The sequence below is a fragment of the Apteryx mantelli genome, chromosome 3 (genome assembly GCF_036417845.1).
Source record: "Apteryx mantelli isolate bAptMan1 chromosome 3, bAptMan1.hap1, whole genome shotgun sequence".
NCBI classification, from domain to species: domain Eukaryota; kingdom Metazoa; phylum Chordata; class Aves; order Apterygiformes; family Apterygidae; genus Apteryx; species Apteryx mantelli.
In genome coordinates, this window is record NC_089980.1 from 13,757,861 (window position 1) to 13,818,808 (window position 60,948).

Below are 60,948 nucleotides of genomic sequence, written 5' to 3' on the forward strand. Positions count from 1 at the left end.
CACTCCTGTATATTCTATTATTTCTAGGAGATAGAAGATAAAGAGAAACACAAAGAAAAAAAATAGAACTTTTTAGCTGAGGTTGATCTACAAAGAATTGAAAGACACACTGCTTTTGTTCAACGAGAAGACGACATTGCTATGCTATGCTATTCAATGAAATCCAACATAAGTAATCAGCTGTCTTCCAAAATGAGCAAGCTCGAGAAACTTGTTTTGAAATGAAAGTAGTGTTCATCACTTGGGGAGTGTATTTTAATTTCACAGACTATTCAATATATAGAACTGGAAGAGTGTCCCAACATAAGAATAGACAAGTTGTTAGCTAGTATTGTACCAGCTGTATGTATAATACTATGGAATATAGACAATGCATTAAAAACATTTTTGAACTCTGTCTGGGGCAGTTTGTAATTTAGGCTCAGTTATAATGCTTACTGTGACTGGAATGAGATGAGTCAAAATTATATAGCATCTAATGATATACAGCAATCTTGCTTAGAGACATATCCTGTATTTTATCCTGATGCTGATGGGTTTATAAATTCGGCAGCCATACAAACTCTTGGTTATCATGACAATGACACCCACCATGATCACATTAATGTGTTTGCATTCATATTCTATGATCAGGAATATCAGTTACAGAAGGATGCTAGAGACTGACCGCTGTTCTAGAACAGGTGCTATTGTATTTGCTGATATAAAATGTTTGAGAAATCCCTTCCTCTCTGTGGACAGTAATCAAATTAATGACTGAACTACAGGTATGGTGAAGCTGAAGGAGATAACTGGAAGATAGGTTAGCTCAGATAGATGAAAATCAGTATTATGCAATCATTAACCATTAGAAAGATATTAGTGTAAAAAATTGTAAACTTTCCAAGCAAAGTTCAGCAATATCATATATCCATTGATATCATAGAGAGGATGTAGACTTTTACCTATCCCCTGAATATCAAGATTTTACTGAAGAGACATCATCATCTTGGTATACCTATTTCTAAACTGCAATCTGAAGTTTTATTACTTGTTAGAGGAAAAAAGATTACTGCCTCAAAAATTAAAAATACTAGACAAGAGCGGGTAGTACCCCAAATCAATGTTATCACAATTACGTATCAGTAGTCCCATTTGAAATAGAAAGTGGACTTAAGCGACAGACAACTGCCCAAAGGAAAACGTTGTTAACTTTAATATCTTGGAAAGTTTATTGGGTAGAGTTAATAGTCTATGCCAATGCCTGTTATAGCACTGAATGTTATGGACTATTTTATCTCAGATTTCTGAACCGCCTTTACAGTTGGATTCTTATTTTAGAACACAAATCCTGCTAGCTACCTTTCACTAATCCTTAGGGTGCTTTATATACATTGGAATAAGTTAAACCAAAAAGCAAGACTATGAAATAATATCAAAAGTAGAGATAATAGGCAAGAAAACTTTAGAACTAGTGAACACTTCAAGCTTAACAGATCTGGTTTAACAGAAGGGTAGCAACTTTGGGCTCACCTCCTTACAATATGTGTATTAACATAGCTTTATATTAGTCACTGTGTTATCAGAAGGGCTCTGTCCTGAGACCTATACCTCTGAGAATTAGCAGTTTTCTGCTATGGTTCACAGCTGCAGATATGAGAATCTTTCTCAGAGCTTAGCCTGCTGAAACTTCGGAAGTTTTATCACATTTTAGTAGTTCTTGAAGTAAGAATTCAGACAATTTATCTAAAGATTTGTCTATTAAGTTAGTGAGCACTGTACTGCATATAGGCATTCTTTTTATATTATATGCATTATTGCTGTACTTACCTTATTTACATACTGTATTCCATTTTTAAGGTTTTCAGTAAGTATTTTGTAAACTCATTTATTTAAAGGACTTGACTTTGGTAGGGCAAGTTTCTTGAGCTTTTCTTCCTCTTCTGATCACCTTTTGGCATCAGCTCTATTCATACGCATATGGCAAGATTTGACTAGAAAAGAAATTCTATCATCAGTGAAACAACACTAAGATTACAGCTTAAAAAGACCAATCCCAAATCTGCAGATGCAGAATTTTTCCCTTGTAATATACCTCCTAGTTCTTTGTTTGGCTTCATCTTAAGAATAATTTTTATGAATTTGTACCCACTGTGAAAAATTATTTTACAATTTTATAAATTTAATGATTATCCCCTTACAGTTATTTACGTACTTATATTAAAAAAACAACAAAATTTCACCAGTGTTTACAGTTCATACCTTTAGGAAATCTATTCATGAATATGTTCCCACCTGGTTTTTGCTCAGCCATACGGTACCTATTTCATTCCTACACATTCTCTTTGTAAGAAAGCTGCAATTACTGCTCTTCACTGAAATTGTGCCCATCTGTTTCCAACATACTGATAATGATATACTCAGGCTTAGCTATAATATTCTATGAGTGGTGGCATCAAAATTATACTAAGGAGGCCACCACCCTGTTGCTCTTCAAAGTGATGCCCCAAGATACTTCCTAACTATACGGTCCTTTTCTTTGCCCTGCCGCTAAGCAAAGGCATATCTAATCTGCAGTCCACTTTCTCCACCAGCTATTACTACTTTCTAAATTCTTCCTTGTATTGAACTTCTCATATTATTTTCCCAAGGATATACCAGTTCATGTTTTTCCTCTCCTTTCAGTTGGATTCAATTTCCTGTCCGTTTCCAGGATTTCCAGATTGTTGGGTTATTTTTTCCTACGTAGCATTTGCAACACCTTGTAACTTAACATCATCTGCAAATGCCATTAATATTCTTTTTACAACCTTCCTGAAATCATTGATCTGGGACATTCATCAGGACAGAAGTTTTCTTCCACACAGGAATAAATTAAACTAAATGCAAAATTAGTCCAGCCACATTTAGACAATGAAGTTAAAGAGTCTTCGAGGAATAAATACCTGCAATAGAAGCTCTCTCGGAAGAAAAAACATAATTAAATTAAAAACAACAGCAGATGCTCAACGAGAAGATGAAAGCTTAGGCAGCACTAGTTCTGCAGTTCTGCCTTTTCTGGAATGACATAAAACAAGAGTGCAAGGACAGAACAAATTCTCTATATTGCTTTCATTAACCAAAGATTTTCTGATCCTATTGCATCAAAAATCACAGAACTATGTTGGATGTCTGCATGAGAAAGAGGGGACTACAAGGCCACTCAACATCCTTCCCAGCTCTTGAGAGGAAATGTTTGCAAGGCACACAGCATGGTTGAGTATGAACTCTCCATCCACCCTCCTATCCCCAAAGTTAATGGTTTTGGGAAAGGACCTTTACAAGAACTAGGCAGAGGCCGAAGGTGCCCAAACCTATTTGCAGTGACCCTGATGACATTAATGGATTTAATTGTGTTGCTCAGACATCCTTGGAAGTTTATAACTAGCAATTTCCTCTGAACTCCTCATTCCCTTCACTTCAGCCTCACTCAACACCTGCCTTATCCTTTCCTTCGCCTTACTTCCCTTAGCTGTCTTTTTTGCTCTCCTGGTCTTTGTTTCCTGCACCAGATAAAGAAATTACAATACTAACCCAGTGGTTTTTTCCCCTATTTGCATGGCTTCTCCTGCTTTTTGCCTACCTTTAGAACACCAGCTTTCCCAGGCATGCACTACCCCATGCTACTATACTGCCTAGTCCTGCTTCTGACAAGCCTCAAGACACCACCTAACTAAGCATTATTGATAAAGAAGAACTTCCACAAAATGCACAGGAAGTATTCAAAAAACCAAAAAGCTGGCAACGCTAAATGCATGATTTGCATAAGGGAGAAGAGGAAGGAAGAGTGCTATGAGGCTCTCCAGCTTCAGGGTGAAAGCTAATAAAAGCTAACCTCTTGCCAATTCACATTATCTTTTATTTTCTGAGAGCCTCAAACCGCAGTGGCCCATCCCTTCACCCAGGGAGATCACATGTAGAGATTAGACCAGCATTCAAACTATAGTAGCTGCCACAGATTATAGGGCCCTTGTAAACATGTGTTTGTAATCTACCCTTAATTAACTTAATAACTTAATTCTACCCATGTATTTTCTATCTCCCACTGAGGTCAGTAATTTTCACAGAAAGCTAAAATTTCCTTAGGAAAGGTAGAAAACCCACTCCCTGAAGTTTTTAGGGAGGTGGTTACATGCTACTACAAGGGATTATTTCCACATGCTCTACCTTTTTGCAAAGAAAAGCTAGCACTAAATATTCTCACTAATTTCCAACTTCATTCTCACTGCGTCAGGCATTTCTCCTTCTGCCTGTGGAATAATATCAGTGATACTGGCATATATTGACAGATAGATGAAAACACAGAGTGGCCAAGTTTGGGACAGCATAGTAACAACAGTAGGAAACTTTGCGAAGGGGCTGCATATTAGATCTTTAAACACTCTCCCAATACGGCTCCATCACATAGTATGTGCTAGTGAGGTAAGAGACAGCTATTAAATTCAGCATCTATTTCTCTCACAGGTTAGAGAACATTCCTGACAGTATTTATTAAAATAAAAATTAATCAGTGATGTATGTCAAATGAGAAAAATAATTCGATCACACCAGGATTTAAATTATGTTCAAAGAGACCAGAATTTGGCAACATCATGTCACATATTAGAGAAAAACTATATACACTAATATAGATCTCTGAATGCAAAACAAGCTTTTTCAAATCACTCATGTTTTCTTGTTGTAAAAAATACTAGTTCATTTTTGTGATGCGGATAGCTGTCTATTGAGAATTTAATTGAGACATCTATTCTTACCTCAGGCTCATTTGAAAGCTAAACATAGAAAGAGTCACATAACAGCTAATGGTGTCACCTCAAAAGTGAAAGCTATCTACAGGTATTGAAATCCAAGCAAATTTTGCCACTGATTTCAGCAAAACCTAAATATCAAACTGAACATACGAAAAAGGAGCAGATAGACAGGGAACAACAGCAGCAAAACAAGCATAAGCCTGCTTGTGACTGCTACTGATAGTACGTGTGTTAGAAAGAAGTCTTGAGCTCCAGATATATTTGTCCTGTTAAAATAGCTACTTCTTATATGACTGCACTCAACTTCTGAGCCAGCCTTTGCCTACCTCCTCACAGAAGAGGAATGAGAGAAGTATTCGATCTTCTCATACTATAGCAGCTTCAGCCACAGCCTGCATAAAAGTAGGAGGGCCATTTCTACCAGAAAGCTTAAAATATATTATTTGAGATGAGCAGAGTCAGTGTCATTGGGTCCTACTACAGAGCAGTTGGTAACTCCTTCCCTATTCAAAGATAGCAATTTAGCTTGTGAACCTGCAAGACTAAGCTCTGTTGTGCTTATTTTTACAGTTTTCTAAATGCACTTCATTCTAGGGTGTTACTAGTAGCTGATGCAAGTGAAAAATTGCATCTAATCTTCTGTCTTAAAAGATATTTCAACTAAAGTAGTTAACATTTAGTTTAACAAACAGGGCTTTAACTCCAAGGATTTTAACTCTTCTCTCTTGCCCAAAAATCCAAACAAAATGAGAAGAAAATAGAGCAAATGAGCCTTCTGCACAAGCCAAAGGAGTTAAAAATATCTGTGACTTTTTGGTCTCTTACATCAGTTTGTTTTGAACACCAGAGCTAACTAGAACATCAAAACATACACAGAGAAATTGTTTATTCTAAGCATTACAAACACATACATGCTTTTAACCCACCAGAAAACTTGCTGTACCTCTCCATTCTGTGTTTATTTGAATCGCTTTCCAATTCAGTCCCTATCAACTACAATGTTATTGTCAACCATAATTCACACAGCAAAAACTACAGATTTGTTAATTCCTATACAAGTCAATCCACAAGAGCTCCAAGTAAGATAAACAATGTGAAGTAAACAAAGCACTTTGTATTTATTATCAACATGACTGAGATGTTACAGGATATGATTATTTTTATGCATGATAAAAAAGTTAGATATATTATATTCACATTCCAGCTCCTCAAAAAAACCTTAACTGCTTCAAAAAATTTTTCCAAGAGACCTGACTTACAGACTGAGTACAGAAAAAACATTGAAGTTCACTGCTATGAACTTTTTTTTTTTAAGACAACTATTCTTCACAAGAAAAAAAGAAAGAGGGTCTCAGAGTTACAGTTTCCACTTATAAAGGGCAGACTAATTCAGAGTTTGTGAACTTATTAACTACATCTAGAGGCTAGATGTCTAGACATCATCTAAACATGGGCCAGAAAACTTCTGCAAACATCTTATTCAGCCAAGGCAAGCTCAGATACTACACCACTTTCAGTTATGCTCTCCCCCCTGCCAAACTGACCTGCGACTTTCCTGGTGGCATGGCTATTTCCCCTAGTAAAACATCACACAGGACCTAATCTGGTATCATGGGGCCTTGAATCTCCTCAGCTTCTGCCTGAAACATAAATAATGTTTATTTGGATACAAGCATTATTTCCCTAGCCTTCACACAATTTTTATTTATATCTATATGTGTGTACACACACACAATATATATATATGTTTATATATAAAAAACAACAATAAAACATGAAGTGAAGGTTGAGGAACAGAAATACCCACAGCATGTCTAGAACTTGTCAGGCTATTGAGAATCAGTTATGAGTACAGTAAAAATAGGTGTAACTATAATCTATTTACTGAGGTATGTTATGACTTGCATACTACTAGAAATTTTCTTTGGGGAATTACTACAACAAGTTAATCTTAAGAAGAGTTACATTTCACAGAATTAATGGTTAGAAAAAACATAGGAAAAATGTAGTTCTTGAGCACAGTCCAGTAGTTTCATGGCTGCACATATACAACTTGTAAAGGTGGAAAGCTAACAGAAAGACTTCAAAAAATATAGTTTAAACTTCCTTTCTATGAAAGAGTAGCAACAGCACAATATATGACTGTAGAGTTCATTTCTGCCAAAATATGAACTTCATACTAAATGATAACTTAACAAAGAACTTTATTTACATCAGTTGAGATTTCTACCTAAAAGGTAATTTCATGATCCTGCCCTCTGTGCAACAATGTTAGTATTAGAGAAGGCAACTATGCTGAAGCTAATTTTCCTATATAAAGTGAAGTTTGGCATTTCTAGGTTGAACTTTGATTTACTGGCAGAGTTTTGACAATTATTCTTTTTGGTGATTCTCCACTGATTCATACACTGATTTGGTGATTCTCCACTGATGAAGAAGTGCCTGTTCAACCTGGAAACACATCACATCATTGCTCAGGATTGAGTATTAATCATGTGAAATGTCTTCCTTTTTTGGGTCGTGATCTCAAAAGCAGTCTCAACTAAAGAAACAAATGTGGTGGGGAACAAATAACTTCATAACAAATATCAACAGATAACAGGTATCATTCTTAAGTCCCATTATGAACTACTTCATATTCGCTGCAGTTTCATAATTTCACACAGCATTATAGAGCTAGTAGCTCAGCTCAGACTAGACATTTAAGACAAGAGAATAAGCTCCCAGCCTGAAAAAATATATAAAAATTAATAAAAGAAGTCTATTAATGGACTCTTGGTTGAAAGAGCTACCTCCTACTTAAACCTACCAACTCCTTAAACTTTTGTAGAAGCTAACTGAACAATCTTTGAAGAAGCATGAAGGTTTATTTAAAGATAGGCTTTAAAATATTGCCAGCACAGGAAACATTACAAAGTTGTCATCCACAATGCAATCAAAAATTACATAAGCAGTAGAGAATAAGTTGTCTGATATGGTTACTGCTATTCTCTGTTAAAACTTGGACAATCACATAGAAAAACCTCAGAAATAAAGCTTTATTAAACCAGTGCTGTAATTATCCATCAACTTCAGAAAACAAATCTTTGAATGCTTTTACCAACAAAAACAAGTTATAGTATAATAAAAAGTAGAAAGAAGCTAAGGAATGCTTGGGTAACTTGAATCATTTTAATGTTAATAAACATGTTTTTTATGTTGACATTCATAGTTTCTAGAATTATTCCAAAGCCATTTTCTAGAGGTTTATTTTCCTTGCCCATTATCCCATGCATGCTATAGCTGCATATTTCTTCATGTACCCACTCAGCTCAGTTCTACTACAGGTTTTTACTAAAGCCGTGGAGAACTTATCCTAGTAGTTTCAACCAGAAGCTTCTTAGAGCCTTTAGACAAAAAACAAACACTAGCTGAGAGGCTTATATTTCACATGCCAGAAGCTAAGACCACACCCAGGGCAAACCATTTAAAATAACTGATATACAAATAACACATATCCATACAGGAGCACAGATCTTACTATGTCTCTTCACTTTCCAGTTCATTTTCATAACTTGTTTTAATAATGCAACAGCCAAGAATCAAAGGGCTTATTTTGTTAAACTAGTCTATTAATGTTTTTCCTTTTACAGCTTGCTATAGTTTAGAGCATAAGCAAGTGGTGCAGCAAAGTTAATACCAATGTTACAAATTAAACTCCACACATTCAATTGAAGAGTCCTTTGAATACTCTAGAGTACTCTCCAGGACTATCAGGGAAAATACCTACCTTTTTAAAAGACCAGTTATAGTATTCCCAGATCTTTGCTGCACTTTCATTTTGGAAAAACAAAGCAAAACCAAAAGATACCAGTCTAGTTTCTCAAAGACAACTGCAAACTTAGTCTTTCAGTTCATGAAAGAAATTAAGGCAACTTAAGACGACCCTGGTTTTGTTAGCAAAAGTCAGCATTTCTGAGACAACAGACTTTTTTTTTGCAAAGTCTCATGCTGAACACGCACAAGAAAGGACTAACTTTTGTAAAAAGCCATACAAAAGAGCTTAAGCATAAGCTTCTTCCCCTGCTTGGCCACAGTCTACCTTAGCAACATCTCCAAGTCCTAGGGAGCAAGTTTCCTTGGGATACTGTAAAGAGGATACAGCATTCTACAAACAAAAGGCATGGCTTCTATGAGTTTCACTGTACATAGCTGTTCCAAAAATCATAATAAAAAGAAAAACCTCAAACTAGGTGATGAGAACTGCAAATGCTTGTTAGTAGGATAATTAACTACTTCATAGTGTTTCCCTCCTCTTAAAAATCAGTCACTTTTACAACTCTCCTACACACATTATTTTCAAGGAAGGAGATAGGTTTCGAATTAGGTATACGGATCCTGAGTACCTTTACTGAACATAAATTGTAGTAGAGCATACGTATGCATATAACGGTACTAGTACAGAATGGAAAGTCTCGTAAGATCCTGTTTTTCCGTATTAAAGTTACTAAGCACATTCTTCCACTCCTTCAGATGACAATGAGACTTGCAACCACAGCTTGTTCACTTTGAGCCACCACTGGAAACCGAGCCTGCACCCTAAGGTCATCCCTGTTCACCAGGTCTGGTGGAGGAACATTTCTGCTAGATTTCTTATCTCTAGGTGAGTCAGCCTTGCCTGAACCAGTCTGGGATACATCTGTGAGGGACTGTGGGGAACACAGACATTGCAACAAGCTGGATACTCCATAAATATAGACACAATTGAGGGGGGAAGGGGGGGGAAGGGCTGCCCTTCAGACCCGCACGGGCCTTGGTGCACGGAACCCGGGGAGGTGCAACCCAGCCCCCACTGTCTGCCCCAAAAGCCTTTTAGCCTCCCGCCGGCCTAGGGACACCGAAGCAGCGCCCCATCCGCGGGCTCGCCATCCACCTGGCTGAGCCCCCCCCCCCCCCGCACACACACACACGCAGTTAGGGCGCCCTGCGGGGCAAGGCCCGCCATTGCCACCCGGCCCACGAGCCCCCGGCGCCCTCTCGGCCCGGGCCCGCCCGCTCAGCGCCGCGCACCGGCGGGAACAACGTCTCCGCGGTAAGGGGGCAGCGGCGGGCGGCTCAGGCAGTCCCAGGCCCGGGCGAGAGTCCCCTCTCCCTCAGGGGCCGACGCCCTCCCCCCTCTGCCCTCACTGGCGTGAGCCCATCGCCCTCAACCGCCGCCCGTCCACGCGCTGCCCCTCCCCCCATGGCGCGCGCGCCCTCCCTCAGAGCAGCCCTAAAAGCCGCTCTCGGAACGGCGCGTCACACCGAGCCGCCAGCCAATCACAGAGCAGCAACACCTGTGCCCGCGGTTTGCGAACTAAAGGCGGGCCGGCGAGTGAACGACAGCTCGGCTCGGCCTCTCAGCGAGCGGCGGCCCGCCTCCCCGCTCCCCCCCTCCGCGCGCAAAGCGCTGCTAGAGAGGGGGCGGATCCCCTCTATCTTATCCCCCCCACCCGCCGCTCGCTCCCTCCACCCCTCGGAGGCGCGCAACGGATAGACAGTCCCTCTGCCCAATGACAGCGGAGGCCGCTTGCGCGGCGGCAGCGCCCGGGACCAATGGGAGCGGCCGCTGGGCGGAGGCCCGAGGTTTCCAAACGCTCCGCGGCGCCATGGGCTGAAAACTAAACCGAGATGGAATCTCCCAGTCTGAACCGGTTTGAGCCGGTTCCGAGTCTGTGGCATTAGGAGGGGGAGACGCGCCGCGCTCAGTCCCTGCTACCACCGCCGCCTCCGCCGCCGTGTGTGTGACCTGCTCATAGGGGAGCCCGCAGGGGGAGCCGCCGACACAGCTGGGGGGCAAAGTTTAGTGCGAGCTTGGGGGGGGGGTGGGAATGGGGGCGAACTGAGCGGCGGCCAGGCCGAGGGGAGGGCGGCCGCAGCAAAGTAGCGAGAGCCCGGAGAGGCGAGAGAGGGCCAGCCACAGGGGCCGGGGCCTGGGGAGCCGGCGGCCCGGCAGAGAGCCAGGGCCCAGCCGAGCCGCAGCGCGGGCAGCCCGCGCCACGAGGAAGGCGAGAGTCCCCCGGGGGGCCGCGGGAAGCCGGAGCCCCGCGCGGACCCCTCCCCCGGCGAAGCGGAGGGAAGCGCTCGCCGCCTACTGCGCGCCCGGTGGCGGGCGGCCTTGCTCCTGGGCCGAGAGGCCGGAGGGAGCCCGGGCGCCGCGGGGAGCGGGGGCGCCTGCCCGGGGGGCCGCAGCCTGCGGCTGAGCGCGCAGCGCAGCCAGGCCAGGACACGCTTGCTCGGGGGTAGTGTGGGGCGGAAAGGAGTGACACTAATAATAAATACTCCATAGGGAGGAGGGTGCGCGTGCCTTTCTGCTCCCACCCCTCCTTCCCTCCTCGGGATTTTTTGGGGGTTTATTTTTCGTTGTTATTTTTTTATTATTATTTTCATTTTTTTGGCGTGTGGTTAGAAACTTCGCTCACCCACCCCTACTTTTTGAAGGAAGAGGCTGTAAGAAACACCTAGGTAAGTAACTACTAAGGGTGCGGGAAGGGGGTGTTGTGAGGAGTGGGGGGGGAAGCGGGGGGGAGGTGTGGGGCCGTAAAGGCGGGGGAAGTGGGAGGGGTACGGCCGTGTGTGCGGAGGGCGCAAAGTCTTGGCGGGGGGAGGAGAGGCGTAATGGGCCCCGAGCGGGCGCGGAGGGGCGGGGGAGGTAAAATCGGGGCTGGGGCGCGAGCATCCTAGGCCTCGCGGAGCCGAGCGGAGCGCAGCGCCGACCGCCGATGCTGGGGCGGCGGGGAGGGCGGCCGGGGGCGCGGGAGCCGCCGGCGGGGCGCGCGGGCACGGCTGGCGGGGGCGGCGGGGCCGGCGCGAGGGGCCGCGCGGGCTGGGGGCGGGAGGTGGGATCGGGCCCGGGGAAAACGAGGGACATAATCTGTAAATTATTAGGAGTGGAAGTTTCCAGAAATATTTTTGTGTGTCTGTGCAGCAGTATTGAAACGTCCGCCTGCATCACGTGGGGGCCCTGTATAGAACGCAGGGCTGGGGCGGAGGGAGGCAGGCAGGGAGGGAGGGGCCGCGCTGCGGCGGCCCCGCCGCGCTCCGCAGGGCCCCGGCCCGCCCGCCCTCCCGCCGCTCCCGCCGCTCCCGCCGCTCCCCGGCGGCGCTGGGCCGGGCGCGCAGTGTTTGGGGGCGCCGCGGGCAGGGGATGCGGCCGTGCGGAGAAGGGGTGCCGCGGCGGCGCCGGCGGGTGACGCTTTGTCGGGCCGTGTGAATTTAATCCTGTGCAGAAGCACGCGCCCGCGAAAGTAGCGGGGGAAGCAGTCGTTTCAGGAGGGGTTCTGGGGTATTGAGTGCAGCACCAGTGCCGTCGTGACGTGCTCGCTGTTTCTGCTTGTGCAGCTGGAAAAAGAGACGAGCGTGATGCAAATAACTCACTGGGGTGGAAGAGGGTAGCGGGGTGGTAATTCACTTGCATTTAGCAGTGGAATTACATGTTTAGCATGGAGCTGGACGACTTCCCGTGTGTGTGGTGGGTGTTTTGGTTGGTTTAGTCTTAATTAGTTGTTGCCCCCAATCAGCTTTATCTAGCTGTCTTACTTTATAAACGGTTGCGTGTGCTCTAGGGTTCGTTGTGAATACTCGAAGTATTTCCTTTTACTTTTAAAATGTATATTTTTATTCCTGTGTGCTATGTACTTAAATGATTCAGATAGATCATAATAAGCTAATTGTGGCCTTAAACTTAAGGTCCAGGGTCATTTAGAGTTGGGATAACTATGTAAACAGTCTTCTGGAAATGCAGTTCCTCTGACCTTCGATAGGTGTCAGATTCCTGCTATGTTGTAGTTCAGAAATTCGTTTTAACTTCTCTCGTTTTGCTTTTGTTGCCCCACTTATTGGCAGCGTTGAACTGATTTGTAGTGGTGTCTAGAACTGAGGTTTAAAACCGTTCAGGTTCAGGCATGATGGGAAAAGTGTAGAAGTACAATAAATCAGAGATTATAAGCTTCATGTGGGTGCCCTGTAAGGAGTAGGAAATCGAGTTGATTGCAGCTGGTATTGACCATGGAGCCGCCATTTCTATATTTCAGTTTGAAAGTAGGTAGGTCATTTTGAAGATAATGCTGGGAGTGGCGAAGGGCCCTATTCAAAACATTTCCTTTTGACTTCCATGCAGTTAATAACTTCTCTTTGTCATGTGGCTATTGGACTGTGTTCTTAGCACTGCATAAAAACAACTGAAACGGACTTACATCTAGAATGAATGCTGCTACCTGAAGAACATCTATTTTTAAATGTTCATTGTAGTTGAAAACGGCATTCCCAGCTCATAGTTGAGCCATGGAGACCAGATGTGAGCAGAAAGGGGTGTGCCTAGAAGTATGTGTGTCTGGTGGGAGTATTAACCGCTCTAAGCTGAAGAGCGTATTAATTGGTTGGTTTTCTTTTCAGTAGTACTGCTTACTGCCCTCTACAAGATGAAGTTTTTGAGTATCTTTCTGAGTTAGCAGAACTCTTGTTCCTTATTTTGTATCTTGCTTCCATATATAACATTATGATCTTGAAAATTTTAGTGGGGAGGGGGAAGGATGGATGTGGGATGTTACGATTTAACTTATTTCAGTTTTTACTTGATCTTTACCTGGAAAGACAGAAATATTATAAAAATGCTGGCTGGATGATAAGATGGAACCCTCAGAATGAATGCATTAGAGTAGTAATACTAATTAAATATGCATTTTATGGCTTTAAAATATAACTGAATTGTTCTCTTCATTTACATTTAATATCTTGCAGTACAGACATGAATAAAATTTCTTGATACTCATTGCAAAAGTATGTTTCTAAAGATTGATTTTCTCAGCTTGCATGTTACTGTAGGACTTTCACTTAATTAGTAATTACTTGGGTTGAGTCACAGGTTTGTCTTGCTCTTCACTTTTAAGCTTAAGACTTAAATATGTAAGGCGTAAAACTAATTTTTATTTGCATGTGAAGATATTTAGCAAAATGCAGACCTGACTTCTGCTAGCTTACTCTAAAGAATGGGTAGGCTGGATATATCAATTTCTTTTATTTATTTATACATGTGTGCACACACACACACACGTATATATTAAAAAAATATATATATGGGGGGGTGGTTCTAGAAGAGTTTCAGACTATATCTCGCTGAATATGCGGATAGTTCTAAGGTAGGTTTTTGAGTTGTCCTGCAGTTTTCCAAACCCCTGGGTATTTCTCAAGTTGGAGTTGTATATTCGTTTGTAGCTCTGTGGAAGATTTTGGGGAGGGTGAATGACAGGGAGCTGCTGTAGAGGAGAGGGTAGGAATATGTGTCACCATCACCAGATAAGGTGAAAACAGGGCAATAAATCTGATGAAATGCTTCCAATATGGAGGGTGGTGTGAAAAGAATGGAGTATAAATTAACCATCATCCAAAATTCCATGGCTCTTGGCTGATTTTTTTGCTCTTTTCAAGAGTGCCTTCAATTTTTTTTTACCAGTCTCTGGCTAGTAAGCATCCTGTACTTACGTGTACGTATGCATGCACACATGACTTCATTTGCATAATATTGAGGCCATGTTATCTAGGACAAGGAGTTAACAACTGTGTTCCTGACCTTACGGCACCTGAGACCTCCAGTAGACTTCCCAGTTGAATTCCGTTCCTGCTTGAAGTGACCTAATGCGATATGTTGAGTAACCTGTTGAGTTAGCTGTCTCCTTCTCTGGCCTCTTGTTTGAAGAGTGCCCTGAATCAGGCAACTTTCTTGGTTTAAATGAGAATTTCTTGCTTGTATATAGTGAACTTGTGAATAGTTTGTTTCAAGTATTTGAAAAAATGACCTCTGGTTAACTTCCTATTGAATACCTAGATCACATTTCAATTCCATAAGCAATTGCTTGAAGGCTTTTAAAACTGGTTTTCTAAATGTGTTTGCTGGCCTTGGAAACTCAAAATTTAGCTGAGAGTTTTAGAGTTGTTTTTGGTTGTAATGGTTAGACATTTCTACCAGCAAATGTACGTTTTACAAACGTTTAAAGAATAGTAGGATTTGTTATCTTATTTGAATTTTTTTTCAAATATTTGGCATCTAGTTCAGCTAGTTGATAATGCAGCCAAGTCAAACTCTTACTGCATGTTGAATCTGCTAAACCCGCTGAGAATTTGATTGGGGTAGTAACATGTGAATCTTCAGTACAAGTTCGTCCCAATAATTGTTCAACAATCTGTAGAGATATTGTCTTTAGTATTATCTAGTACTCCTAACATAGCTCATCTCATTGAAACAAGATACTTATGTTGGAGAGCTTGCTTTACAATTATATCTAACAGTAATTTCTTAGTAATTGTTCAAAAACTTCTTTAATTTTATTTATTTTGCAGTAATCTATGCCAGCAATTATGACAATGTTAGCAGACCATGCAGCTCGTCAGCTGCTGGACTTTAACCAGAAACTGGATATCAATCTTTTGGACAATGTGGTGAACTGCTTGTACCATGGAGAAGGAGCACAGGTAATGTTGAATTAGATCCTACATTTGTTGACCATATTAAATCGATTTTCCTCAACTGATTTGCTGTAAGATTGATTTCAGTAAAAAACGATAGTACTAGTGAATTTACTCTGCTAGTGACTAGAATATTGCTGGCAGTTCACGTGGCCATGTCTAAAGCAGAGCTTGTATAATGAACATTGCAATAACTCTTTGAAAGCTATTAGTTTAGTGTTTGTGTGTGTGGTTTTTTTCCTGACATGCCTTCTTTTGCTGTTGAAATACACAAGCAAGCGCATTTTGGTAAGGGCAATTTCTCTTGCAGCTTGGCTTCTCTACCTTAGCTCTTCAGGGAGGTCCGATTTATCTGTTACTTATTATTATGGACATGATTGAAGCCATAACTCACTGTTGGCTTCATTGAAGGATTACATTTGAGGGGGAAAAAAAAAACCTTAATGTTGTTATGGTACTTATATTTACCAGGAAGCATTTTACATGTATTTAAGGGAAGAGTTTGTGCTTGCTTCTCTCTAGTTTCTTTCCATTACTGTTTTTCTGTGCAGATTCCTCCCGTGTTTTAGGTCTAGTACAAATTCTGAGTTCTAAATTCAAATTGGGGGATGTACACGCATGTGTGTGTGCATATATTGTCTTGAAAGTGAATCTTATGTTGCTTTTATCTAGTTCTTGAACTACTTTGGAAAAAAAGACTGCTGAAAGCAAGTGTTGCTACAAAGGTGCTGACGTAATTTTGTCTTAGAAGTAGTATGGACTCTCAAGTGTTTGTTGGTGGTATGTTTACCATTTTGACTTAAAAAATAGTTGGTGTTTGTATTTTTCAGTTTGAATAGAGCTTAAAAGTTGGAAAGGTTTATAAGAAGCTAGCAGCATGGGAACAGAAGATTAACACTAAGCACAATAATGTTCAAATAGCTGTTGTGCTGCTTTTGGGAGAAGTTGTTTTCATTTATGAATCAGCTGTGTGGAGTTTCGCTGAATTATGCATCTCTTAAATTTCTGATGTTTAGACAAATTAATGCAAGAAGTAGCAAAAATGGGTGAGGGAACCCTTAACTGGCAAAAGTAAATTCCGATATAAGCCTGTGAGTGTGCCAATACATGACACCTTCGTGCAACTAGGGTTTGATATTGCAGTACATTTCTGAAGATGCAGATGTTTTCCAGTGAGCTCTAGCCTCTTCCAAGAAGAGGAGTTCAGAAGGAGTTCCTGGAGGAAGAACTGCTTCTTTGTGGAGTTTGTCACCTCAGAGTATGACTTAAAAGGTGGCAGGTATAATAGAAGTTGAAGAAACCAAACATTAAGATTGGTAGATTACCATGTTCTTTTCCAGGCAAGCCCTTGCTAGTGTGGAAGAACTGTTTTGAATGTAGTTTAGATAGCCCAAGCTGTACTTGCGTTCAGATTCACCTGTCTCCTCTTTCCCCTTAATTCTTATCTCTGCTGTGATGCTTGCAAAACTCTATCTGCCGATCGATGTTGGGCAAGTAAGAAGTGCTTTTCTGTCAGCCTTTTACAAATTTTTCTGTTCTTAGCCTTTTTTTGTCCACAGAAAACCTTCTCCCCCTCTACCCACCCAGTTCAACACAACATTAAGAAGATTTGAGGCAATTCATACTTAGATGCTTACCTCTACTCATCCCAAACTCTGAATTCCATTGGTCTTTTAGATCATGTTTTGAAGGCTTATTTGCTGTTTTTTTGTTTTTTTGTTTTTTTCCTCCCCCTTCTGGTAGCAGCATCACAGTGAGATTTCAGTCTTAAAGAGTTGCTGTATAATCTGTAATGTTTGGATTTGGTGGCCAGGAAGTGTTGTTAGGTACTACTGGGTATGAAAGTAAACTTTTCAGGGCTTGGGAAGATGGTATAGAGCATGTGTACTTTGTTGATGTTGACATTTAATCCACATGCCAGCAGTATTAGAAGCACCAAGGAGATGGTATAGAAACCCCCCCCCCCCCCCCAAGTTGACTCTGGAACTAATACAGCTATTCTTTTTCTCTTACACTAAACTGCATCAAAGCTGCTGAATTTATTAGCTCTGAAGCAGTACTGTGAGAATATGTTTGTACTGCTTCTGGATTTAAAAGGAGTATTTGTGTGGAACTACTCCAAGCTGAATCTACAGGGATTTGCTAGTTAAGTCAGCACCAGAGTGGGGGTTGCTCCTTTCTATTAAATAGAGATGCTGTTATTGTAGGGATATTTTTGACATCCTCGCTCTTTATTGTTTTTCCTTTAAATTTTAATTAGTTAAATTCAACACCCATTTTTTTTCCCTTACATTTTATGTATATAGATTTTTGAGTCTTGGGGGGGGGGGGAGGGTCCTGTATCTTACTGAAAATCAGCATTTTCTTAGAAAGGTTCATAATTAGCTCAAGTATATTCATGTAACTAATTAGAAACTTGTATAGCTGTAGTGAGTTATAAATGTTTCTTAAAGTAAGCTTTAACTGCTTTCTATTCTCATGGAATTGGCTCTGCAGTGCTCTAAAAGAATGAATTAAATTCTATTAAATGTCACATAACTTGTTTCTCATAACTTTGGAAAAGTTCTTGGTAAGGTAGTGCCTGATGGTTGTAGTTGGTGTAATTTGCAGCAGAATTTCTTAATACATTGCATGTTGGAATTAGCCAATGTTATTTGCCTCTTTTAAAAAGTTGGTTTTGTACATGTAGGCTTGAAAAGAGAACGTAAAATTGATTCAGCTATTATAATACACAAATGCTTCAGATGAAAAGATTTTGCAAATCACTGAAACTATAGTTCAGCTGTCTTGTGACAATGCATTTGATTTTGATTATTAATAAACCTTAATTATGAGACACACAATGTTTAAGTGACTTGTTGCTCCTGACTGAATTCTGACTAACTTTGATAAGTGATTTAAAGATGCATTATGTATTAATATCTTCACTGATAGTATCTATCTTCTAAAATAATTTAATGCTAACACTTTTTTAAAATCAAATTTGCTTTTAGCAAAGAATGGCACAGGAAGTCTTGACTCACTTAAAAGAACATCCTGATGCGTGGACAAGAGTTGATACTATTTTGGAGTTCTCTCAGAACATGAATACCAAAGTAAGTAAATCAACTTTTATTTATTTGGTTTTCTCTCTTTCTTCCATTCATAAACTTTGAGGAAGGTATCTTATTTTTAGGCTTAGATTTTCTTGATCCAAACGACTTTTTTTTTTTCTATCTTGTTCCCAAAGTTGGCTTTAAACAAGAACTGTGAATGGACCAACTACTTAAATCTCCTTTTACATTGGCAAGAGCTTTTTTTTCTCTTTTTAAACAAGAGCTAAATTAGAAAAAGGTTTTTTTTTTCAAGGCACATGGAAGCATAATGCCAGTTCCAAAGACTGGTGTGTGTATACATCTGAGTAATGAAAAGTCTCCTAGAGCCACATTTTGTCCTTGGGTAAGTGCTTGGCTGTCTTTGATCTTAATGAGAGCCATGTGCACATAGCTGAGGAGAGAATTTGTCCCTAGGTATACAAAAGACAAAATAGAAACCTTACTAGGCTGAGATTTTGAGCAATCAATGAAAGTTAAGCACCCCAAACTCTTTGCAGTATGAGATACAATCTTTACTGATATGCAGAACACACTTGCTTTGTACTGCTATTTTAAATCCATCCATCATGGTAGTAACTAAAGGGACAGCATTCAGTTTTTGTTTACAATTCAAAATGTTTTACTCTGATTTATGAAGCTTGAACAGAAAAGTTGATCAAAATGTGTTTTCACTGTCTTAAGTTTGATGGTTAACATCTTAAATAACTGTCGTGCATGTTTTTCTGCTTGATACACACTGTGTTCGAACAGAAAATAATCATGTTTGGATGGTTTCTGAATTCAGGTGGTATTCATGAAACTTTTTTTTTTTTATTGCTCTATCAATTTTAGGGGAAAACAGTTTAAAGAACTTCCTCAAAGTGCTAACCTTTAAGTAACAGTGTTTGCCTGTTTGCTTGCCTGGTAAACTTTGCTTTTTATACTGACAGACATTACTAATGTTTAAGTTGATTTATCAACAGTATTTTTAAAAACTCAAATTTGTCTTGTGAAAAATGAGATGATTAGAGGAACAGAAAGAAAGCAACAGGTAAAGAATTCTTCAATTTACATAAATTGCAAATGATTTGGTGCTAAATTTATGCACTATGACATTTGGCTTTTATGCAATCATATTTTTTCTTTAATTAAAGCTGTTAACACTACCTGATATTAATCATAATGTTCCATTATGTTGATTGCTTGTAATAGGAAGAAAAGGGGTGTCTTCCTGTGCAACTGACACAGCTAGGCTTTGACGGCAGGCCTCCACAAGGTCTACCCTTTTGATTCCCTTTAACTGAATTCTGTTCATCAATTGTTTTTGTTTCTTGGGAGGCGGGAGGGAAAGGGGATTCGGTGCATAGAATAAGTAATAATAAGGGTGCCATAGAAATTTCTACCATAGGGATCATTTCATGCTTTTTTTGGTCTTTGCTGTTATCTGTCCCTCATCTTCATAACTCAGCAGTGGATTGCGATTAGACAATTAGAAAAAACACAAGAACAAATGAGTGTTAGACTTCTATTTTGTGTTCAGTTTAAATGTACTTGCGCATACAGTTGCAATAGTTAATAAAAAGTGCATTTATGGTAGTTTAAACAGTGAAACTTGTAATTGATATCAGTGGGGTTTTTTTGGACTTGGTGTATCTCGTTGTGTGGAAAGTACCAAAAATTATTAAAACTATACAATCAAATGAAGCTTAAAAACAAAGCCCCTTGCAGAATATTTGGACAGGCTTATGAGACTCTCAAACGCAGTATGGCAAGAAGGATGTGTAGATAAAGATTGTGTGCAGTGATTTATTTCTACTGTTTCATTTCGCATGCAAGTGATAGAGCGAAGTAAATATTACTAGTACTGAGGAAAAGGAGTGAGAAGAGATGAACAAGAAAGTAGCAATGGGTAGAACTGAAGTCACATATGTACAAAAAGACTGAACAGACACCTAGACAAGAGTAACCTCTTCACAGTTTAAGAGTTTCTAAATTAAATATTTGAGCAGATAATGAGGAGTAGATATGGCAAACTATTCTAGTGGTGTCTGTCCTTTTCTTTGGCTCAAAGGAAATCCTAAGTCCAAGTTTTGTTTAGTAATCTAGTACTTTAGTAAGGTGAAACAAAACTTGCCATCCTGATTTTAAAGACCAGGAAGTTGACTTGTAAAAAAACCAGCTTTGGAAGCAGAACTAACATCTCTGGTTAGCTGTTACCTGAAAATGTTGATAGGTGTGCCCATACAATGTGGGAATTTAACTGTAGTTCAGGTCTGTTTCAGGAGCATTAGCACTGTCTGATGTAAATGTTCATATTTTCAGTGTTGCTAGAAGCTTTTATACTAGCATGTTTTGTTCTGGTAGCCTGGCTCAAGTGCAGATGTCATATCTATAAAACTATAGTATTGACTGAAATTGCTTCCTGTAAAGTGAAGCATTTTAAGCTGTTTTTATACTTTCTTCTGTATGAATGTACCCTTGATTTTAATTTAGCTGTAATGTAATTATGTAAATTTACAGATTATTTTCTAGTTGGCAAAATCTTGCTGATGTCTATGGAAAAAATACTCTGCCAGTCTTTTGTAATTGCATAACTTTTTCTCTGTATCCAAGATTTTAGAAGATGATAGAATACTTTGCAAATGCAGGATGCGGAAGTGAAGTTGGTGGGAACTTGGGTCAAATAGAAAAGTATATGGATGTAGATTATGTTAAGATGAGAACAGCAAAAATGGTATTTTAATACAATGTAGTTTGGGACAGTCTACATTGTGTTTTTATTAAACTGAAGTTTATATGATCCCTTTGGTTGAAATGCTAATGATCCTACTTTGTGTAACAACTAACCATTTTAAAGAAGAACTCTTATTCTCAGCCAAACTTTTAACTGTAAAGATGTAAGTTTACCTTTCAGGTATTAATGTGATACTTTTTTCTTCTTCCTAATCCACTGCTGATAAACGCAAAATTCCTCGTCCCCTTTTCTCTCCTGTCTATTCATGCTAATAGGGTTTTTGCATATTAAAGCTTTTTGATCATATCATCACAAACTTCTTTCCCTGTTACTGTGAGTTGGCAGTAGGGACAAATGGGCAGAGGGACTGGCCTTACCGATTTCTTTGCAAACGTAATGGTTTCGGGTAAGAACCTAGGAAGGAATTCCTGAAAGGTAAAAGGATTTCCAAGAGCTTGTTCACATTTTTTATTATTCTTTGACTGAGCACAAAAGTTCATCTTTAAATAGTAGAAATAGCTGCCATATTGGGGTGGGTATTGAAATTAAATAAACCTGTGGGTTGTCTTGCTGTTCCTAAAATAACACACCAGGGAAGTTTGGGAAGTACTTTAGAAAGTGCCAGTGTCAGTACATGCAATGCTAAGACAAGATTTTTTTCAGCTCTTAGAGGAATGATAGGAAGCTTGAGACCATCCAAGCTGCTAAATATTTTAGGAGCCTGGTTGTGTTAATACTTGAACATATGAGCAGTCATTTATGATGCAAACTCGTATCTGGCTGCTACTTTCTCTTCTCCAGATAGCCAAAATTGTCTGCCAGAGGGCTTTTTTTTCCCCTCCTGGTGTGAGCATGATCAAACAGCAGGACTTAGTATAGCAAACAATAAAACAAGAAAAAAATGCATGAAACCTCAGTAAATGGGTGAATAGGCATTTTTATTTAACTAAATTTGTTAGTTTAATATTCTTGAAATCTTAGATGTTAAGTGTGAATGTCTGACTGAATGAGAGTCCTGAAAGCTAGTTAGTCCTACAGTAACATACTCACATATTGTTCTTCTCCACTTTCAGTATTATGGACTGCAAATCTTGGAAAACGTGATAAAAACAAGATGGAAGATTCTTCCAAGGAACCAGTGCGAAGGTAGGGAGACACATTTGTTTTCGCCTCTTATCTTTGTGTATTTAGGCCATCAATCCTCATGTAAATAAATTAAGTCCAAATATAGTTAGACTAATAACATCATATAGTGAGACTATCTGTGCTTTTCTGGATGATGAAACCACGTCTTTCTCTTTTGTGATAATGTACTCAGTAGGATGGTGAGCGCTCAAAATTCTCAAATTTTAAAAGTTAAAAGGTAGGACTGATGCCTCTGAAACATGACTTGCTGCGTTAACTCGCAGGCCAAACTTAATGTGAAGCGGTCTAACTTAGGCAGCTGCAGGGGGCTGATCTGGCTTTGAGGTAGAGCTTTCCATCCTCCCTGCTAGGCACAGGAGGATCTCTTCAGCTGCCTGCGCTGTGTCTACAGCACCATCACTATGCTTTCATTTTTCTGGCAGCCTGGAAAGAAACTTCCCATGTGCTACCAGTTGGACAGCACTGATTTATGTGACTGACCTTTCTTTCTTTTGAAGTTGTAAGCAGTCATAATCATTGTAAAAAAGAAACACTAAAGTAAAAGGATAGTCTTATCTATTAATAGTCATTCTTCTAGGTTGTGGAATACACCAAAGCTTGCTGTAGTTCATGTAAATGTACGTGCAGCTAGTTTGCTGTAACTTGAAATGCAGTGTAGGACCAACTCCAGCTTTCTGTCATTGCAGGGAATCTCAAAGTCTTAAAACGCTTGTTTTTTTCTCTGCCCTATGCCTTGTAATTAAATCTCAAATTGCAGAGGTTTTTTAGTATAATTATACTAAATGGAAATACGTTGTGTAAGTTTTTACCCTCTGGTATAGCATTAGTGCTTGTTCATATAGCTTTCTGTCAAGTTATGGTAACTTGGATTTCAGACTATAGAGTGCAACTACTTTAAATTCTTGACATCACAAAACTTGAATGTTGTCCCCATTCCACACTTCTCTTCTGTTACTAAAAGCTGATTTTGGAACTTGCTCCAAATTTTTATGTTCTGCTGTGAGCTCTTTTTTAATAGCGCTGAGATGCTTTTTGAATTTTTACTGCCACTGCTTTTGCTCTGAAACAATATTGATGAAAAGATAATTGTAAGTCAATGAAAAATATATAGAGGGAGGTTTCCCCCTTTTTTTTTGTGATTATTTTTCTTCTCTCCTTTTTTCCCCCAACTATAGGTTGACAGGTGGAGCATAGGTCTTTTTGGCAGTGGAAATAAGGTTTCACATGCATTCTGATGTTGAAAACAACCTTACAAACTTTAGAAAACAGTTTCAACTAAGGCTCAAAAACAGTTACATTTTGTTGATAACTTCAGGGGGCTCCCTTAGAGTTTTTCTTCCGTGTATTTTTAATAAGTAGGATGTGTGAACTTATTCCTATCTTTCTATGTTCCTATGACCACTCAGTTTCAGCATTTGTAAGTGGTTCTCTTAAACATTTCTGCTGTTGGAGCAGAACAGGAAAAAGGAAGGAGTCAGAATGAAGGAGTTGCCAACTCTGCTTACTACTGCTTGCTGTTGAAGGGAGGTATGGTGGAATAAGAGATAATACAGAGATAGACTTATTTGATAGTTTGGGGCTGAACAAACGCCAAATACAGAATATACTTCAGTAATGGTATGTCTTAAAAATATGTGCTCTGAATGCATAGAATAGATGATAAGTAGTCGGATAGGTTGAGGATGTTGGCTGCTGTTTGGATCATCTTATCCCATCTCTTCTTGAGACACCATAATACTGGATACATGCCTGTTAAATGAGTTGTGAAACTGATATGTTTGAACTGGTGCTGTGTTATTACTTCGCTGCTTGCAGGCATGGTAATACTATTTGACTAGTTGCTGTCATCTGAGAAGATACAATAACCATAGCTTAATACATTACAATGCAAAATAAAATTACTCTCTGTAGTTGTACAATCATCTGTTCATACACTACTCTCAGTATTCTTTCTGTCTTTTCTGAAGACTCAGGGCGGGGGGAGTATCCTTCATCCTAACAAATTTGTGCCTTTTAATTCAACCTTTGAAAAGAGGAGCCAAATGTGTTTAGTGTACAATGGCATTTGGTCCATCTTGGCCTCAGAAGTTTGAGAGGGAGAAAAATAGTATAAAATCCACAGCCTGGATGTTTCATCTCTGCTCCCTTTTCATCTGTGTGTGGTTTTTTTTTTGTTGTTGTTTTTTCTTTCCCCTCCTCTCCTGATAATACTGGATGATGTAAGAGAACTGCTCCTCTCTTGGTTCATTCAGGCAGTTTAATTACCTGGGAGACAGTAAGACTGGTTAAATTGAGGTTTACTTGATTCTGACTCCATTCATCCCTTTGGTTGGCAAGATTTTCCTGTTTGAAGTGTAACTAGTAAAATGTTGGGTGCAAGAAATTGAAACTCATTGTAACAAAGTCATAGTAACAGAGTACTTCAGGCAGGTTTTAAATAAGTTGATTTTACTTATTTTATCGAACTTGGCATGTCTGGTTTGATTTGTGTCACAAACACATTAGCTGACAGCCTCACTTTTGATTAAGAAGAAAATAAATCTATTAGATAATACTGGTTTCCGCTTGTAGCAATAGCAGTACTTAAAGATTTAAACTTAAAAGTAGATCTTACTGGAGCTGTAAGTGGAATGAAAACAGTTACTGGAACAACTTGTCTGAAAATTTTGGGGTAAATAAACCAATTTCATCAATTAGCCTGAACCTTAACTTGGGCTGAAAATTTTTTCTAGCTCAGCATGAAATTGTATATCAGAACAACTTGTTGGCTCTTGAGGATAAGCAGAGTTTTGTTATTCCATGTGTCTGAATGTTGGGAACTTCTAGCTTCTAGCCTGGAGTTCTGAATGCAAGTAAGAAAACACACTTTCTTCAGAAGATGTGTCCTTTGGGCTAGGTTTCCATTCTTAAGTTTGCTTTTATTTTACAATAGTTTTTAGTCTTGAGCTGTTCTGGCACTGGTACATTTTAATTCTGTTCCTGGGATATCACTTATTTCTAAAATTGAGGATTGTAATCACTTTTGGAGAGTTCATCTGTATCCCTCATAATTCTAAACTAGGAATTGGGCCAAACAATTTCTGAAACACTTAAGAGATCTTAGTGATTACTCTGCTTTTCGGGGGGCTTGGGTTTTTTGTGTTTTTTTTGTTTTTTTGTTTTTGTTTTTTTGCTTTAGCAGCTAGGAGTTTGAACTAGTTCTGGACTGGTTATCTAGACAAAAGTGGGATTTGTAGAACACAGAATCCTTGAAGTTCAGTTAAATAAAGCAGGTGTCTGGCCAGTATGTTCAGCCTTCAGGCATATTGAGTCATGGTTCATAGCAGTGGATTAAACTTGCTTTTTAAAATGTACTTAACCTTTAAGAAAATGCCTTGGATTGCTCTTACATGTATACAAATGATATGATACGTGGTTTTCATTCAAATCTTCATTGAAGCTTCTTTAGTGGAGAAAAAAAAATGCAGGCATATTCCAGAGCATCCCATGCAGTGATCAACTTGGCTTATTTCTAGAGTATTGAACTATCATAAAATAAAAAAAAATCAGATTATCAAGACAATATTAAATTGCTTTAAATTCTGATTTTTCAGTACAGCAGATTGTTTAATAATGGTTGCTTACAAAGAATGTCACTGCATGATGGTGCTATGGTCTCAATAGGATTTTCTCCTAAAGTGTGAAGCCTGCTGAGAAAGGCTTCTTGGTCTTCCATTTTAGTGATACGTTTCATTAATCCTGCAATATGAAATGAAATTCTGTTCCCGTGAACAGAGAGAGCTTGTCTGTAGTGTTTTGAGTTGGAATGGATAAACACTTTTTCATTATGAAATCTGAATTGCCTGTACAACTTCTCATTTTCAAACTGAAAAAACTGAAGTGTTCAGAGACACGCAGTTCACTGGCTCACAGGAAGAACCCAGAGTGAAGCATAAGGCTTTTGATCGAGTGGAAATGATGTGCTGTAGAGGAGCCCTTTTCCGGGGAGGGCTTTCGTTTCTTTATGGAGTTACACTGGCATACACTGAGGGGAGACTGCCCCCATCACCGTGCTCTGTGTAGTGAAGTGAGTGATGATCTGCATGGAACTGGTATGGGCAGGAGGGGGGATGGGACACAAGATCTATCCTCCTTCCCCTTTCTAAGAATTTCCATGAAGGCTGTTTTTTCTAAAGCAAATAGATATGGATTGATCAAGTTCACCACTAATGGTGGAAGATCTTCATGATAGTAGAGTAAAAGCATTGTGTCTTAAGACTAAAAATAAGAGGGTGCTTAAGCCATATGAGTAGTCCCAAAACTTGGGACTGCTATCAGTTAAGTATAAACTTCTTACAAGTGTCTCTAGAGGGGTTAGTTCAGCTTTAGGTTTTGAAACTCTAATTTTGGATACAAAATAGTGTTAATTTGCTGAGTTATATTGTCTACCTGCTTCATTTATACCTCTTGTTATTTCATATAAATGGAGAAATTGTTAATTGTAGTTAACTAATGTAAATACACTTACGCAGTACCAACTATAACAATTATAAACACTTGTTAAATGGCACTTGTGCTCTGTAACTGTATAGAAGGGTGTGCTTGTATGTCTTCAGACAAAACTACTTCTTGTACTTCAGGTATGTACTTGTGTTACTAAAATAACTGCACCTTGTGCATTCATGATAACGTGGTGTAATTCTGTCATGATAGGAACTGTCTGAGCTCAAGTTACTCAGTCTAGGTGAAATGTAAATGTTCTTAAAAGTATCATTCAATGATCAAACTGTAGGATAGTTCATATTTCTCAGTTTAGACTGGATGCAGAATTTACTGAAGTTGTATCATGTCCTGTTCCTCATGTCCTGTTCTGCTGTAACTGTTGGATAGCTTGGGTCAACTATGAAACCAGTTTCCCTCCAGAAAGGGTTTTGGTTTCCCCATGCAGCCTGTGTCGAGCGAACACCTGCAGCAGCTCTGGTGTGGAGTCAGGTGACTGAGGGAATCTGTGATAACAGCCCTGGAGTCAGCTCTTCTGAAACGGCCCCAAACTGGTCAGGGCCGGACAGGCATATCTTGCTTTGCCAATAATGTCCAGCTGCTTTGCAGTGCGCAACTGCTCAAGCATTGCGTAGTTGAGATAAGGAATAGCTCTAATAGATAAAAGGGGCCCCCTAGGATAAACGCGTAGGCAGGACTCGCTTTAGTGCGACCCATCTGTCCAGCAGCCTCCCATCAGCTGCCCCTCCATGTGATTCCCGGGGCTCCCTGTGCAGTTAGGAGTGCGGGTCCTTCATTAAATCTGACTTGTTTAACCCTTTGCATCTCTTAAATGGCTCTGTGTGCCAATATCTGACCTTCCTTTCTCACCTTACGGTCACAGCCTGCCTCTCCAGGGAGAAGCAGCTTAACTGAAGTTAAGGACTACAGTATCTAATACTTGTACAGAAACCTTCCAAAAGGCCTTGAATTAGAGCAGTGTGCTTGTTACATTACATCATCCTTGCTGTATCTTCCTTTCATATTTTACTTGCCAAATATGCTAACCAAGGCACCAGTCCAGGCCCTCTGATGGTGATGATGTCCAGCCTCTCTGATAATTAGAACATGATCTGATGTTGGAGCTAGGTTGATTTACTAGCTAACTGGTGTGGAAAAAGGTGTTCCACATGCGTCGTGTGTGCTGCTTGATGTCTTTGAGCCTGTACTGGTGTTTGTCTGGCCCTTTAATGAGCTGATTCAGGGAGCTAAACTGGTAGAAGATAGCTTTAAAACAATTTTTAAACTAAGTGTATTTCTTGAGTAATGCTAGTTTTCCACTAGTCTGGCCTCTGAACAAACTTGTGACTGGATGCTATGAGCGCCAGTGCCATCTTGGTGAAAGGGTTGGAATGGAAACCAGGGGCTGCCCCCTTTGGTTGCGGGTTGTTGTGAGATAAGCTTAGCTTTTGTCAAAGGGGTCCTTGGAGAATGTTACAGTTGTGTCCTGTGTAGTATGGTTGGGGTTTTTGTGTTCGTCTCCTGGAAGGCATGTTTTCCAGGAATAGCTGTCTCTTCCAGTCCGGTGGCTCAATGAAGTGTCAGAACTTGGCAGTTTTGTTCTTATCTTCAAGACTTGTTCGGCTGCTTCCCTGATTGAAGGAGATCTGTGTTCTAGGCAGTGTTTGTGTGGTTTGTGCATGCCCGGTGCCTGCCTCCTTGAGATAAATGCTTTCCTTTAAGTCCCCAGAACACACTGAATTTAGGGAATACAATGGACTACTACCCTTGAACAGTTTCTTGGACTTTTTCTGCTGAAAAACAGTAACTAGCATATGTGTTAATTTTTGTCGGAGTATAAACTTAAAATATCTTTCTACTCCAAATTATTTCATCTTCCTATGTAATGATTAAAAAAGCTATTAAATTTTGAGCAGAAAGTGTAATCTTCCAATAAAAATACATGTAGTTATGTAGAAAAGCATAATTTAAGCCAAAAAAGAACATTAGGGAATTGGATAGTTTATGCTTTTAAAGGATCAAGAATATGACTTTGTTCACTGGATGGAAGTCCTTAAAAGCCTGCAGGGTTGCTGTGACATTTGAAAATTAGTTGATCCTTTCTTATTGTCTGTTGCTGAGCTACAGTCACCATTTTTTCAGTGGAGAAGCTTTGGAGCTGAATGCCAATTTTCATCTGCAAGCGGCCTCAGGGCCAGGCTGATGGTAGCACAGCACGCAAGTAGTAACCGGACAGCCAAATTCTATCGATGCAGCAAGATAGCGAATACTACAGCTTTGGAATGAGAAGTCTAAGAGCAATGTTCACCACAAAGAGTTGTAACAGTAGGCTTCCCTTAGTGGTTTGGCAGGCAGTTATAATATCATAGCTGCTGGCACTGTAAACCTGTTTCTGTACTATTTTGGGGACTTCCGTATCTTACTTGTGAATTACTGCAGCGCTTCATCAAAGTTTGTGGGGGGGTTTTGTTGAGCTTTAAAATATTAGGACAGCGCAATGATGTCAGACAAAGGCCAGGACTGGTTAATAACTCTTTTCCAGTGGCTGACAGTGATACTTCTTTTGTTAATAAGTGGTTTTTTGGCATAGCATGGATTGATCCAAGTTAGGAATGAAGAAGAGATTCATTTGTCATTGGAACTACCTGTAGAGCTGCTCCTCTCTAGTGTGCATCTAACAGCTGAAAGTCTAGACATATTTTTTCCAGATTTCATGAGAACACAAATACAAAACTGAACAGAACCGTTCCCTTTTAATCCTGTTGCTCAGGCCTGAAATGAAAAAAAAAAGTCTAATTTTGGTCAAGTCTTAGAAATCTTGTTTATAATAGTGGGTAAGAAACCATTGTGGAAATGTAACATCTTGAACATAAAGCATTCTTCTTGGTGAACTTGACAGCTTTTTTATACTCTTCATAGTATGTGTTTTGTCTGCATGAGTCAGTTGACTGTCCTGTTGAAGAAATAATTAAAACCAGATTTTGGCTTCATGAGGTTGAATAGCAAAGTATTTTCATATTCTAAAACTCTTCAAACAGGACAAGGGTTTTCATGTCATAGAAGGGCTTAATCCATAGCATGCGAAGATTTGATTGTTGTGTCAAAGCTAAATTGACGTAGACTACTATTGGTAATGTTAACCTAGTTCATGACTCCAGGTCCTCTCTGTGTGTTTTCCTTGAAATCAGATGTATTGTACAAAATGATTGTGGGCATATGTATCAAAAGTCACTTGGAAATCCATTGCTTTAAGGTCTTCAGTGATTGATAGGTTTAATAGGGTGGGGATTGATGTTGATGATTAGGTGGCAAGATGGAACTTCAAGCCAGTATAGTTTACTATAAAACTCTTATTTTTTTTTGTGTGTGTGGTGAAGCTTAAAACTCTCAAGTCACTTTAAAATATTTTGTAGCAGAAATAGACAAAATGAGTGATTTAAATACAGTCCTTGTTCCCAGCTGATGTAATGTTAATTGGGGGGGTGGTGGGGGGGAACAACCCAAGTTTAGAAAGGGTTTCTGTAAACCATAGCAGCCTCGTAAAAGCACAGTAGTCCAAACCCAAGTGAAACAAACTACATGGATGAATGGAGTTTTACTAAGGTTTTTTCTTGTAATGTTGTGCAGGCAAAACTTGGCTAAGATGAGGCATGGTATTTAGCTTTTAAATGCTATGCATTTAAATTCCCTATGTTAAAGTGAATTGGCTAAATAAAGCTTCAGAGATACTCCAGTTTACCTGCACTGTAGGCATTTTACCAAAGCTTTCCTGCAATTTCAACTAAATGGTATTAAAACTAGAGTTATGCTTAGAAAGCTTTATTTGTTTTCGAAGTATGCTTTATTGAGAAGCATTAGTCAAAAAGGTGGTAAAGGGCTCGTTTCTCGTATTGTGTCCTGCCACTGTAAACATCATTTAGCTGAAACAGTAAGAATATATTTGTCAACTATGGAATTGTTAGGTATGACCTGGAAATGCGTAATGGGTAGAAATACGTTTCACTGAGGGAGCTCCACAGCAGCATTTGTAAGCACCTTTCAAACTACCTGTCAGTGCCTGGACAGTGCTAGATGCCATCTCTGCGTGTTCAGCCTAATAGTGTTCCGCTGTGCTACCAATGCAGTGTTTCTCACTATTTCCTGCAGCCTTGAGGAAGCCGATAGACTGATTGGGGGTAGATCACTGCCAGTATAAATGCAAGAACTTAATCTAGTCCTTAGAATGTTTCCTTTGTTTTATTGAAATAGCTGAAGCCTAGTATCATCTTGTGTATTTGAAGCGTCCTCCTGAAGAACTGATAAATAGGTATATTTTTCCCAAGTAGCCCACAAGTCAAGAGTGGTATACATTTACACATGCACATATTCCTGAGAGGTGCTTCTTTTTAAACACATGTGAAGAATCTGAATTCAAAAGTATTTATTACTACATTCATGACATCTGACCTGGTTGAAAATAAATTCTCAACTCTTCTGCAGGTATAAAAAAGTATGTTGTCGGCCTAATTATCAAGACCTCATCTGACCCAACATGTGTAGAAGTAAGTGAATTCTCTTCAGGGGAGGAAGAGAGAGGGGAATATTACTCATAACCTGACTCTCCTTTTCTCTTCTCCAGAAAGAGAAAGTGTATATTGGGAAACTGAATATGATTCTTGTTCAGGTAAGCTGAGTTCATCAAGTTTTTAATTTTGTCTTAAAGTTGAATACAGTGAACAGGATATGTGATTTTACACAAGTAGGTGGAAAGAAAGTGTACTTATCCTTTGGATGTTTCAATTTTCAGATACTGAAACAGGAATGGCCAAAGCACTGGCCAACTTTTATAAGCGATATTGTGGGAGCAAGCAGGACAAGTGAAAGCCTTTGTCAGAACAATATGGTGATCCTTAAGCTATTGAGTGAAGAAGTGTTTGACTTTTCCAGTGGCCAGATAACTCAAGTAAAAGCTAAGCATTTGAAAGACAGGCAAGTATATGTATTTAATGCTTAATAAATAGGTTACACTTTGCGCTTGCTGCTGAATAGTTGCCCTCTGAGGTTTTGACCTGCAGTTACCAAATTTTATTTTTGAGGCTAAGTGGAATATTATTTTCTCTTTAAAGCAGTATTGTTAAGTGATACCAAACTTACTTTGTACAAAGGTATTTTTACATCTTTGCAAGTAGCATCCATTGACAGATGGTCCTACCCTTTGAACAGAGCATTGAGCATTGCCTGTGTTTCCAAGCCAGAATTTGCAGACACCGATTTAGGGCACTTCAACAAATGTGTTTTTCCTCTCAAAACTGGTAATTGTGAAATGCTTCTATGGACCTAGGTCTCCAGAACCTATTCTGTGACTATAGATACTTTGCTGATTAAAGTGGATGGGATTGTTTGTGGAATGTGATAATGCTTAATTTTTAATTTCTGTGTTTTTTACAGTATGTGCAATGAATTCTCTCAGATATTTCAACTGTGTCAATTTGTGATGGTAAGTCTGATTTTCTTTCCACTGAGTTTTTGTAACTATTTCTCTCCCCCGTCATGCCTAGTAATGTCTTATTAATGAACATCAATGGTCCTGTTACAGGAAAACTCCCAAAATGCTCCCTTAGTCCATGCAACTTTGGAAACTTTGCTACGATTTCTGAACTGGATTCCTCTGGGATATATATTTGAGACCAAGTTAATCAGCACACTAATATACAAGGTACTCGCGTAAAAATTGACAGTTCTTAAATTTAGTAGTTACTAAAGCTTAACATACAACACTCTTGTAATATGCTTAATTTTTCTTTTCTTGATAGTTCTTAAATGTTCCCATGTTTCGAAACGTCTCTTTGAAGTGCCTCACAGAGATTGCCGGTGTCAGTGTCAGCCAATATGAGGAACAGTTTGTAACACTTTTTACATTGACCATGATGCAGTTAAAACAGGTAATGTTTTTAGAACAGGTAATGTTTTTAATCTTTTTCTTTTGACTTTCATATAGGGAAATCAACTTTTATAGAACCTAGATCAATTTACAAATTCATATTCAATATAGAGGTCTTGATGGGGAAATGCTCTATGTACTTCGTTGTGTCATTTAATCATATTTATGGCTTGATCAAAACACGTTAAGTGTGTTATCTGTGGCTCGAGGTTATAGCTGTATTTCTGCTAGATTAATTTGTTTGGATTAATTCAAGAGAATTCTTGAGGGTTTGGGATCTCTGGGGAAAACAGAAATGCAACAAAATGTAATATATGACTTGTAAGACCTAGTTCAGTTTGAAAGTGATTGAAGCTTTTTCCAAGGGTTTTGACAATGCCACAGACAGCAGTATTCCTAATGACGTGATGCTGTGGTCTCCATGAGCAGTTCAGTACCTGAGTTTGTAGTTTTTTCTCAATGTGTTCGTAGCTTACGTGGACAGTTACAAGGTTTTATTGACAGGTTGATCTTCCGCATACAGCTGCTACATCATGCCTGTTCGGTCTCTTCCTAAGCCTCGTATAGGACAGATTCTTTGTCAGTCTCCAATATCTGGAAGGGCGTATAATTGACATGAAAACTCAGAAGACTTCTGAAGTCTCTTCTGAGTAACCTTAAATGTCGTTACTTTTGCAGGAATTACCTATAGACCTAAACCGTTCCTGCTGACTTGAAGGCAAGTTGGCTTGCTGTGAGACAATTCACGCTATTAAAAGCAATTCATTTTAATTCTTTGTCACTGGTATGTTTGAGAATATACATTGTTTCAGCATAAAAATGCCACCTTCAGATGTGTGGCTTGTTTGTAAATTAGAAGGTAATTTTGACTTCCAGCACTTCTATTTTGAAGGTTATGATAATACCATGTTTTGTTTTGTTTTTCCTCAGATGATGATATGTAGTATAACTTTCACTAAATACAATATCCTTACTAGATAAAAAGAACTTCTCTTGCATTTCTAAGCAGCTTGGATTATACAGCTTACTCTTCTGGTGTAGGGTGAGAACTATGTAAGGAGAAAAAGATCTGAAATTTTGTGCTGTTTCGTGCAAACTCTTTTTACTGTAATGAAATAACTGATAGATTTACTGGAGGATACAAACCTTTGTAATCTAGTTCTGTTTTAGTTGAGGTTCTTGGTTAGTCATCTCTAACTAGCAGCCTTATCCTTTGATTTCAGTTTTTATTGTAAAATTTTAAAGTGTTGTACGTGACAAATTAGTTTCTCCTAGTTTTTCTGTTGAAATAAAATGTGGCATTTATGATGAAATGCAATATTGTCACTTCCCAACCTGAAGGGAAAGTAAGGTCATCTTAAATGTATCTAAAATAATACTATGAAAGTAAGTATACTTGTTGCTGAGAGGCGTAATTCTTCAAAATAGAAAATGAACCATTTTTTTTATTACAGATCAGATCCACAAAACTACCTAGGCTGTCGCTACACAAATTGTTTTACTACTGTTTTTTGGCAGTGAAGTGTGAAGACTTGGCTCAAGCTCATCTAAATGAGCAAAGAATGTGCTTGATTCCCACTTGGTTGGATAGAAGGGTAGAATATGTTTCTTTGAGATCCTTCTTCCTTGGTTTTGTCCAGTTTTGCTGTTTTGATTATAGTGAACTGTGATTTGAATTCCTCTAGCAGAAATCCTGCTCTCTGAATTCTAAGTGCAAAAGGTGCAGGAGTTCAGCTGTGCTACCAGTGTTTTATTCTTTGCCTCTTTTGGACTGTTTTCTGTTTTGAAACATTGGCTAATAACAGGAACTATGACTTTTTTTTTCTTTCTTTCTTTAAGTCATGTTAATTACCACAGAGATAAGCCTTCTTAAAGGTAGTTTTTCTTTTGAGGATGTAACAGCAGAGTATAAGCAGACACTGGTTTGAAAACTTTCTTAATTGCTTTAAGCTAGCACTTCAGAAAAGACGCTCTGTCATAAGATGAAAAATAGTTCTTACAGAACATATCCTGATACGCTGGGGTTACGTGTTAGAGTATCTGTCTTTGACTCCTCTGGAGCAGCAGCAGAAATTCCGGGGATTAGCAGTTTCCACCAGTTGCTTCTGAAGTCAACGGCTGGTTAGCAAGCAGCGTTTACAAGGTGTGCTAGGCAGGTGAGGTACTGCTGTTACTCAGCGCACGTTGTTCAGGCTGTGAGGTGTTTGTACTGAAGTCCCCTCCCCTATTTTGAGGGGAGGGAACTAGAAGATGATCCTTCTCATCCATTTTAGTGGAAGATATTCTCATGCCCAGGTTGTTGATTTTGAGCATTTGTTAACAATAAGTCATGCTGATTCTGCTTTTAGTGTTTAATTTCCTTTCCCCCCCACTCCTCTGTTTGCAGTGTTTCTTCACCTTTTAGGTACTCCAGAACTGCATGATAGGCATACTTCTACTTAAGTCGTGCCTCCCCCTTCCCTCCCCGCCCCCATACAGGTTTCAAGTAGACCTATAAGATTTTTATCTAGTTAGAATAAATCTAATGTTAGTTTTGCACGTACCAAACTCATCTTACGGATTAGGTGGCTGATCACTACTTTCTCAGTTTCTGCAGATGATGGTCTTGATTCTAAATGGTAATACATCTAGCCTAAGTTTTCTTAAAACATCAGCTGAATGCCAAATTGGCTCTTTGGCATAATTTGCAGCTTGTGGGTTTTTAGCATTGCATAATTGTTGTATCTAAATTTGACCAGAACTGTTGTATTTATTACCAAAACCTGATTTTTATCTCTTAGCTTTGTAAAACAGTGTTAGAGAGCACAAGCATGCACATGCACAGAGAGAGAGAGAGAGATCTGGCAGCAGTGAAAACATTAAACTTTCTACTCTGTTCTGTGAGTTAATAGTGTTGATTTTTAAGGAATATAACTTGCTACTCAATGCCAGTGTTGAAAATGTTTGATTTGTATAATGAAAGAATTTAAAAGCCGGGGCATCTCACAGGAGGTATTGCAGAGATTACTGAATTAAGAGATACAAGATTACTGAAAAGCATTTCTATCTTTTGGGGGAAATCTTCCTTGAAATTCCTAAATATTGTGGCGGACATCTTTCACGGTTGTTCTAACATTATGACGGTGTAATGTTTTGAGACTTAATGCTGTTAGGCACAGCTAAAACATTTTTAGAGCAATGCTGCCTGATGCGCGGTGAAAGATGTTTTTGATAGGGTGTATACCTTCCTTGTTGCCAGCTGCTCTTTTATGAGGGATGGAAAAGGGCTGTTTAGTTCATTCGAACTGTTTGTAGCTGTTTACATTTTTGCCTTGCAGTCCATCTCAGGAACAAATGTTCCCTGTAGGAAGAAGGGGATACAATGAAGAGCAATAATCCTTTTTTCCAAAAGAGTAAAATATTTGTTAATACGCAGTAGTGCTACATCTGTATAAAACAAGAAATTGTTGATTATGTCCATATTCTTTTTCTTAGATGCTTCCTTTAAATACCAATATTCGACTTGCATACTCAAATGGAAAAGATGATGAACAGAACTTCATTCAGAACCTCAGTTTGTTTCTCTGCACGTTCCTCAAGGAACATGGTCAACTTATAGAAAAGAGATTAAATCTGAGGGAAACATTAATGGAGGTAAGTTATTCAGTTTATCCAGTTAAAAAATATAACCAGTATGTTCTAGTACTCATATCTCTCAAAGGATGTTACTGATACAATCTTTAGATCACTGTGCTTAATAGTGGTTAGAAGACAAAAAAACTGTTTCCTTCCTGCACAAAATAAATCACACGAATACAAGAAAGCTTTAAAAATTTTTGTTTTCTGGCATATTTTAATGGCATTTTATTCCCAGTGGTCTTGTGCTAATAAAACGTCTGAAGACCATAGGTCTGTTTTTTTCCCTTTCTTCTTCTAAGAGACACTGTATATTCTTTTTCCTTGGCTCTTTATGTATGGTATATTGTTTTTACCTCTCGTATAGAGAAGGTGTTGCTATGACTTTTGTCACTTGTAAAGTGAGCTGCTTCATACGCAACCTTTATTCCACATCCAAACCTGGTTTCTAGGATACAGCACATACAGGAATTCAGTGCTTCTGTCCTGGTATAGCTTCATGCCTAACACGCCACTTCCCAAAGTTTAACTGAAAGGTTTTAAATGAAATCCTTGAAGTCAATATTCTGTTTCTATATAATGCAGACAATGTATGCCAGGAACACTTAACAATTTGGCAGAGCTCCGCCATTACTTACTGTGCTCCCTTTATTGTAGTATTACTGGTCTTGCAGGAGGACCTACAGACCTTGGTTATCTGTTACCTTGTAAGATTTACAGTTTTCCTCCTTTTCTGCTTGTTCCCGTCTTTTCTTGGTGACTGCAGTGTTCTTTTCAAAGAATGCAGAGCAGGTTTACTGTCAAAAATACCAGGATCTGTGGTAATAAAAGTAAGGGAAATTCAGCTAGGAATGGAGGGATGGGAAGACTTAAATTCTAGATGACTACTAAACACTGAAGTTACCACCCCATACTGTAGTGGGACTGTATCACGAGACTAGGGTTTTTTTGTGTATGTGTGTGGGGTTGTTTGTTTTTAAACTGTGAATAAAACTTTTGCTGAGGGTCAGCTGTTGTGCGGTGGCTTTTTGCTAGCTCCTTCCCAGTTGTGAGCTCCAAGGGGATGAAACTGGCTCCGCAGCCCCTTGAAGCACCGTTTCTTGTGCCCCAAATTCAAGCCCTTTGCAGGTGTGGAGTGAACAGTGTGAGGAGCTGCCCTGAGACAGGCAGAAAAATAATCAGTTTAAACCTGGTTTCACTGGGAGGGGGAAGTACATCTTGTAGGTGGAGTGGTTCTAGTATAATAAATGTCCATCTGAATTCTGGTTCATTTTCCAGCTAGTATTCTTAATGTTTCTTCTAGAGGTAGTCTTCTATAAAAGCATGTATCCTAAGTTATTTGCAAATAGCAAGTTGTACCTCATTTAGGAGATGGACTAAGAGTACCATTTAGTTTACTTAGTTTAAAAAGCTGTCAATGATTCCTGAATAATTTCCTAAATCAAAAGGAATAAGCTTTTCCTAAATAACTGAACCAGGGGAGCACAGCTCAAGTTTCAGCTTCTGTTAGAGGCTGTGTCATGAAGACCTGTGTGAACAGCTGAAGTAGTTTTGTGTCCTATGCAATTGCCTGTAAACTAGGGTGCAGTTTTTAGGTCTTGCCTCCTGTGTTGTCGGACATAACTACGTTAAATTCTTCTTAAAGATGGGCATCTACGAAACTTAGTTCTGAATGTCTTTGGGTAACGTGTGCAATGTTGAAATGCTTCACAAAGTTCTTTAGCTGGTTTAAAAATGTTAAAAAAATTCACTTTTCTAATTTGCAGTGTAGTAGAACTTTTGAAGGTAGTTGCGCAGCTAACCTATTCTTTCCTGCACTATGGATGTAGCCGACTTTCTGGAATTGTTCCCCTGATTGCTGGGAGCCGTGTACACTGAGGTGAAGAAACTTGCCTAAGTTACTGCAAGTGTATTTAACAAGAAAATCTAACGAGTATACGGCACTAGGGTTAGGTTGTTTTGAATGCCTCTCTTGACATTATAGATGTGGGTGTTGAGTCAGCTGCTTACAGTCTAATCTAAAATGTTTTGAATCACTGTAGTATCTGGCCTCTGAAAGCGTGTTTAGATTTCATTGTTTCCATCTGTTTTGTTCCCTGGTGGGCTACTGGCTCGGTATTTTTCACCAGGGGATAGAAGAAATAAGCTAGGCTTAAAATGTTAGATTACGTAGTTAGGACTTCTCTGGTGGGTATTTTGGCCTTCACCTTTCAGTCTTCATGTTGGCTGTTTTATCAGTCAAGTTGAAAATGTTTTGGTAATGTCTTCCGCTGAATGCAAGCGAGCAATGTGGTTTTGACATTTGTCTTCAGTTCTTCAGGATATGAGGATCCAAAACAAAGCATCAATAAGTCTTGAGAATACCAGTCACTGAAACTAGCTGTCAAGGGGTTTTTGAGACTACAAAGCAAAACACCTTGAGAAAGCTCCAGAGGCTGTGATTTTGAATATTTAAAAATGGGCTGATTTGGGTATCGCTTTTTTCAGAGGTTTTTAGCCTATTTTAGTTCTAAAATTTGGCACATACTTTCAAAACAATAGTAATCGATATGGTGCTTTGTTTCTGACCAGCTCCACTGGTCAGAACTCTGACTTGTAAGTAATGTTACTGCAGTGTTAATGCCTTGTGTTCCTACGTTTTATGCTAATTCACCATTTTATCAGTATTTGGATAACAGAACTTGAAGCAATATAGTCTTATCTTCAGAAATGATTACTAATCAGTTATGTAAATTGCACTTTCTAGGCTCTTCATTATATGTTGTTGGTATCAGAAGTTGAAGAAACTGAAATATTCAAGATTTGTCTTGAATATTGGAATCATTTAGCTGCTGAGCTGTATAGGGAAAGTCCGTTTTCAACGTCTGCTTCTCCATTGCTTTCGGGAAGTCAACACTTTGATGTTCCTCCGAGGAGACAGCTTTATTTGCCTGTACTGTCCAAGGTAATCCATGCTTAAGTAAAGGTCTTGTGAAGCTTTAGATACTGTTCTTGAGTTCAGACATCTTTCTTCATGTAAGGGGAAATTTCAGAAAATTTGTCCTGCTTTGAGTAGTTGTTAGTTGCTTCAACTCTAGTCATTAAATATGCTGCAATTGCCAAAATACTTTTCTGATTAATACTTCTAGACTAGGCTGAAGATGGGGACAGTGTTAGATGATATGAGTATTAAAATGATGTCATAGGTTTTTTTTAGATACTGATTAAGAAAATGACTGATGTAAAAACAGCGGAAGATCTGTATTAAACAATTTCTTTAAACAGACTTGCTGGGTTTTTTTGTTCCATGGTAGCACTGCAAGAACTTACTTTTAGCCTTGTGACAGAACAACTGTATAGGATTTGCTTAGTAGGCTTACTAAATCATACTAATAGTTTCCCTGTTACTTGGTTTGCACCTTGGTGGTGTTTGTCTGTATTTCCTTATGAAAATGCAGCTGTTTTCTGGTTAGAGAAGGAGGCAAACTCAAACTTATTTATTTTATTTTATTTTTTTTACGGTGGTGGAGTTGATTTTCTGCTCAAGAATGAGTTTTCTCATCTGACTAAATTTGGCATAGTATTAAACAAAAAAGGTTTTTAATGAATCCAGTTATACAAGAGAGGTGGTTAAACCTGTTAAAGGCCAGTGTGTTACAGCCGGAAGGAAAAAAAATGTCTGTATAGGTAAAGTAGTTGTTACAAGGCCCTTAATATATATGCATTTTGAAGTTCTAGAAGGTATACTTAATCTTCTCCACCCCCTGCACCTCCTAACTCTTTGATCACTTGGTCATGTAGAGACGGAAGTCAGCAGGCGCTGGTCTTCATGGCTTTTTAGTTAGCCTGTCCCTTTACTTCACCTCCGACTTGCTGTTGATGAACTGGAGCTAGACTCCCGAAGTGCTGAGAACGCCTGGCACAGGACAGAAGGCCTGGCCAGAGGGCTCTAGAACCTGTGGAGCTGCGTGCGTGTTTTCTTGTTACAGCTTTATTAAATTTCAACCTTTCCTTGTAAAATACAGGTCCGATTGTTAATGGTTAGCCGTATGGCTAAACCAGAAGAAGTGCTCGTTGTGGAAAATGATCAAGGAGAAGTAGTGCGAGAATTCATGAAGGATACGGATTCCATAAACCTGTATAAAAACATGAGAGAAACATTGGGTAAGCTGCACTAGCAACACTCCTAGTTGAAATATCACTGTGCAGACCAAGCACTCACTGAGCTTCAGAAAGGTTATCCAAAGTTATTGCTGAAGTGTTAAAATGACCTCACTTGAAAATCTGTGCAAAAGCTGTTATATAACATGTAGAAAAAAGTAGAAGTTGTGAGTACACTGAAGAATACCACAACTGGTATTTCCATGATACTTAAAGTAGCACACTAGTTTATTTTTAGTGTAAGTTGGTATTAGTGTGTGTGTATGCATTTCCGTTATCTTTTGAAGTCTCATGTTCAGCTGTGGCTATTTTGTCAGTGAATCGATGGTCTCTGCGTATTGTGGTGATAACTGAATTTTTTTGAGGCAAGAGATAAGTTTACAAGCCGTAGCTGCAACTTGGACTGTCATGTGTCTAAGCATTAGGCTCAGAACATCAGATCTTTAAGGATTTTTTTATTAAATGCAAATGCTGTAAGGGAGCGTTGTGTTTAATAACAGGTTTATGAATGAGGAATTAAAAAAAAAACACAGTTCTGTGACATAGGAAGTAAAAACATTAAATGTTTGTGGGTTTTTTAATTCTCATCACTGTACTAGTGGCACTGTAAGTGCAGTTAGCAGTAGATCTATTGTTCTAATATCTTTCTGTGGGACTTAAAAGGCTTATTTTTTTTTATACTAAAATTACTACTGCATGTCCTCGGCCATAGTCATAGTTCCAGAAACAGGATTGTTTATACAAAAATAAAGATGTAGTTATCAAGTGTTTGATTTCTAGTGTAACGTTACTGTTTACAATATACTATTTTAATGGAAGATTCACTTTTAAATAAAAAAAATACAGGAGTGCAGTGGAAGTTATGATGGATTTTACAGTGCCACAGAATGCTGAATTGGGTCTTAAATTGCTTCTGACTCACTGGGATTTAGAATTTTATATTAGACTAATCCTATTAGGGGCTGATGCAAGTGTCTGTCTCAGTTGTGATACCTGAATCTTCCCATCTAGACTTGTTTAGGGGAGAACCTTCTCTATGTTAATGGTGAGTCATTACAACCAGCAGACTTAATGACAGCTCAGTGAAGAACAGAGGAAAATTATTGACTTCTTACATGCAGTATAATGTCCCCAATAGCTAGCCATTCCTCTGTTTAACCTATAGGTCATGGTTATGAACTCCTTTGGTTAATAACTTAACGTAATAACTTTACTGATCTGACTGGTACACGAGACACAACGTAAGTTGGTTCAGACTTTTCATAAAGCTTGTGTGTAGGGTTTGCCTGAGGTCCTTTGGGACAGATTTAACATGGATTCTCCATAAAATTTATTCGCTATCTTTAAAGCACAGTTTTAAGAGATCTGCTTTTTAACTCATTCTGTCATAAGCTCAGGAAAAATGCACTGCACTTATAACAGAATTTGATTGTCTTTTTCTTATAAGAACTTAACCTTATCTATAGAGTTGTGATCCAGGTTGTTGCTTAAAGATATGCATGTTTAATGTTAATTGTCTTTCAGTTTATCTTACACATTTGGATTATGCGGATACAGAACGAATAATGACAGAAAAACTTCACAATCAAGTGAATGGAACGGAATGGTCATGGAAAAATTTGAATACCCTGTGTTGGGCTATAGGCTCAATCAGTGGAGCAATGCATGAAGAAGATGAAAAAAGATTTCTTGTTACAGTAATTAAGGTATCATGGTGCAAAACTAATAATCTAATCTAAAAAGATTGATGTATTTACTGATGTTTGAAATTAAATGTAAGCAAGCAGTCCTAAATAGGAGTTTTAATTCAAAGTAGATACTGATCTTATTGCTTCTTATTTCCTTTAGTTGATGTAGAATCTATATATGGATATATGGATCAACTAGTTGTTCGATACTTAAGAGTGTGAGGCCTATTGAATTCTCCCTTACAAAAATTTTAGGTATATCTAAAATGCAGATTCCACAGTGGGCTTTCCTGGTTTGTTTGAAACCCACATATTGCATCACCCCAGTATTAACCCACCCTTTTTCATTGACATTGAACTGGATATGGCAGCCACTTCCCTTTAATTTAACTGATAGTAGTATTTTATAGTTGCTCTTGTAATGCTTTTAATTGAACCGGATAAACTTGGGGAGGAAGCTAAAAATATGGTGTTTTGTAGGATCTCCTGGGACTCTGTGAACAAAAGCGAGGAAAAGATAATAAAGCCATTATTGCATCAAATATAATGTATATAGTAGGTCAGTACCCACGGTTTTTGAGAGCTCACTGGAAATTTTTGAAGACAGTAGTCAACAAGCTGTTTGAATTTATGCATGGTAATTATCTCTTTTTCACTTGTTTTCATTTCAAAAAACAAATGCTGATGCTCATACATACACATATATAGAAAACATACACTGCAGTAACTGACTTGATTTAATTTAGAAACCCATGATGGCGTCCAGGATATGGCTTGCGATACCTTCATAAAAATAGCACAAAAATGCCGCCGACATTTTGTTCAGGTTCAAGTGGGAGAGGTCATGCCGTTTATCGATGAAATCCTAAACAATATTAATACAATCATCTGTGATCTTCAGCCACAACAGGTACGTTTAATTCAGGGATGTGGGTAATATGTAGTAGTTCCTGAAGACCAATAAAAATACTCTGTAATGGAGTGTTACTGGCAGTGGTCTAAGACCTGAATTGTATTCTTTATTTTTTGATAGTTGGTATGGCACAAATAGCATGATCAGGTTGCATTACAGAGATTTTAATTGGCTTACCTCCAAGGAGAATTAAAGTGAGTTTAATTGGAGCTCTGACTTCTGAAATACATTTTTACAACTAAATAATTCAAGATACTGAATCTAATTTTGTGGTTCTGATTTGGGATAGAAGAGTAGCCTACTGTAATGGCGTACAGCTCTTGTAGGTGCAAGAAAAAAAAGCAAAGGGCCTACCTCTAGGGAGGTAGTGAGAGTAGCGTGCACATAGGACATGCACTGATCATGTGTTACAGTAAAGCTTTGGGCAGAGTGGGTCTGGTATCTGGAAAAAGATACTTAAAGGAGTGATTGGTATCCAGTCCACAGTTTAAATGTCCTTCATAATATTCAGTTGTAACTTGTGTACGGGTCTTAAGTCAGCCTAAAGTTCTGTAAAAGAATTAAATGGAGCTGTATCCCAGGAAAAATTAAATGGCATATACCTGAGCTTCCTCACTTTGGGATATGGTGCTTTTTTGTAGGATGCAAAATGAAGAAAGACTCTAGGATAGGATATAGTTGGTTTGAAGGGAAGGGGATCGAGTCTTGTTTTGTACATGAGGGAAGGAAGGAAAGAACTGAAAGACTTTATAAAGTTAAGTGAGGGGAAGAGGGTATATAGACAGTGAAACTCCATTTTCAGCCTTCACTATGTGTTGGTTTTAAAACACTGTGAACTCTTTTTCCTTATTCCTTTTTAACCTGTTTGACTCCTTGTTCCGATTAGGTGCATACATTCTATGAAGCGGTAGGATACATGATCGGGGCACAGACAGACCAGACTGTACAGGAGCATCTGATAGAAAAATATATGTTGCTCCCTAATCAAGTATGGGACAGCATAATTCAACAGGCAACAAAAGTAAGCCCATAAAATTTAAATGTGTTCTGCGTTCAGATAAATTGGCTAAAGGTTTCTTCCATCCCCAGGTTCATTTTTCACATGGCATGGCGTTAGGTGTACGTACACCACAGTAGACTTCGTTAAACAGCGCTCAAAATGGTGACTGACATGATAGTAAGAATGTCGTTTCGAGAGAGGAGTCTTACATGACAAAATACTGGTTTTAATCTGGTTTGAAGGACTGTTTTTTACGTTATTTCAAGGAATATGCTTCTTTGTGGAAAAGGGAATTTATGAGAATGGCTACTTCAGAGGGGAAAAAGTTTCTCCACAACTCCCCTTTACCTGCCTCACAGGTGGGGTTTCTTTCTAAATAACAAAAAACATGAAATACTAAAAGTGCTTTCTTCTTTCTTTCTTCTTTCTCTTCAATCATACTCTTAAAGTACATTTTTATTCCTATTTTCATTTCTCCTTTTCAGTCTTTTCAAACATTTTATTAAAGTACAACAGTCTTGCAATCTACAAGAGGTGGATCCCTTTGGACTTAACCAGTTATCCTGAAATTTCAACAAAATTGAGTTACTTTTCTCACTGTGACTTCGCTGTTAAACCAAGAACATGCCTTTCCTTTGGACTCTGTCCCTTCACCTTCTTAATCTCAATCCTCATGTGTTGTGGTTTCCCCCCTTGCCCCCCCCCTTTACACTAGAATAATGTTTGTACTACTCCTGCAAAAATGCTTTTGCAGGAGAGCAAAATAAAGGCAATTCAAGATTCACCCTGATTCTCAAGTTTAAGGTAGAGTAGCAAGTGCCATGAACTGAAAACCAGTATTATTATATAAACTTTATCTTTTAGTGATACATTCTTTAGCAAACTACGTAATGGAAATTATTTCAAGTACCGTTTTTTTTTTTTTTTATTAAAAGCGAAAGGGCGGTTTTATTCACTAAACAAAATGAACTCATTATTTTTCAACAGAATGTTGATATCTTAAAGGATCCTGAAACAGTTAAGCAGCTGGGTAGCATTCTGAAAACAAACGTAAGAGCATGTAAAGCAGTTGGCCACCCCTTTGTGATTCAGCTTGGAAGAATTTATTTAGATATGCTGAATGTGTACAAGTGCCTAAGTGAAAATATTTCTGCAGCTATCCAGGCTAATGGTAAGAATTTTTCTTGTTTTCCTTGAAATTGGGGACTAACAGCGCATGTTACCAGGTCTCAAAGTATGTTACAGAGGCAGGCTAATTTTACTGTGCTCATTTTACTGTTTAGGCAAGTGGAGAGTGACTGTGAAGTGTTTGCTTAGGTTTTCTTGCTAACCAGATGTTCTCCTATTCAAATAAACTGCTCTGATTTTAGAGGAAAAACTACTATAAGCCAGAAAGTTTGGGAAAGATAAAAAACACAGTAGATATTTAGAAGAACTAATACCCAGCCTGTTGAGACAAAGTTCTAGCATATGTTCTTTTATCTTACTCTAATTTTCAATATGAAGAAGACTAACTTTGAATTTCTTTTTTTCAGAAGGTGTTAGTAGGGCTTTGGTATGGTACTGTGCTACTATAATAGCTTTATTATAAAAATGTAACTGTAGTGAGGATCCCTGAAAGTCATGATAAACCAGACTTGTAATCACTGACAAGAAATTATCACATAATTCTACTAGACAAATGAGGATACACTGTGTCTCAGTGGCATGTGCTGTTGTGGTAGTTCATGACCCAATCAAATGAGTCAGTCACTGAATTCTTCATCTGTGTTATGACCCGTTTTCTAACCAGTGCCAATCATGTTTGGAAATATGAATGTTAAATAAAACTTCTGTGTAACTGAACAGCTGGTTGACCTTGAAGTAGCTTCTCAAATAGAATTGAGAATAAAACTGGCTGTGAAATCAGTACCTTTTGACTCTGCAGCTCTAATGGCCAGAGCTTGTCCTTGTCTGGAACGATAAAGTTCAGAAAGCAGTTGCTAGGTCTGTAGTTCAGATGTGATACTATCTTGGCAACTGTGTGATTGTGCTCGTCTCAGAGTGTGTTTTCACAACTGCTTTTAGCTTGCCTGAGATCTCTCTAGTGCCAGGATGAGTAGTCCTGGCCTCTTTTCTGTGGCTGAACTTGTCCAGTGTTTCCCTTGTATGTGCCATAATGGTTGCATGGCTGTGCGGTTAATCAGATTTTATTGATAAGACTACACTGATTTGGGGGTAAGAAACTGAGCTAAGGACAAGACTTCTTAGTGGAAGGGTTCTTTCTGTCTTGGATTAAGTTGATCTTCTATAGAAAACCATATAGGTTGCTCTCCCCCCACCCCATCACTTAAGGAGAGTGAGATGTAAGCTTAGTCTAAGTAGTTAAGTGATTTCTTTACTTGCAAAGTAAGTTGTAGCTTTGTTCTTGAAGCTTTTTTAAGTAGGTGCTGTAGGCAGTAGTTCTGTAATGTTAAATGGCTTCTGGGAACTAGAATGGAGGTAGTTTTATCTGCACAATATGTCTTTAATATTCTTTGTCTTTTGGATATTTAAAAAGCATTCTCAGTCTTATACCAATTTAAGTTAACTTTTGGGTACTAAATACAAATTACATTAAAGGAAAATCACCTTACTTGGATTAACTGAAGCTTTAAAACTTAACAGGTGAAATGGTAACAAAACAGCCATTGATTAGAAGTATGAGAACTGTAAAAAGGGAAACCTTAAAACTAATTTCTGGCTGGGTGAGCAGGTCCAATGATCCGCAGATGGTAAGTAAATGTATCTTGTATAAATGATTCATTAATAAAGCAGAATTTGGGAGAAGTCTGGTCTTTGTTCTGTTGTTGACTAAATCGGATGGGTCACAGGAACTTGTTTCAGGAGGTCTGTGAAATATAAAAGAAGTGTGTTTATACTGTGGTAAGTCTGAGCTACGTTTGAGATGGTTTAGTTAGTTTGAGCTGAGAGTATTCTTAAGGGAAGCAAGGGGACTTAACTCTAGTGAAGCCACTGCTGGATGGTTCTGGGAATGAGGGGGTAGTTTATGGATGTGTAATGTATTTCAGCTTCCTTAGGAAAAATATTTCCTGTAACTAGACAATTAGCTTTGCTCTACACTCTTTGCTAGAGACTTTATTAAATAACTGCATTGTTATAACCATGGCTTGCTCTTTTAATTAGGTAGCTGAAAACTTTGTTCCTCCCTTGTTGGATGCAGTTCTCATTGACTACCAGAGAAATGTTCCAGCTGCTAGAGAACCCGAAGTACTTAGTACTATGGCTATCATTGTAAACAAGCTGGGCGGACACATTACTGCCGAAATACCTCAGATATTCGATGCTGTTTTTGAATGCACGTTAAATATGATCAATAAGGTATTTATATTTAAACTCTGGATAAAGCATCTCCTTAGTGACTCAAAACCAAAAAGAAGAAGAAGAAAAAAAACTGAGTGGAGTTTTATATTGAGGGCACTAGTCTTGGCTGTTGGTACATTACTTAAGTGAAAGATGCCATTCTATTCCAGTGAGGGGAAGCAAGATGTAGTTAACAGAGATTACTACAGGGCTTTTGTTTTGTAGAAATGAAGTGGGGATTCATGATTTCTTTCAGTGAGTATCATCTCCGTATGTAGTGTCTTGTAGACCATCTCCCCATCTCTCTGCAGTCAGAGAGCATTTGTGGCACATGTAGAAATTTCTCCTCAAACATTTGTTTTGAAGTCTGGCTGTCTAGCTGGACGTCTTAATTTGGTAGCCTTACACATTTCTTGGTTTTAGTTTTCAAATTAAGTCATTAATCCCTTCTTGTGGCGGGAACTTGGAATGGCGTGCTTCTGGAAGCAGAGTTGTACTTAGTCCCGCTTCAGTGTCAGGCTAACTGCTAAAATATCGTATTTATCAGTCCTTTCCTTGAGTATTTCCATGCTTAAATACCGTAGGTGTGCAGTTCTCATGCTACAGTCTGTAGTATGTATTTGCTTAATACTCAGGCAGTACCAGCCGAATTAGTGCCATTCGGCAATAAACCAGAAGTTGTTCCTCTGTTAAAAGTAACATAGGTTCTTAGCCGTGTTGAGACCATCTGTCTGCCTGAGTATCTGTGGAATGAGAAGCGATTAAGGTTTTATACTAACGAAACGTGGCTCAGCCAGTTGATGTTGAATTCTTTAGAAGATGGTCCTGCCAAGCTTTGGGGAAAAGTGGGGGGAAGAGTTTAGCTCTGCTAGAGAACTGTGTTCTTCACTTTTTATTTAAGGTCACTTAAACCTGGGGTCTTAAATGCTGTTCACATAACTTACTGAATCGGACTCCTCTTCACAGGAGATCTTGTGAAGGTATATTTCAGCTGTTCAGAAAACTTGACTTTTTTTTTTCCTCCCGCCTCTCCTTCTAGGACTTTGAAGAGTATCCTGAACACAGAACAAACTTTTTCTTACTACTCCAGGCTGTAAATTCGCATTGCTTCCCAGCATTCCTGGCTATTCCACCTGCACAGTTCAAACTAGTTCTGGATTCTATTATTTGGGCTTTCAAACATACAATGAGAAATGTTGCAGATACAGGTAAATGGGAGTTATAAGTGTTACTAAATATGCAGACTTCTTTGATCTAGCAGTATCAATTATATTTTTGATACTTTACTGCATCTTTCTTGCATCTTTCTTGCATCTCTTCCTTTAGTCAAGCTTCACTCTGTGATTGGAGTGCTCGTTCTGTATTGTATTAGCATAAGAATAACATTCTCCTGTCCCAGCTTCAAGTTGCCAACCAGCTATATATTACTGTGCTTAAAATATGTGGGTAGTGTTTCCCTGTTGCAGCTGCAAGAGAATGCTTCGTTTCTGCTCGTTTTCTTTTCCGTGTGAGTGTTGACTGTTTTCTGAAACTGACCTGATGCAGCAGCTCGCTGGTCCTAAAGCTGGTGTCCAGCTCTGCCCCTGTGGCGCCGCCTGCGGCGTTTCTCCCTACTTCAGTGAGACAGGTGCTCAGTAACTAGGGAAAAATCTGGCCGAATGATGAATGCTTGGGGCTGAAGTGCCAGTCTGATGGGAGGCAGCCTTGGTGTAAGAGGAGGGGGGAGCAGACCTTGGATTGTAAGGGGGGGGGATGGGACGGGACTGCGCTTCCTTTGGGCAGCAGCAAGTTGTTAAATTCAGGGGATCTAACTGAGCAGCTGAATGTATCGCTGCTTCCTTCAGCAGACTCGAGGAATTAAAAAGTCCTCCAGAATCTGAGTTTTAAAGGGAGGCTAGGAGAGGCTACGTACATGTCTTAAGTTCTGAAAATGTTGTAGCTTTTGGGCTTCTTTCATCATCTTGACTGTTGGTTTAAAAGGTGGTTGTGAGGCTGCCTGATTTTAAAAACAGACAGATGTTGCTACTTTTAAACAAGGTTTTTCTTTTTCTTTTTTTTTTAAGTGTTTGGAAAGGTTGGGGATAAAGATAAAAGTTTTATTTCAACTAGTAATTATATCTTCATGTAATTCTGAAAACTGACACATTTTTTCCCTTTTAAAAAGAGTGAATACGCTTTTGGTAGAGGGTTTCTCTCACTTTCCTTAACAGCAATAAAGTGATATGGTTTGTTTGTTCTGGTTCTGACATCAAGTAATGAAAACCGAATCTGAACTCCTTGTAAGCATGGGTAGAGCCCTCTGGTGGCTACTTGAGGAAATGCCTGGGAAAATCATGAGGTCTGTAAGGATCTAGCTTTCAGTGCCCCTCAATTTCTTGGGATATTTGTATCGCTTTGGAAAAGGCAAAAAGATGCTTAGAGGTTTTAATGTACTTTTGTTGGTCAACTTTGTTTTTATGCATGTTTTTCCAGGGCTTCAAATACTTTATACTCTATTACAAAATGTTGCGCAAGAAGAGGCTGCTGCCCAGAGTTTTTATCAGACATATTTCTGTGATATCCTTCAGCACATTTTCTCAGTTGTAACAGACACCTCACACACTGCTGGTAAGAATGTATATGTGTGAGCCAGTTGATGAAAACGTTCCTTTCAAACTTCAAAATAGTGTTGTACATTGGGTTCTAAGTAATAACTGCGTGTGTGTAACTCTGGTCTGTTCAGGTTTGACAATGCATGCATCAATCCTTGCATACATGTTCAACTTAGTAGAAGAGGGAAAAATAAGTACTCCATTAAACCCTGGGAATCCAGTGAACAACCAAATGTTTATTCAGGAGTATGTTGCTAATCTTCTCAAATCCGCTTTTCCTCATCTGCAAGAGTAAGTGTGCTGTGGTTCTTTAATACTTTTAAGTGGGTTCGTATGTGTTGAAATACTAACTGATGCGTTTACTTTTAGTGCCCAGGTTAAGCTGTTCGTAACTGGACTCTTCAGTTTAAACCAGGATATTCCTGCTTTCAAAGAACACCTAAGGGATTTCCTGGTACAAATTAAGGTATGTTGGTGTGCTTTTTCAAGAAAGGAAAATAATTGTTCAGCATAACAATAGTTGTTGGAAAGTAATTGGACAGTTTTCTGAATAGGAGATACAAGTCTACTGCTGTTTAAAATTGTAACAAAAGCTTACTTAAATACTCAAGAAGGTCTATGGATGAGAGGTCATTTAATCTATTTTAGTATGATTTAATTATATGAATTGGATTAACACCTCAGTTGTGCATATAATCCATAGTTTTAAGATGGCTGGAGAACTTACTCTAATGAGAGATACAGCAAGCTGATTTTTAAACTGGTCTTGTTTCAGTTCTGCTTGGGGTGTAGGCATGGTGTGAAACTTCCCAGAATAACGTTTGCATTTTTCCAAAGACGCTAGAATTCAAGATGACTGTAGAAAAAGCACTCATTAAAATAGTGTTAAGAATGTAATTGTCAGGTATTTTCAAAGTTTTTATGGTACTGCTTTAAATGATAGTATGACCCAAACGCTGGGTTACTAGAGCATCCCATCCTGTAATACATGGCGGAAGTCGTCTGTATTTTGCATTCCTTTATATTAATATTTTAAGAACAGAAAACAAGCCCGCAGTCCGACAGGAATATTCTTCTGGATTATGGAAGCTTGCTGTTCTGTTCTAAAGTATTTGACAATGAACTAACAATTTTGTGAATTATACAGGAATTTGCAGGTGAAGACACATCGGACTTATTCTTGGAGGAAAGAGAAACGGCCCTTCGGCAGGCTCAAGAGGAGAAACATAAACTTCAGATGTCTGTCCCTGGCATCCTTAATCCACATGAAATTCCTGAGGAGATGTGCGATTAAAAAAATAATAAAACAAGTTATGCAGTTTTCTTTCTGTACAGCTACTTTGTTGTGATAGAAGAAAACAGCACTTGGATATTTGTTGACCAAAATGATGCCAATTTGTAAATTAAAATGTCACCTAGTGGCCCTTTTTCTTATGTGTTTTTTGTATAAGAAATTTTCTGTGAAATATCCTTCCATTGTTTAAGCTTTTGTTTGGTCATCTTTATTTAGATTTGCATGAAGTTGAAAATTAAGGCATTTTCAAAATATTACTTCATGCCCATTTTGTGGCTAAGGGGAAAAGAGGCGAAACATAACTTGTAAAAGACTATATTGCAAAATTATACAATTTCCTGTAAGAGTATCAATTTTTAATTTGGGATCATTTTCTTTCTAGCCTGCCCTGCAGCCTAGGAGAAAAGGTAATGAGTAAAATGAATTAATTGTTAAGCAGAGGATTATAGTGCTGCATTTTTTTGAACAGTTAGCAGCTTTTTGGACTGAGTGGTAAGGCTAGGCTACATGTATTTGCAAGTTGTATGGCAAGTTTGCAGCAAGATCATGTGCATATCATCCCATTGTAAAGCAACTTCTAAAGAGTATGGGAACACAGTACAGTTAGTTATTTTTACACAGTTCTTTTGTTTTTGTGTGTGTGCTGTCGCTTTGTCGACAACAGCTTTTTGTTTTCCTCAATGAGGAGTGTTGCTCATTTGTGAGCCTTCATTAACTCGAAGTGAAATGGTTAAAATATTTATCCTGTTAGAATAGGCTGCATCTTTTTAACAACTCATAAAATAAAAAAAAAAAAACTCTGGCTTTTGAGATGACTTATACTAATTTACATTGTTTACCATGCTGTAGTGCTTAAAGAACACTACTTAAAAGCAAAATAAACTTGGTTTACATTTATTTTTCTTTCTTTGGCTTATTCTTTTATTGGATAAAAATGCTGTGATCATATTAAAGACTTGTATCCTGAAAATGTAGGAAAAGTCCCTTGACCTAGGTAATTGCTGCTTCTGGCTTGCCTAATCTCAAGGACTTTGGCTATGCTTGACATAAATTTTAACATGAATTAAGTTGGGTTCCATTTGGAAGTACAGTAGCTATTCTGACTTACCTCCATGAATAGATATTCCACAACAAATTATTATGAAATGCCAGGAATAAGGTACTGTTGCTCTATATATAGACACTTTGAAATAAATTGCAAAGAGGTATTGCACTGTATCTTGACTAACCAAGTGATGCTAATACATATAAATAACATAGGTAGACAAGATCTACAGTTATTTTTCTACCTAAAGTTTTGTATTTAAATGATTTCCAGAGACTTAAGAAGTACTGATACCAAAAGCAAACCGTATGAACACTAAGATTGTGTACAGTCTTGGCTTCCCCATTTTTGTAATGTTTCTCCTCTGTCTTCTAGCAGCTGATGGTTTTTATTTTCCACAGTTTCCATTTATTTGGTCTCTAATCCTAGGACTGTTCCTATGATGCAAAGTATAGCCATTCATGCAGAGCTGTAAAATAAGGTTAGACAGTTGGTGGTGTTTTATGTAAGTTTGGATACTGTAGTTTGTGCTGTACATTACTTTTGAAATAGAAGTGCATGAGTTAGCAGTGTTCATGTAGAACCTAGCTGTGACCAGGATGTTTCCACAGTCTTAAGTATTTGCCCCGTTCTGTTTCTGCACATCTGTTTGCTTGATTTAGCTGGCCCTAAAAAAGCAAAGCCATCCCTGTCTGACGATCATCTGGCAACACACATAGTGTGAGCCAGCAACATTGGTCTTTGGAAAGAGGCAAGTTGTCCTCAAACCCCTTATAACTAGGACTTGCAATACAGCCTACCAAAATTATGTTAAGAATTATTTTGGATAGTTACAAAAGCCATTTCTTTCCCTTTTTAAGATAATGTGCTTTAAGCTTTCATGTCTTCCTGTCCTGTTGAAGTGTAGCTTTCTGTTACGTTCTGCTAATGCAGTATCACCTGTAATAAGCAGTTTGAAGTTTAAAAAAAAAGAAAAAAGAAAAAAAAATAAAATATTGTTAAAGGACGCATTTGGAACGGCCGTATTAAATGGCTTGTGAACAGGTTAAGAGTTGCAGCATTAGAGCTACAGACTAGCAAAAGCTTATTGCAGCTACGCAGACTGTCATCAGTCCAATAAGAAAATGCATTTTATTAAAAATGGAAATACCACTGATAGCATGGCTCGAGGATGATTATATTCCATGAGTAGCAGAAATAAAACACTGAATTAGTTCTGACATGAAGTGGCATTAACATTGCATTGAAAACAGTTTTGAAAGAAAAAGGCACTTACGCCTTTATGCATGTTACTTTTCTCTCCATTTAAGATTGAAACAAGTCTGTGAGGCTGATGGTCTGACATTTGCCAGAAAACTAAATCCAGATTAAATTCTCAAGCAGCATATTATTTGAAATATATTTTTGAAATAGTTAATTCAGAGAAGAGTCATTTCATTATTTTGATACATCTTTCAGATTATTTAATAAAATGTTAATCTTAGTTTTCACTTCCCTTTTAAATCTAAAAACTTCACTGTGGTCTTAACTTGTTATCTTAAGAATTGGTGCCTTTCACTGATCTCTGCAGGCGCTTATGCAGGGTTCTGGATACCATTAAACATTTGACTTGTGTGTGTGCGTATTTCTAGTGCAGTTATCCCAAATGTGGAAAAATAATTACAATGTACATCTAAAACAGGACTGGTTCTAATGCACACTCTGTAAATAAAAATAAATGGATAAAAAGCATGAACCATCATATAAACATACGTAATTTGTAATTATATGTAAACCAATGTTTACTTTGTGCATATTTCTTTACAGATTTTTCAAAAATATGTACTCCAGGTACATTCATAAACACAAATATTACAGGGTGTTTTCTGTGTTTACATGAATTGATTGCCTGTTAGCTGATGAAAACATCCCCAAATACTTGTTTCAGGCTACTATGATGTGTTTGCTACTGTAACTGAAGCAGATTATTTTCCAAAGCATTTTAGGTTAGTTTTTTTTTAACTTGAATAATTGGTGTGTGTTAATCTGATTGGTTAAGTGACCTATTTTCCAATAAAGCTAATATTTATGCAAAAAGCTTTAGAAATGCTCATCTCTGAAGGAAGCTTGAAGAGTTATTTGCAGTAGCTTTCAGCTCTGGAAAGGCAGTAAGACTTCAGCTGTGGGTTTCTTTATGAAAGATCAGGAGGGTGTTGCAAATAACGCAGCATTAAAATGCAGAGCGGCTAACACAAGTGAGACACTTGCGTTATAAATAAAATGTTGTATTATAACTCGGGGCCAGTCTATCCCTTTGGATAAGCAATTATTATTTATCCAAGACTTCTAGAGATCCAAAGCTACTGTTTGTATTTGCTGAAAGATGTGTTTAGATTTTTTTCCCCCCCTTTTTCCCCACTTACTTGGTTAGTCTCCAGATGTAATAGAGCAAAATAGAAGCGCTGAACATTGTTTATAAAAACAGCGTGGGGGTTAAAATAAGCAAAATAACACATCCTTTTCTTATCCTGCCATTCATGAATACAACTCCGCACTTGCTTTCTTGGGACTTTTTTTTTTTTCCCCTCAAGACTTCCAGATACTCTTTCTTCCTTGTCTAAGGCTGATTATGGCCAGTGACATTCTCTCCAGATGAGGGATTCATTTTTAAGAAACCCTTGGGTAGACAGGTTTCCTTAAACATTTCACATACAGTCTACCTTAATTATTTTAAATACCTGAAATCACTGGTCACTTCTGAGAGTTTGGGGATACCCTGTTTGTAAAAACATCTTTTTGATGTGAAAATACATTCGTATTTTCAGAAGTATGAGTAACGTCTAAGGAAATACAATACCCCCGTTTTTAAGCCTCTCCAAAGAAACTGTGTATTCTGCAGCTTTTGTGATCATTGGTAGGGCTGGAGAAAGATGGTGCTGATTGTAGGTTCGTATGATAAAGTGCTAAGAACTATGATGAGTCAAAGAAAAGTAAACTTGGTGTTTCCTGGGAAAATACTTACAGTAGATAATTGATAAATGGTTGACATGCATGGAGTGTTGTCAGCTCCTTTCAGTCCTTCAAATTATATTTTGACCTGGGTGGATGGGGGAAGAGAACCACTTTTAATATTACTCACCTAATAACAGAACATAGATGAACAGTGAAGTCTTAGCAACTTTATATTTAGCTAGGCCAGGATTGTGTAGTTTTCAACTTGTTTCTGCCATTCCCTGACTGCCCGTTCAGTAACGCTGGTCAGACTACCTGCTGGAGCTATCAGCATCCTGAAATAGTTAAATTGGCCAGCTTTACTGAGTACATGCAGCTTTATCCTTTACAGGATTTTTTCCCTCCCTTTTGGCAATAGAATATAGCTATTCATCCTCTTTGTCATCCACTGTAAGACAACCTCCATGTCAAATTGGAATTTGGAAATTACTGCGGGTACATCCGCAGTTGCCCTGCATGTTGCCATAGGTCTTCGTACCTATGTCTCTCTCGACCTATGAGTGCTAGTTTGTGCAACAAGTGGGAACAAGAAAATGGAGCATTCAGAAGAGATGGGGTTGCAGAAGGATGTTTTGGAAGTGAAAAGTATGGATGAGAATAACAAGTGGAAAAAGAAGATGAAAATGAGGCAAGGGGGGAATAAAAGGGAAACAGTGTAAATTAAATGTAAAAAATGAGCATTTTTTTCTAGGCAATACCCTGGATAGTCTTTTCTGATTACCCCATTAACATGATATGCGAAAGGGGTCCTTATTTTTATCATGAACATCTTTTAAATCTTATTAAAAAAAAAAATCAAACTAAGTTCTTTCAATTTGACAAATCTGCACCCAAACTGTCATAGTTGGGGGTTTTGATAGCTCGCCTTCCGCTGTCTTTCACAAATCCGGTAATTTCCGCAAAGACTGTTGGGAGGAACTGGCTAATCTGGGTTGAAGGACTGAAGGGGAAAAACAGCGTTGTTTTCTCCCAAACAGAACTACATAATAAGCTGTGTGTGAACTGACTGCAGCCCACTTACTTATTACTAATGTTGCTCACTTTAACATCTATTTTGGCACCAGCCAGTAATGGTATATTTTTCTCCTGGGCATTTCTCCTTAGTTAGATCTAGCTTGAGCATTTTTTGCATCAAGCCTCAGAACAGGTTTTATGAACTTCCCAATTAGCTTGTGAGCTCCCAGAATCAGACTGAGAACCTGGGTGTAATTATCAGAGTATCTCATCGAAAAAGAGTGGTAGATAGTAGCACCGAATTTCAAACTAGAACAGCCAAATCTCCACCTATATGGGAACAGAAGTATTCAAACAAAAAAAGCTCAACTAAATGACTAACCACAATTGCTACTGTGTAAGCAGGCTCTGAGCTACCGTACTGAAACCACTCTGAGCTGGAGTTTGGCCTGTTCACCTGGCCCTATGGTGTGATTCTCACCACATCCAGTAGCTGGCAATAACGTATTTATTAGAATGCAAGTTATTTTCCTGCTGAAACGCTGAGCAGGCACTTAGCTGTTTTTGTAGCAAACTGTAACATAGCAGCGTGATAAGGATCACTATTGTTATATGACAAATTTTTGGCCTAATTCACATCACCAGAAATTTTGATTGTATTCTTTAATATTCAAGGGAGGTCAAACTACCTGAATTTCTGTCTTCACAGGGTGCTGTGACAGCGAAGTCTAGTTAGACATTAAGCTTATAAAAAAATAAATAAATAAAAATGCTGATTACTAGAGTAATGGAAATATAAGACACTTTAATTTTGAAATTCAGGTGGTAGAATTTTAAAGCATGTGTAAATTTAAACTGATTCTATTACGCTTCAGCTGACTTTCATTGCTAACTTTACAGGTGGAGATTTATTTCCTTTAGTGAAATGAAGGATTTCCTGGGTAATGGATTTCAATCTTTTCAGCATCATTTCTGACTAGAGGTCATAGATATAACTGAATTGGCTGGAATCTCCATTTTGAAGTTATCATCTGTATAGCAGAAACAGCCGAATAAAACATATACTTGTTTTTCAGCTGTCAAAAGCTTCCATCTCCTATTAACATTTACTGAAATCACTGGTAGCTTACCTTTTGTCATGAACTGTGGCAGCAGAGCAGTAAATGTGCAACCCAATTCAACTATGACTGCTACGGGAATGGTAACCTAGAGCAGAGCAAACAGATGATACTTCAGTCATCAGAGACAAACCTCTGGCTGAAGCAGTCAACATGACTAACATCAAAAATGTTAAGTGTTCCATATTCTACATTCACTATTCTGTATGTACATTCAGGTACAAAATAAGGTTTAGCTGTACAAACTACAAGACCGGGTAGAGAAACATACCTACTTGAATTTTCAAGGTGTGGTTTCTTAAGCGATTTAACTTTTTTGCAGAGCAGTAGCTCTGAATTAGGTATCCCTGCTTTCCCTACCGCCACCTGCAAACGCCTCTCTCTTTCTATCAGTTCTGGGCTTGATTCCTCCGTGAGCCACAGAGCTGACAAATAACCAGGATTTCCCTGCCCCCCCTAATGACAAGTATTTTTTCCTGTTACTATATAGCTCTGTAAATCTGTTCATTGTAGGAGTGCCAATACGAGGGAAGGGAGGCTCTCTAGCCTAAAGAGAGCCAGGACTACAGTATGAGTTTGGTGTTGCGAATCGGTGGGAAACCATTCATTTTGCAGAGTATATATGTTCTCAAACTCTTAATCCAGTCCTAAGTTTGGGTTTAGAGTTTTATATATGCTCAGGGTTTGCATTTATCTTCAGTTACTTCTTTAGAACTGTGCTGGCAGTTTACTAGCGCAAGTGTTTTCAGACTGAGAACAGCGTCACAGTCAAGGGAAGGAGAGAGGGATCCTTGGGATCAGACAACCCTGCAGTGATGGTATATATGAGGAGGGAATAAAAGATCAAGAGAAAAAAGCAATGGATGGAATAGCTGAAGGCTTAGGATCATTACAACCAGCACTGTAGGCCAGCAATATTAATGTATGCAGTTAAAAGAATTTGGCTGGCAGTATTCCAGTCAGCACAAAAATAGGAGGGAATCAAGGTCACCCATATTCTTCTGTTGTATTCAGTGAACTTGGCATGTGATACCATGCTTGAAATGTCCTCTTCCTTGTGCTGACTCCGGTGTTTATGGGGCCGTGCAATCAGTTAGATCAAAGAGCTGATCTGTCTGAAAAACAATCGTTTAAGATGTTTTAGTAGTTAATTTTAGATCCCTGATCAAATCAACTGCAAAGTCTATATAAGGAAGGAAGAGGGGAAAGAAAATTGCAAATTCTGATCAGATTATGCAGATTGTGGAGCTACAGTTTTTATTGAAAAAATGTGTTCATTTTGGCAGATGCAGGCAACTCACTATTCATTCACTAAGCCACTGATTCATTCCATGTTAGTGGGAATACCTCTGCAAAGTGACCTTAAAGGTTAAGGGACTGAATAAGCATGACTTCTTGGAGATACAGGTTTTATATTATTGTGGTATAAGAAAGTTAAGATGCGCTCTAAGCTTCTCTTTGTACACATCTAGCTTCCAACTTCAGTTTTGATAATGATAAGAAGTAAAGGATACTCCAGCAAACAAAGACTAATATTATTCACAAAACTGTATGTGGCATATTGCAAAGACAACTCAATAATATGACGCTCTTCAGGAAATCCAAGAAGAAAATGACATACAAAAGAAAGATAACTGAAATAATCTCATAGGCCTTAGGAAGGTAAGACAGCACAGTATCAACTGAAAAATTATACTTTACATATATGACATAAAAGCATCTGATCTATCTTTGAAAGATCTCAGGCTTCGAAAATGGTACTTTAAAAAAGAAACGTGGCTGGAACCTTAATTCGAGCACAGGCTTACCGTGACAGTTGTCATACTCGGGACTGCTCTTTTAGTCTTCCATTACACAAGTCTTCAGGCTATCCTGAGGAAACCACACAATCAGAAGTGGCTTTATAAGGTCCAGTACACCCGTGCCATTTTAATAACCAAACCACCACACCTATTCCTCTCTATCATTAGACAATACATTGTTTAGAAAAGACTAAGAATGTCAGGAATTAAAATAATTTCAAGTAGCATAAAACAAGAAAGATCAGTAATAACTTTCAAAGAGCAATTGATCTCTGGAAAACTGAACCTAACAATAGCACTTAACATTTTCAGGAAAATAGTCTAAAAAAAAAGTTAACTTTAAAACAGAAATGAGCAAGCTTGCAAGAAAGCATGCAGTTCATGTGACTTTTCATCTTTCATCAATTGCCATTTTAAAGCTATTAGCACAGAGTATAGAAAACCTCCACTAAAGTTGCAGATAAGGAAAGGTATCTATGCAGTGTTAAACAGCAGACTATTGTTTCTAGAGATAAGGGAAATAAGGTAACTAATGAAGCACAGATTGAAAAAAAATCTGGAAACTTTGTTAGAATAGGAAACAATCTTTCTTTGCTAAGTGTATTTTGGTGTTAAGAGAATAGGGTGCCTGGTGCTTAGGCTAAAGCCAAAGATGGAGAAACGGTCATGATCTCTGAGACATTCCTTGAACTGGCTCAGTATTGTAGGATTTTGATGCTAAAGTTGCGCTATGATAAACACAAATCACATCTCCTCCATTTCAGAAAGAATAGTTTCTCCCTCAAAGTTATCCCTAATTGCCAGTGCTCCAAATCTGAAAGGACATTGCTTTCTGCACATGAGTAAGTTGCAACGTGATCCCACTATTAACAACTAGTCTTTGGGTCTTGAAATTTGGTATTTTTTTTCTTTTTTCTATTTGTTGAAGAAGCTTGGAGATCCTTGGAATGAGCAGTTGTGAGATGGCAGACTGGGTCTCTTGTTCAGCAATGAGAGGTCACCTGAATAAGCAGTGTTGGCTGGAGGAGTCATCTGGAGGACCTGATCTTCTCCCAGTAGGAAGTGAGCTATTGGAATAAGTGTTTGGTATTGCCTTAATCCCAGAATTTAGAGCTAATTTCATGGTAAATTGACAAGGTAAAAAATATTCACACATGCATTTTTCCCAAGAAAAAGATTCCAGCAGGCTCACACAATTTAGCTTCTTAACCAATCCAAGCAACTCACTAATCAAACTTTGCTCTATACTAAATATATGCTCATGAGCACTAAGCATTACTCCTTTTAAGCTATTCTGCTGTGAGGTAGAAGGAAAAAGACAACTCTTCCTGTAGAACAGACTTACTTAATAAATACGTCCCTTAATCACCGGTTGCTTGACCTCAGCTCTGTCTCCTCAGTTACAGGAAAACTCCAATGGCTACCAGCATGCCGATCTGTCAGTACACACATAGACATGGTTCTCGGGGTTAAACTCTAGCCACCCAGCTGGCTGTAAGGAGAGAAAAGTTTAATTCGGAATGTTAATTGGGAAATATGATTTAATTCTTTAGCTCTGTTTTTTCTGTATCTCTTTTTCTGCATCTCTTTTTCTGCATGTAGTTTCAAATTTTTATCAAAACAAAAAATAGCTTTTAATCAAATTGTACTATAAAGGAAAAAGCCCACAGATTTTCACACACCTCATGATACAAATATTTCAGCATTCTCAGTTGATTTCAAAGACAGAGGAAGCTTAAAAATCAACACTGCTATTCTGAGACTATTCATGTACAACTGTCACGGAATCACTTAGAAATGTTAATCTCCATATTCTGTCATTAACAGGCCCATCAGTTATATGTTGTCAAGACA

General features: G+C 38.6%; 1 protein-coding gene and 1 long non-coding RNA gene across 5 annotated transcripts; one reads left to right on the forward strand and one right to left on the reverse strand.

The window, feature by feature from the left end:
* Positions 1-10,391: 10,391 nt before the first annotated feature.
* On the forward strand, positions 10,392-52,081 carry XPO1 (exportin 1). 4 transcript variants are annotated; one of them, XM_067292714.1, is made up of 26 exons: positions 10,392-10,527; positions 11,197-11,252; positions 15,123-15,254; positions 18,242-18,343; positions 22,130-22,202; positions 31,161-31,222; positions 31,300-31,344; positions 31,468-31,649; positions 32,109-32,157; positions 32,257-32,376; positions 32,474-32,602; positions 36,076-36,234; positions 38,963-39,160; positions 40,221-40,359; positions 41,881-42,062; positions 42,525-42,681; positions 42,791-42,954; positions 43,844-43,978; positions 44,945-45,128; positions 46,604-46,710; positions 47,123-47,317; positions 48,339-48,507; positions 49,772-49,906; positions 50,022-50,181; positions 50,260-50,356; positions 51,038-52,081. In XM_067292714.1, the coding sequence occupies exons 3-26, from the start codon at positions 15,129-15,131 to the stop codon at positions 51,182-51,184; spliced, it is 3,216 nt and encodes a 1,071-aa protein (XP_067148815.1). In that variant the 5' UTR covers positions 10,392-10,527; positions 11,197-11,252; positions 15,123-15,128; the 3' UTR covers positions 51,185-52,081. The 4 variants fall into 4 exon arrangements, 3 of the variants coding, with proteins under 3 accessions (XP_067148815.1, XP_067148817.1, XP_067148816.1); XM_067292715.1 differs by lacking the exons at positions 10,392-10,527; positions 11,197-11,252 and adding an exon at positions 11,998-12,258; XM_067292716.1 differs by lacking the exons at positions 10,392-10,527; positions 46,604-46,710 and having other exon boundaries at positions 10,668-11,252; positions 47,160-47,317.
* Positions 52,082-55,235: 3,154 nt separating this feature from the next.
* On the reverse strand, positions 55,236-60,576 carry LOC106490420 (uncharacterized). The gene is made up of 5 exons (XR_001293609.2): positions 60,440-60,576; positions 59,101-59,164; positions 58,326-58,407; positions 57,305-57,380; positions 55,236-55,305 (listed from the first exon to the last, which is right to left on the reverse strand). It is a non-coding gene; the product is annotated as an uncharacterized lncRNA (long non-coding RNA).
* Between the last annotated feature and the right edge of the window lie 372 nt (positions 60,577-60,948).

Excerpts from the sequence above, each read along its gene's own strand:
- XPO1 (XM_067292714.1), top strand. The coding sequence starts at position 15,129 with ATGCCAGCAATTATGACAATGTTAGCAGACCATGCAGCTCGTCAGCTG. Across the intron at positions 15,255-18,241 it reads ACCATGGAGAAGGAGCACAG|CAAAGAATGGCACAGGAAGT; the intron begins GTAATGTTGAAT and ends ATTTGCTTTTAG. Across the intron at positions 32,603-36,075 it reads CCATGATGCAGTTAAAACAG|ATGCTTCCTTTAAATACCAA; the intron begins GTAATGTTTTTA and ends TCTTTTTCTTAG.